A 72,089-nucleotide genomic window follows, 5' to 3' on the forward strand; every position below is an offset into this window, starting at 1 on the left:
CTGCTTGGTGTGCACACCCTAGGACGCTGACTTGTATTGCGTTCTGGTTATGCTGTTCTTCCGGCCCAGATAAAGTGAGTTATTCCCGAGTCAGGTTTTTTTTTTTTTTGCGTTTTTCCAACCTCAGCAACTTAAACCATGTTCTACACAAAATAGAATCTGAGTATTTGTCCTTCCTTCCCCCTCTTTTGATTTAAAATCTAAGAGAAACCATCTCTTTTCAATGCAGACCAAAGAAATATTCACAACCTATGTAAGAACACCGACCAGGCCTTGAAATGAACTACTTGATGCGAAAGCCTCTTTTGAAAGGAAGGTCAGAAAAATGCTCCCAGCTGTTTAGAGCATGTAGCATTTTCGGTGGGAGTTATGGTGGTTTTATGGGGCCACTGATCCTCTTAGTCTACCTCCTCTTTCCATGTAATAATGGGAGAAACAGGATTCAAACCTGGATCTTCCAACTCATGAACACTTTTCTACAATAAATAAAAAGCAACATAATGATAATGTTTGTGTGTAGAAAAATATGACATAAATAACCACGCATATAATGTTGGTTTAGCATTAAGGTATATATAAACATTAGGTGCATAAATGTATACATATTCTGTGCAGGGCATGGTGGTGCACACCTATAATCCCAGTACTTGGGAAACCGAGATAGGAGATCACAGGTTCAAGGACAGCCTCAGCAAATTGTGAAACTCATCAAACTAGTGAGACCCTGTTTCAAAATAAAAATAAAACAAGGCTGGGGTGTGGCTCAGAGGTAGAACACCCCTGGATTCAAACCCCTGTACTACACACATACACACACACACACGCACATTTTTGGATCTTAATTTGTGCATATTTATGAGACTATAGGGCAATTGCTCCTTAATTGTATTTATTGGGCTGTAATTGAAACCCCCTTTGAAATTAAAAGTAATTTCCAAATAACTGTTTTCCTGCATTCCAAACTTCCTTATACTTTGAATAAAAACTATCCACTGGCCTGCACAGGCCCAATGAACCAGAGACTGACATAAGCTGCTTCTGCCCAGTTTGATCAAATTGCATAAAATTCATTTTTCCTTTTTCCATAACTTGCCTATTTCTTATGCAGGTGAGTAGCCAAATCTGGCCAGCTAAGATCTAGGCTGACTCTCTTAAACTGGGCTGCCACTAACTTGGCTGGTGTTTATTTTCTTCCTTCTTACCTGAGTTGGTTGGAAATGGGAGAGGGTATCCAATGAGTCTTTTTAAGTACAGAGGGAATAACTATTAAAAATGGAGTCCAGAGGACCTATGTCCTCTCTACAGAAAAGAGACAACCTAAGCTGTCAGATAGGAAAAAGGCAAGGGCTTCTAAGGACCTTGGCTGAATTGGTGTCAGCCTCTGGCTAGACAACCAGCAAGTGAAAAGAAATCCCTGCTCAAGACGGGTGTGGTGGCGCATACTTGTAATCCCAGCATTCGGGAGGCTGAGACCTGAGGATCATGGTTCGTGGACAGCCTCAGCTACTTAGTGAGGCCCTCTGCAACTCAGTGAGACCTGGTTTCAAAATAAAGAATAAAAAATAGGGCAGGGGGTGTAGCTCGGAGGTTGAATGCCCCTGGATTCCATCCCCAGACCCGCAAAAAAAAAAAAAAAAAGAAGTCCCTGCTCACAGGTCCTCATATCCTACCAAGTCCACAGTCTCTGCTCACTATGGCATTACCAATACATTAACTCTTTGGCTCTCAATTAATCTACATCCTCAAGATAAATTAGGAAGTCAGGCCATCACTTGACTCTGATAGGACATGTTTTTCCTGGAATGTACCTTGGCCAGCTGAAACAACTTAACCTCACCTCAAGGACTGTTTCAAAATGACAGTAGATTTTTTTTTTTTTTTTGAAACAGGGTCCTGCTAAGTTGCTGAGAGCCTCACTAAGTTGCCAAGGCTGGCTTCAAACCCACAATCCTTCTGTTTCGGCCTCCCAAGTCCTGAGATTACAATTATGTGCCACCATGCATGCTGACACTTAAGTTTTTTAAAGAGGAGAAAAGCACTGTATTGACTGTAAACATTTTATTTTATTTTGTGATAAAGTTTTCTCGTAGGCCTTACTCTAAATCTTTTTTTTTTTTTAAACTAGGGATTGAACTGAGGGACATTCTACCTCCAAATTATCCCCGGCCCTATTTTATGTTTATTTTGAACAGGATGTTGCTCAGTTGATGAGAGTCTTGCTACTTGCTGAGGCTGTCCTTGAACCTACAATCCCCCTGTCTCAGCCTCCTAAGTACTGGGATTACAAACCTGCACCACCATGCCCAGCTCTATAAATCTTTACTTTCACTCTCTATGGGAGCTGCCAAATCTCCATCTGTAGTCACCATGGCTCCCCTACCCCTATATATCAGATGGTTCATGCTGACTCTTCAATTAACTTTGCTTCCTCCCACCAGTGCCAACTTCTCCCCTTTCCCATAAGGAGCCCTCTTCTCTCAGCCCCCAGCACCTCCCAGGTAAACCCAGTAGCACAAAGAAACAGTCCCAAGCACTGGGAAGTGAGTAATTACAAATACTCTTATTTAACATTACCCTCCTCTCTCACATACCATGTATGCATACCTCCATTATTTACAGTAGGATGTGGGTGAGGAAAGAGGTCAGGTCTTTACAAAATGTCAGCTGGGCGTGGTGGCACACGCTTATAATCCCCATGCTTGGGAGGCTGAGATGGGAGGATCGCACAGGTTCGAAGCCAGCCTCAGCTACTGAGTGAGGCTCTCAGCAACTTAGTGAGACCCTGTTTCCAAATAAAATATAAAATAGGTCTGGGGGGTACAGCCTGGAGGTAGAATGCCCCTGGGTTCCATCCCCAGTTCCACATACACACACAAAAAAAAGTCAGTTATGCTACTGGTAATTGTCAGCCCAAACCTTTTTTTTTTCAATGCTGGAGATGGAACCCAGGGCATTCTATCTCTGATCCACACCCCCAGCCCTATTTTTTATTCTTTATTTTGAAACAGTCTCACTGAGTTGCAAAGGGCCTAAGTAGCTGAGGCTGTCCAAGAAGAGTGATCCTCCTGTCTCAGCCTTCCAAAGGTTGGGGGTTACAAGCATGTGCCACCATGCCCGACTCAGCCCAAATCTTAAAGGGCATAAAAGATAACATGTATGCACAATCGAAAAACTCATGCTTGTAATCCCAGTACTTAAGAGGCTAAGACAGGAAGATCACAGGTTCAAAGCCAGCCTCAGTAACTTAGCTAGGCCCTCTGCAACTTAGTGAGACCCTTTTTCCAAATAAAAACTAAAATTGGGTTAGGGGTAAAACTTGGAGGTAGAATCTCTCTGGGTTCCATCCCCAGTACCAAAAAAAAAAAAAGAAAGAAAAAAGAAAAACCCAAATTAATCAGTAGCTATCATTTTATTATTGACTTCCTATTTAGATGAGAGCAAATCTTATTTCTACCTTTCAACAGAAAATGGAGTTATTATGGTAATCTGTTTCACAGCAGGGTAATGTGAATTTAATGCTTAGCCATTTCAAAGCCCATGTTAAGACATAACTGCTAAGTAAATCTGAACTCAGTTTTTTTTGTTTTGGTCTTGTTTTTTGTGGTACTGAGGTAAGAGCACACCTTGTCCCAGAAAACAAGTTTTGGCTGAAGAACAAGGACCAGGAGAACAAAGCCTCCTCCTCAGATGCCCTCTCAAGATAAACATAGGGACTTTCCTGGCAGATACAAGTCTCTGGACTACCAGAGTATAGAATAACATATAGGCTAACCACTGTTCTGTTTCTGTAAATTGCTTGTGCTAGGCAAAAATTTTCCACTCACTCCCCATTCCCAAGAATTAAGGTGGCTATGGTATAAGAGACTTGTAATTTCTGGGCTCATGGATCAGACCCTATTTTTTTTTTATATATTGAAACAGTCTAGCTAAGTTTCTCAAGCTTTGCTGCTCTCTAAGCTTCAGCAGGTGAATAAGATTCATTACAACCTAATCCAGCCTCTGGGTCCTGCTTACTTAGTACCTGATTCTCCTGCAACAGTACTGGGGAATAAAACCAAGGGCATTCTATCACATACCTACAACCCCAGCCCTATTTTGTGCGTGTGTCTGTGTGTGTGTGTGTGTAGTGCTAGGGATTAAACCCAGAGGCATTCTAACTGCAAGGTACACACCCAGCCCTATATTACTTTTTATTTAAATATGGTCTCACTAAGTTGCTGAGATGAGAGCCTCACCAAGTTGCTGAAGCTGGCTTTGAACCTGTGATCCTCCCATTTCAGCCTCTCAAGTACTGGGATTACAAGCTAGGCCACCACACTCAACTTTTTATTTTTATTTTGAAATAAGGGCTTGCTGGGTTGAGTCTTACCACTTGCTGAGACTGTCCTCAAACCTATGATCCTCCTTCTCAGCCTCCCAAGTACTGACTATGGGAGTATGCTACCAATCCCAGCCACATCTGTGGCCAGATCTGTCCTGGCCCTACCTGGCTGGCACCTCTCTCACTGTAGGCAACTATCCTCCCTTCATGAGGAGGAGGCCGAACGAGGGTGGCAGAGCAGATGGGTTGAAGGAGAGTGAAGCCAGGGTCCACCTGGCCTAGTCACCAGGGACTGTCACAGGCACAGAGGCATCCGCTCCACCGGCCTGCTAAGCCTTCCTTACTTCCCACCCGCCTTCGGTGACCCCGCCACTAACGGTGAGTTATGTCAGAACCCTTCGCTGCAGATGCCCAAGCTCCTGGACCTCCCGGGTGGGGCCCAGGATGACACCACACAGTTGAGCAGGCCAAGCCGAGAGGAGGTGACGCTGGTCTCCTAAAAGTCCCACAGTGCTTTTGTGCTCCATGTGTTTATTTTGGAAAGGACCTGTCCCCTCCAAAATCACTGACCTTTCTCTGATATTTACTTTGAATTACATTAGAATTGTAGAAGCTTGGAGGTAGAATCCCCTTGTATCCAATTCCCAGTAATACACGCACACACGTGCACGTGCGCGCGCGCACACACACACAATTTTTAATTGGTGGCTCACAAGCTATCAACGTTGATTAAGGCACTAATTCCATATGTGCATTCAACATTATCAAGTCATCAACTTGTGAAGATTATCTTTTAGATTCTATGATGACTTTAAAAATACAAATTTTGCCGGGCGTGGTGGCGCACGCTTGTAATCCCAGCATTCAGGAGGCTGAGACCAGAGAATCGCGGTTCGCGGACAGCCTAATCTACTTAGTGAGGGGCTCTGCAACTCAGTGAGACCTGGTTTCAAAATAAAGAATAAATAGGGCAGGGGGTGTAGCTCGGAGGTCGAATGACCCTGGGTTCCATCCCCAAACCCGCAAAAAAAAAAAAAAAAAAAAAAAAATTTAGCCGGGCATGGTGGCACACGCTTGTAATCCCATCATTTGGGAGGCTGAGACAGGAGGATCGAGGTTCACAGACAGCCTCGGCTGCTTAGTGAGGCCCTTTGCAACTCAGTGAGACCCTGTTCCCAAATAAAGAATTAAAAAATAGGGTAGGGGGTATAGCTCGGAAGTCTAATGCCCCTGAGTTCCATCCCCAGACCCTCAAAAACTAAAATAAAAATAAAAATTTATAATTTCCTTTGGTCACTGTGCACTTTCTCAAGCAACAGTACCTGAAAGTACAGCAATTAACTTGCGGCCTCTCCTAATTTTTCTAACGATGGGGTCCTTATTAAAACAAAAACAAACAACAAAAAAAACCTACTGCTTTGAAAACATACCGGCAAACTCTTGCAACTTCACCTTTAATACAAAACAAATCTCCCTGCAGGTACCTGTGAAGGCCAAAGCTCTACCTTCCTGGCTCCTGGCCGCGTGAGCGGGCACCCGCCCGGCTGCGGAATAAACTACAGCAGCTCAATGGAGGTGCACGCGGCTCCCCGGAGCGGCCCCGCCGCTGCCACTACACGCCCCGGATCCCGCCCGGCAGAGTCACTGCAAGTGGTCGTCTCGGGAGAGTTCCGACGTCGCTTTGCCATTTCTCTTTCTGGCTCACGGAGACGAACGCCAGAGGACGACAACTCCTAGCGGAGGGCGGGGGGGCGGGGCGGGGTGGAAACGCCGGAAATCAGCGCTAACCCGGAAGGGGTGAACCGGAAGTAAAAGTGATCCGGGGTCCGCCGGGCGGAAATGTTGGCGAGTCGCCGAGGGTTCCGACCTCAGTAAGGAAAGCTAACATCTTTTTCTTTTTTCTTAGGTACAATTCTTTCCTCATCTTAAGTAGACTCTTCTTTTCCCGCGTTACCTCCTGTTGGAGTTGCTCCCTAACATTGAGTTACACAGTCGGCTGCGCGGGCTGCCTCGGCTCCGACGTGCCCGCACTGAGAAGTGCTCTTAAAACGCTGCTATTGTGAGTGCTGGAAAAGTCTTGTGCTAATCAGGTATCGAGAACCCCAGAGAGGAAACGTCTTGGTTTTGTTTTCTCCTGCACGTAGGGCTCCTTGACCTTGAGAGTTACTCATTTTGCTGTTCCTAAAATGGAAATTTTAGGTAGAAGTATTCCATAAAAGCATCTGTCATCCCTTTAGTCTGTCCACCCCTCCTTGGATACACTTCCCTGATGAGCTTGAGGCTAGCTGTAAAAGAGCACAGAAATTTCTGCTGGAGGAATGTTAAATTTGTGGCTGCTGGGCACTGGTGCATGCTTCCATGGTGCTTTTCCAAGTGTGATTCAGTATGTTAAATCTATCAGTAAAACCCTGCAAATACTGAATATTTTAGAGACCGTTCTGGATATTTTATTTCCTAAGCGATAATGCTAAGTTGGCAGGATTCGAGAGATCAAACAAGGTAATATGTGAAATGAACTTCCTAGATGGTTGATCGGGATAAATTTTGACCTTCATGTCAACTTTGAACCTCAAGATTTTAGAGGCAGAGTATTTTTCTTAGATCACTTTCTATTTTTCTTTCTTACTCAATAAAACCATTGTGTACTTTTGTTAGCACTTGATTCTCTCTGGTTGAGTGGAAGACAGATCATTATTGCAGATAGCCAATTTCACCTAACCTGTAATTTTTAAAGGATTATGAAAGTAATATGTGCTGTCTATATAGAAAACTTGGGAAAGTAGAAAAAAATGGGAAGCTGGGCTTGGTGGCACATGCTTGTAATTCCAGCAACCCAGGAGGCTGAGGCCCTAGTGAGGATGACAAGTTCAAAACCAGCTTAGGCAACTTAGTAAAAGAAAAAAAAAGAAAAGAAAGCATAGAAAGGGTGAAATAAAGTTCAATGGTAGGGCACCCCTGGGTTTAGTCCCAAGTACTGCAAAAGAAAAGACAAAAGAAAAAAGAATGGAAAGCAAGCAAAAGGTATCTATAATCCCACAACTAGAGATCATATTAACATTTGGGTTTTTTGTTTGTTTTTTGGGATTTTTTTTTTTTTTTGTACTGAAGATCGAATCTAGGGATATTCTACCTCCAAGTTACAACCCCAGCCCTATTTTATTTTTGAAACAGGATCTCACTAAATTGCCACAGCTGCTCTGGAACCTGCAATCCTCCTGTCTCATCCTCCCAAGTACTGGGATTACAGCTCTTGTACACCACTGTGCCTAGCTTTAATTATTTTTTATTCTGTGTACTATAGAATTTTTAAGTTAAAATGTTTTTCACTTAATATAATTATCATTATCTCCTTTTCACTGGACCCATTTTCTTTTTCTGTTAGTATTTGAAGTTTTCTTCATTGAAGATCTCAGCTAAAGTTTTTTGTTTGTTTGTTTGTTTGTTTAGCACTGAGAATTGAACCCAGAGGCATTCTACCTCCAAGGTTTATACGCCCAGGTCAATTTTTTTATTAGAAGAAAGGGTCTCACTGAGTTGCAGAGGGCCTCACTAAGTTGCTGAGACTGGCTTTAAACCTGTGATCCCCCTGCCTTCTAAGTACTGTCTCCTAAGTACTGGGAATTACAAGCATGCACCACCAAGCCTGGCTTGCTACCTGCATTCTAATATCAGCTCCACCTCTATCCAGTGAGTGAGAGTTATAGTGAAATTACCTGACTTCATTAGATCTCTGGATGCCTCAAATTAAAGAACTAGACAAGACAATAGTTAATATTTCCTTGAAACTTTAGAAATCTGTAACTGTAAACCTAATGTTTGCATGATTATTTTATAGCTTTCAGATGCTTATTTACACACATCTAGACTCTGGATATCTTAATATATTGTTATTATTGTGTGTGTGTGTGTGTGTGTGTGTGTGTGTGTGTGTGTGTGTTCCTAGGATTGAACTCAGGGGCATTGTACTTCCAAGCTACACCCCCAGTCCTATTTTATTTTTTTTAATTATTTAACTTATTTATTTTGTGGTATTGGGGTTCCTGGAAGCCCTTCTACCTCTGGGCTACACTCCCAGACCAATTTTTTATATATATTTTTGAAACAGGGTCTCTTACGCCAGCGCAGCTGGCTTCGAACCTGCACGATCCTCCTGTCTCCGCCTCCCAAGCGCGGGGATTACAAGCGTGCGCCACCATGCCCGGCTTTATTTTTTGTTTGGAAACAAGTTCTAAGTTGCTGAGAACCTCTCTAATTTGCCGAGGCTGGTTTCAAACCTACAATCCTCCTGTCTCAGCCTCCCAAGTACTGGGATTACAGGTATGCACTACCACCCGGATATATATACATGTATGTATGTATGTATGTATGTATAGATAGATAGATAGATATTGGTAGATATACATATATATTGTTATTCAGAGGTTTGAAGGATTCTTCTTGTGAGTTACTGAATTTGGGGACTGTGTTTCAAGATGGCTGACAAAGTGAACTAAAGGTTTCTTTGAAGCTCCTTCCAGCTTTATTATCATACATATCTCTAAGGTTGACTTATTTTTCTGGTTGTTTATTGTATTTCAGATGCTGGGATGAATCGTCATCTGTGTGTTTGGCTTTTTAGACATCCATCTCTTCATGCTTATCCCCAGTATCACACCCACCTCCATTCTCATCAATTTAGACAGATACATTTTGATACAAGGCTGTGGGTTCTTAAACAAAACAGGAATCATATTCTCCATCATCTGTTAAATAAGAACTTGTCCAAGAGATATTTTCATCAAGATACCAAGATGCTCTGGAAGCATAAAGCTCTACAGAAGTATATGGAAGACCTGTATAAGGAGTACCAAACACTTGGTCAGTGTTTGCAGGATAGTTCTGTGAATGAAGGAAACCGAAGGTCCTTGAACCGAAGGCATGCAGAGTTGGCACCACTTGCAGCCATTTGCCAAGAAATTCAGGAGGCTGAAAAAGCTATTGAAGAATTAGAATCAATGTGTAAAAGTAGGTAAAAGGTGTGTGTGTGTGTGTGTGTGTGTGTGTGTGTGTGTGTGTGTGTGTTGTGAGTACAGCTGACTTTCTACTTAAAGTTTTATTGAACTCCAATTTTTTTTTCTTTTCTTCAGTACTGAGGATTGAGTCCAGGGGCATTCTACCTCCGAGCTACACCCCCAGCTCTGTTTTTTTTTTTCTTTTGGTGATACTGGGGTTCCTGGAAGCCCTTCTACCTCCAGTATACACTCCCACGGGCTACACTCCCAGACCTATTTTTTAACATTTTTATGTGGAAACAGAGTCTCTTAAGCCAGCATGGCTGGCTCCGAACCAGCGCAATCCTCCTGTTTCCACCTCCCAAGCTCCGGGGATTACAAGTGTGCGCCACCACGCCCGGCTCTATTTTTTTATTTTGAAACAGGGTCTCACTGGTTGCAAAGGGCCTCACCAAGTAGTTACTGAGGCTTTCTGCGAATGGCAGTCCTCCTGTCTCAGCCTCCCAAATGCTTGAACTCCATTTTTTTTAAAAAAAAGCTTATAAATAAGTGTGGTGGCACATGCTTGTAATCCCAGTCCTTGGGAAGCTGAGACAGGATCACAAGTTCAGCAACTTGGTGAGGCAGTGAGCATTTTTGGATTTTCAGGTTTTTTGTTTTGTTTTGTGGTACTGGGTATTGAACCCAGGGGCATTCTACCTCTGAGCTATACCCGCAACGTGTGTGTGTGTGTGTGTGTGTGTGTGTGTGTGTGTGTGTGTCCATAAATTGGTCCCAAGGACATTCTATATCTGAGCTTCTACCTCTAAGCTACTTTATTTACTTTATACTTTTTTTTATTCTTTTTTTTTTTTTTTTTTTTTTTGTGGTACTGGGGATAGAACCCAGGGGCATTCTACCTCTGAGTTACACTCCAGCCTATTTTTTGTTCTTTACTTTGAAATAGGGTCTTACTGAGTTGCAAAGACCCTCACTAAGTAGCCGAGGCTGGTTGTGCACTGCGATCCTCCTGTCTCAGTCTCTCGAATGCTGGGATTACAAGCGTGCGCCACCACCCCTGGCTTATTCTTTTGTTTTAAAAAGTGTCTCACTAAGTTGTGGATGGCCTCACTAAGTTGCTGAAGCTGGCTGCAAACCTATGATTTGATCCTCCCGTCTCAGCCTCACTTGCATCCTCCTGCTTCTGACTCCCAAGTACTGGGATTAAAAGTGTGTACCACCATGCCTGGCTCATTTTTATTTTGAAATAGGGTCTTGCTAGGTTGATGAGATTCTCACTACTTGCTGATGCTGTCCTCACACCTACGATCCTCCTGTCTCAGCCTCTCAAGTAGTAGGATTACAAGCATGCACCACCACAACCGGCTATGAGGTACCACACACACACACAAAAAAAAAAAGTCAGTCCCCAAGCTGGGTATGGTATCAAACGCCTGTAATCCCAGTATTTGGAAGGCTAAGAAAGGATTGCAGATTCACAGTCAGCCTTAGCAATATACAAGGCCCTCTATAATTTAGCAAAACTCTGTTTTTTGTTTTTTGGTTTTGGGGGCTTTTTTTTTTTTATGCTACTGGGGTTCCTGGAAACCCTTCTACTTTTGAGCTACACACCCAGACCTATTTTTTATACTTTTTTGATTTGGAAACAGAGTCGAACCTGCACGATCCTCCTGTCTCCACCTCCCAAGTGCAGGGATTGCAAGCGTGCGCCACCGTGCCCGGCACAAGACTCTGTTTTTTGTTTGTTTGTTTGTTTGTTTTTGTTTGTTTGTTTTTTGTTTTTGTGGTACTGGGGTTCCTGGAAACCCTTATACCTCCAGGCTACACTCCCAGACCTATTTTATACTTCTTTAAAATTTGGAAACAGTGTCTCTTAAGCCGGCAAGGCTGGCTTCGAACCTGCGTGATCCTTCTGTCTGCCTCCAAGCGCTGGGATTACAAGCGTGCACCACCACGCCTGGCTAAGACTCTGTTTAAAAAAAAAAAAAAAAATAGGGCTGGGAGTGTAACTCAGAGGTAGAATGACCCTGGATTCAATCCCCAGTACCACACACACAAAGAAGCCAATCCCAATGGGCATGGTGTGTACACCTATAATCCCAGTACTGGAGAGGCTGAGACAGAAGGATCTCTCAGGTTTGAAGCCAGCCTCAGCAATTTAGTGAGAACCTGTTTCAAAATAAAATAGAGCTTGGGTATATCTCAGAGGTAAGGTGTCCCTGGGTTCTTAGTATACCACTCCCCACAGAAAGGTCAGTCCTTTTACAGAATTTGTCTTGGATGTCATACTTTGGTTTCAGTCAGCTCTTACAAAACAAATATGGCTTTTTTTTCTCTTTTATATAATGAGTATATAATTGTCTTAACTTCATCCCTAACCTCATTGTCTGTTTGACAGTGACAGGGCCCAAATCTTACTCATGTCAAATCTCCTGCAGCACCAAACATAGGATTAACTGGCTCTCAAATCTTTACTGATATAAAATTAAATTAGATTGGATTTTACAATTTACAACAAATAAGAAGGAGCCACAAAACCCCACAAAACCAACAATATATATACACACACACACACACACACACACACACACACACACACATGCATACATACATACATATATACATATATATGTGTGAGTGTGTATATATATATGTGGGGGGGGGGTTATGTTTTGTTTTGTTTTTGCAGTACTGGGGATGGAACCCAGGGCATTCTACCTTGAGCTACATATTCAGCCCTATTTTTGATTTTTTTTATTTTAAATTTTTTTAAATTTTTATTTATTTATTTATTTATTTATTTTTTGCTTGCAGGGTCTGGAGATGGAACCCACAGGCATTTGACCTCTAAGCTACACCCCCTACCCCAATTTTTTTTTTTTTTTTTTCCGGGTTTGGGGATAGAACCCAGGGGCATTCGACCTCCGAACTACACCCCCTGCCCTGTTTTTTATTCTTTATTTTGAAACCGGGTCTTACTAAGTTATGGAAGGCCTCACTGTATAGCTGAGGCTGTCCACGAACCTCGATCTTCTAGTCTCAGCCTCCTGAATTCTGGGATTATAAGCGTGCGCCACCACGCCTGGCTTATTCTTTATTTTTGAAACAGGGTCTCACTGAGTTGTGAAGGGCCTCACTAAGGAGCTGAGGCTGTCCGTGAACCACGATCCTCCAGTCTCAGCCTCCCGAATGCTGGGATTACAAGTGTGCGCCACCACGCCTGGCTTTATTTTTTTTTATTTTATTTTATTTATTTATTTATTTATTTATTTGGTAGTACTGGGGTTCCTAGAAGCCCTTCTACCTCCAGGCTACACTCCCAGACCTATTTTTACATTTTTTTATTTGGAAACAGGGTCTCCTAAGCCAGCGCACGTGGCTGGCTCGAACCTGCGCGATCCTCCTGTTTCTGCCTCCCAAGCGCGGGATTACAAGCGTGTGCCACCACGCCCGGCTATTTTTTATTCTTTATTTTGAAACAGGGTCTCACGGTGTTGCAAAGGCCTCACTAAGTAGTTGAGGCTATCCACGAACTGTGATCCTCCTTTCTCAGCCTCCCAAATGCTGGTATTAAAAGTGTGCACCACCATGCCTTGCTCTACCTCAATATTATTAAAGAGAAGTTTTTCTGGTACTTTGCACCAGGAGATATGGATAGAGTTCTATCAGCCTGGTTCCTGCTTATAGCATATGCTTAAAGTGTGGTTATAGTGGTGATATTTTAATTCTGCAGCAGATGATCCATAGTTAGAATTAGTTTGGATGACAGCTTAACCCGGAAGCCCTCCTGAAGTACTGATATCTGGGCTAGGCCCCCTCATTTTTGCTCCATGATACAATAGCTTTGCCCTCATCCTATATTATGATTGTGTCTATGTGTTCATCTTTCCCACACTGACACACTGAGGCTGGGACCATGTTTTATTCATCCTTGACTCCTCAGCAACTAGAGTATCTACTACCCAGTGTTAAGTGTCAAAACAGGAAGGAGGCATGGAAACCCCACCAGATGCTTATGACGTGTATGACCAGAGAAAATTTGTACTAAGAGCCTTCTCTCCTTTATAATTATTTCTTCTTGGCCAGACCTGGTGGCACACACTTGTAATTTCAGTACTTGAAAGGCTGAGACAAGAGGATCAGAGGTTCCTAACCAGCCTCAGCTACTTAGTGAGGCCCTCTGCAAGTGTTTCAAAATAAAGTCTAAAAAGTAGGGCTTGGGGTACATTGCCCCTGGGCTCAATCTCCAGTACCAGAAATTTAAGAAAAAAATGTTCTTTTCTTTGAAACCACCCTAGGCAATTTAGTGAGACCCTGTTTGGTAAAAATAAATAAAATAAAAAGGGCTACCGATATAGCTCAGTGGTAGCATGTCCGTGTTCAATCCCTAGCCCTCAGCCCTTAACCCCCCCCACACACACACATGAACACACAAATATTCTACTTCAGTTTGCAACTATCACCAACAGCACATTGATTCAGAAGTCATAGAATCTGCCGGGCGTGGTAGTGCATGCTTGTAATCCCCACTCTTGAGAGGCGGAGACAGGAGGATCGCGAAGGTTCGAAGCCAGCCTCGCTGGCTTAAGAGACCCTGTTTCCAAATTAAAAATATTAAATATAGGTCTGGGAGTGTAGCCCGGAGGTAGAAGGGTTTCCAGGAACCCCAGTACCACCAAAAAAAAAAAAAAAAAGTCCTAGAATCCACCAAACTCAGCCACTAAATCATTGTCATCTTGTTTTGCTAGAGTTCCATGATTTAAGTTTCTTCTTTCTTGGATGTATGGTACTAGATACTGAAACCAGGGATGTCTACCACTGAGTTTAAAAAAAGCTGCAGCCGGTCGTGGTGGCACACGCTTGTAATCCCTGCGCTTGGGAGGTGGAGATGGGAGGATCGTGCTGGTTCGAAGCCAGCCTCGCTGGCTTAAGAGACCCTGTTTCCAAATGAAAATATAAAATAGGTCTGGAGGTGTAGCACGGAAGTAGAAGGGTTTCCAGGAACCCAGCACCATCAAAAAAAAAAAAAAAAGGTGCAACCTGAGCCTGTTGTTGTTGTTGTTATACTGAGGATTGAACCCAGATGTATTTTACCTCCACGCTTCACCCTCAACAGAAACAGGGTCAACTGGAAACAGGGTCTCACTAGGTTACTGAGAGCCTTGCTAAATTGCCAAACCTGGCTTCGAACTTGTGATACGCCCGTCACAGCCTCCGAAGTACTATGATTACAAGCATGCGCCACCACACCCAGCCGAACCCCAGCTTTGTGAAACAGGGTCTCACTAATTACTGGCCTCCAAGCTGTGGTCTTCCTTTCTTAGCCTCTCAAGTATTAGAATTACAGGCATTGCCACCATGCCCGGCTCCCTATTTTATTCTTTATTTTGAAACAGGATCTCACTAAGTTGCAGAAGGCCTCACTAAGTTGCTGAGAAACTGTGATCTTCCTGTCTCAGCCTCCCAAGTACGATCTACAAGCTTGTGCCGCCATGCCAAGCAAGGAATCGTTGTTTCTATGAAGCACAAGTTACAAAAATGTATTTTGCATGACTGAGATAGTGTTTTTGAAAAAAAAAACATACTAAATATGAATGTGTCTAGAGATTTCATGAGTTCTTATTTCTGACTTAGCTTGAACAAATTGAGATTCTAGCCTTGAGTTATGGCATGGACCCTCAGATAAGACATGCTTACTCCAATTTGGGTTTATATTTAATTAGCCTTTTTTTTTTTTTATGTGGGTCTGGGAATGAAACCCAGGGGTATTCGACCTCCGAGCTATACCTCCTGCCCTATTTTTTATTCTTTATTTTGAAACAGGGTCTCACTAAGTAGCTGAGGCTGTTTGCGAACCGTGATCATCCGGTCTCAGCCTCCGGAATGCTGGGATTACAAGCATGCACCATCACACCTGGCTTGCCATTTTTATTATTTATTTGTTTATTTTGTTTATTTATTTTTGTGGTAGTGGGGATGAAACCCAGGGGCATTTTACCTCTGAGCTATACCCCCAGCCCTATATTTTATTCTTTATTTTGAAACAAAGTCTCACTGAGTTGCAAAGGACCTCACTAAGTAGCTGAGGCTGGACGAGAATCATGATCCTCCTGTCTCAGCCTCTCAAATGCTGGGATTACAAGCATGGGCCACCAAGCCCGGCTTAACCAGTTCTTTTTAAGCCTGTTCAGTTAGTCACTATTTTCTCTAATTACTATTGACATTCAAATCATAGTCTTGGGGGGTCCAGATCAAACTTTTTCACATTGAGTTCTTTGCACATGCTTAGCAAATACTTCTTGATTCTCCAAGTGTCCCATTTGTTCTTTGGTATAATCCCTTACCTTCTCAACCAAAATAAACTTGGTAGACAAAGATGAAGTGACTGTTCAAGACTTTCTCTGTAAGTTTTAAAAAACTTTACCATTATTCCTGTTGCTGGTTTGTAGGTCTAAGTAAACAAGATGAAAAGCAATTACAAGAACTTGCATTAGAAGAAAGACAGAGCATTGATCAAAAAATCAATATGCTGTACAGTGAGGTATGTTTTAGGAAGTAGACTAATTTAAGTATATTAATATGAAGAAATACTCTTCCTGTTAGACTATGATTTGGTGCTCAAAGTATTTTCTAAACGCTTGTTTATTAAGTGTTCGTGTATGCGTGTGCGTGTGCGTGTGTGTGTGTGGTGGTGGTGCTGGGATGGAACCCGGGGTAGTCTACCATTTAGGTACACTCCCAGCCCTATTTTATTTTTGAAATGGTGTCTCACAGTTTTGCTGAGAACCTTACTAAGTTGCCAAGGCTGGCTTTGAACCTGCAATCTGCCTGTCTCAGCCTTTCTGGGATTACAAGCATGTGAGACCACATCCAGCTTAAGTGTTCTCTTATAATAATTAAACTGAGCTTAGTGCTGTAATTTGCTACAGAATGAGAATGAAGAAATTATGATGTCAACCAATAAAACATACATTCTAGCTGGGCATGGTGGCACATGCTTGTTATCCCAGTACTTGGAGGCTGAGATAGAATCAAAGGTTTGAGGAAAGCCTCAGAAAGTAGAGAGATTCTCAACCTAGTGAGACCCTGTTTCAAAATAAAAATAAAATAGAGCTGAGGATATAGTTCAAAGGTAGAATGGTCCTGGGTTCACTCCCCAGTACCAAAAATAAAAAATAAAACAAACATTCCTAAGAGAGAAATAACAATTGAAACAGAATCTATTAATTGACCAGGCAAGAGAATACATTCTGGTAAAGAAATTTAGTTACCATAGGGAAGAATCAGGGGTTTTATATGTTAAATGAGGCTGGGGGGGCTGGGCATGGTAACTCACACCTGTAATCCCAGTACTTAGAAAGTTAGGACAAGAGGATTTCAGGTTCAAGGCCAGCCTCAACAAATTAAAAAGACCCTCTGTAACTTATCAAGACCCTGTTTCAAAATAAAATAAAAGAAAAAGAAAATAGGGCTGAGAGTGTAGCTTAGAGATAGAATGCCACTGGATTCAATCTCCAATACCAAAATTAAAAATTTTTTAAAGGGAAGGGAGTGGGGTGTCATTGGGGTTATATTAATTATGGATTGAAAATTTGTACCCTATGAAGGGGGCACCAAGTACTGTGTGAATGTATGTCAGTGTCAACTTGATTTACATTATGATGTGGAACTCTAATGCACCAATCAAATGTTTAAAAAAAAGAAACTTTGCACTCTGGGTAGAATGGAATGCATCCGAGAGTGTAAAGTTGGAGGCGGTTGGTTACCACGGGCCTTTTGGAGCGCCTTGTAAGACTTTGTTGTACTAGAGTCTCTGTCAGCATTAGCTGATATCTCCGAGACACACAAGGAGAAGTTTTTTTTTGCAGTAGTAGTTTCCTTCTAGCTCAGTGGATTGTTTGTCTATAAAAACAGTGAAGAACACAGGGCTTTGTGGTGCGTTCCTTCTGTCATATTACCATCAGCCTGCCTTCACCTTCTTCCTCAGAGAGCCAAAGAGGGGTCTTAAAGGAGTCAGAGGGATGAAGTAGAAGTATCAGTTAATTTAATCACCGATTTAACCAGTTAATCAAAGGCAAAAAGTAAAATTCCTAACCGTTTGTGAAATATTTTCTACCATAGAATATATATTTCTTTTCTTTATCCTTTTTTTTTTTTCTTCAGTATTTGGAATTGAACTCAGGAGTATTCTATCTCCAAACTTTGCCCCATTCCTATTTTTTATTCTTTTTTTTTTTTTATGGTACTGAGGTGGAACCCAGAGGCTTTCTACCTCCGGGCTATACTCCCAGACCTATTTTATACTTTATTTGGAAACAGGGTCTCACTAAGTTGCTGAGAGCCTCACTAAGTAGCTGAGGCTGGCTTTGAACCTGCGCGATCCTCCTGTCTCAGCCTCCCAAGCGCTGAGATTACAAGCGTGCGCCACCACGCCCAGCTCTGTTTTATTTTTTATTGTGAAACAAGGTCTTGCCGGGCGTGGTGGCACAGCTTGTAATCCCCGCGCTTGGGAGGCGGAGACAGGAGGATCGTGCAGGTTCGAAGCTAGCTGCGCTGGTTTAAGAGACCCTGTTTCCAAATAAAATATAAAATAAAGTCTGGGAGTGTAGCCCGGAGGTAGAAGAATATCCAAAAAATAATAATAATTTTAAAAAACATAAAGCCCACCAATAAAATGAAGAAGTACCACCAAAAAAATAATAATAAATAAAACATAAAGCCAGGGGTGGTGGCGCATTTTTGTTATCCCAGAATTGGGGAGGCTGAGACAGGAGGATTGCAGGTTCATGGCCAACCTCAGCTACTTAGTGAGGCCTGCAATTTAGTGAGACCCTATTTCAAAATAAAAAAATTTAAAAAAGGGCTGAGAGTGTAGCTCAGAGATAGAATGGCCCTGGGTTTAATCCCCAGTACCACACACACACACACACACACACACACACACACACACACACACACAAGGCTGGTAGTAAAACTCAAAGGTAAAATGCCCCTGAGTTCAATCCCATGCCAATAATAATAATAATAATAATAATAATAGTTGGGACACCCATTGAGAAGGCAAGACATGGCATGGGGTCCACCATCATTTATGGCTGGGAAAGATAAGCACTCATATATAAAAAGCCTTCATTTATCCCAAATAAGGACTTTCAAAGCCTTGCTCATTCATTGGAGAAAAGAAGCTACTGTTCTGAGCTAATTACAAGAGGCAAAATAGAAAGAAAATTGAATGGAGCATTCTGGGCTTTGATCTAAATTTCTGCATTTTACAAAATTAAGATAATCTGATAGCACTGCAGAAAACATTCAGACAAGCACCGTCATTGTTAACATCAACTGGTCACTTGTTTTCATCTCTTGGGATCCACTCACTAGGACTGACTTCACTGGGTGCTATATGGTTTTGCTAATTGTTGGGTTTCTTAAAATGTTTTAAGGGCTTTTATTTAAGTTTAAATGATCATAATATTCCGAGGAAAATCTACACACCATGCTGATGTTTTTTCTTTTCCAGTTTTTTCAGAGTATAATACCAAAAGAGAAATATGATCAAAATGATGTTATTTTAGAGGTGACATCTGGAAGAACTACTGGAGGTTAGTAAAATCATGTTCCGTATTTAATTGTGTGTGTATGGCTGTATGTTACTAGGGATTGGACTCAGGAGGCTGCAGCACTGAACTTGGTCCCTACTGATTTATTTATTTATACAGACATACCTAGTAGGGATTGAACACAGGGACATTCTACCTCTGAGCTATATCCCCAGGGCTTTTGAATATATATATATATATATATATATATATATATATATATATATATATATATATTTTTTTTTTTTTTTTTTTTTTTTTTTTTTTTGGTGGTACTGGGGTTCCTGGAAGCCCTTCTACCTCTGGGCTACACTCCCAGGCCTTTTTTTTTTTTAATACTCTTTTATTTGGAAACAGGGTCTCCTAAGCCAGCGCACGCGGCTGGCTTCGAACCTGCGCGATCCTCCTGTCTCTGCCTCCCAAGCGCGGGGATTACAAACGTGCGCCACCACATCTGGCTTTTTATTTATTTATATATTTTGTGTATGGTATTTGGGATGGATTCCAGGGAAATTCTTCCCCTAAGCTACACCCCAGCCTTATTTTATTTTTATTTTGAAACAGATTCTCCCTAGTTTAATGAGACTCTCACTACTTGCTGAGGCTGTCTTAGAACCTGCCATCCTCCTGACTTAGCCTCCCAAGTACTGGAATCACAGGTGTGAGCCACCACACCAGCTTTATTCTTTATCTTGAAACAAGGTCTCACTAAGTTGTACAGGGCCTCACAAGTTGCTGAGACTGACCATGAACCTGCGATCCTCCTGTCTCAGCCTCCCATGTATTGGGATTATAGGCGGGTGCCGCCACGCCTGGCTCTTATTTTTTGTTTTGAGACATAACCTCATTAAGCCACAGATTGGCCTTGAATTTCTGATCCTCCTGCCCCAGCCCCCCCAGTATCTGGGACTACGGGCATGTGCCACCATGCCCTGCTAGTAAAATAGTATTATTGTAAATGAACTAAAAAACACTCCGTTTTAACCTCATTTGACATCACTGCAACATTAAAAGTCCACTAAACGTATTATCTTTGAAAATAGTTGCTCCTCATTTCCTAAGGGAGTCATATTGAAGGATAGCTTATGCTTAATAGTTTTGTTTCCTTTTTAGGCGATATATGCCAACAATTTACCCGAGAAATATTTGACATGTACCAGAATTATTCATGCTATAAACAATGGAAATTTGAACTCATAAATTATACACCAGCAGATTATGGTAAGCAAATTTGAAAATTTTTGTCCAGAAAAGATGTTGAATATTATTTTACATGATGTTGATTAGAACCATGTTGCCTTATTTATTTATTTATTTATTGTAATGGGGATTGAATCCAGAGGATTCTACCTCTGAAATATACCCCCAACCCTTTGTTTTTTTGTTTGTTTGTGTGTGTGTGTGGTACTGAGGGTAGAACCCAGGGGCTTTTCTACCTCCAGGCTATACTCCCAGACCTATTTTTTATACTTTATTTGGAAACAGGGTCTCATTAAGTTGCAGAGGGCCTCACTAAGTAGCTGAGTCTGGCTTTGAACCTGTGCGATCCACCTGTCTCAACCTCCTAAGTTCTGGGATTACAAGCATGCACACCAAGCCCAGCTTTATTTTTATTTTGAAACAGGGTTTTTACTAGGTTGATGAGAGTTTCACTACTTGCTGAGGCAGTCCTCGAATCTGTGATATTCTTGTCTCAGCCTCCCAAGTACTGGAGGCCAGCACACCCAGTTGTTGCATTATTTATAAAAACATATGGGAGGGCCGGGCGTGGTGGCACACGCTTGTAATCCCTGCGCTTGGGAGGCAGAGACAGGAGGATCGCACTGGTTCAGAGCCAGCCTCGCTGGCTTAAGAGACCTGTTTCCAAACAAAAAATATTAAAAAATAGGTCTGGGAGTGTAGCCCGGAGGTTGAAGAGCTTCCAGGAACTCCAGTACAAAAAAAAAAAAAAAACCATATGGGAGGCCAGGCGTGGTGGCGCACGTTTGTAGTGCCAGCGCTTGGGAGGCTGAAACAAGAGGATCACACAGGTTCAAAGCCAGCCTTAGCTACTGAGTGAGGCTCTCAGCAACTCAAGCAACTTAGTGAGGCCCTGTTTCCAAATAAAATATAAATAGGTCTGGGAGTATAGCCCAGAGGTAGAAAAGCCCCTGGGTTCCACCCAGTACCACCAAAAATATATTTATATGGGAGCCAGACTAGGTGGTGCACACCTCTAATTCCAGTTCTTGGGAGGCCCAGTGCTTGGGAGGCTGAAACAGGAGGATCAAAGGTTTGAGGACAGCCTCAGCAATTGGCGAGATCCTGTTTCCAAATAAAAAAATAATAATAATGATAGGGCTGAAGTGTAGCCTGGAGGTAGAAGGTCCCCGGGTTCCATCTCTAGTATCACACACACACCAAAAAAAATTGGTCTTTTATCACTTAAACACTGTGACTTAGGTTTACTAATCACAGTGGTATACTATAGCAGAGGGGTGTGTGTGTGTGTGTGTGTGTTTTACTAGGGGTGGAACCCAGATGCATTCTACCTCTGGGCTGCATCCCAGCCTTTATTTTTTGGTTGGAAGGAGGTCTTGCTAGGTTGATTCGAGTTTTACTAATTTTTTTTTTTTTTTTTTTTGGTGGTACTAGGGGTGGAACCCAGAGGCTTTCTACCTCTAGACTACACTCCCAGACCTATTTTGTATTTTATTTAGAAACAGGGCCTCACTAAGTTGCTGAGGCTGGCTTCGAACCTGCGCGATCCTCCTGTCTCAGCCTCCCAACTACAGGGATTACAAGCATTTGCCACCATGCCTGGCTGTACGTGAGAGATTTTTTTTCCTCTGTGGTACTTGGGGGAACCCTGGGGCATTCTATCTTCGACCTACACCCCCAGCCCTAGTTTTTATTCTTTATTTTGAGATGGGGTTCACTAAGTTGCAAAGGGCCCCAGTAAGTAGCTGAGGCTGTCCACGAACCGCGATCCTCCTGTCTCGGCCTCCTGAACGCTGGGATCACAAGCGTGCGCCACCACGCCCGGAGTATGCGAGAGGTTTTAAAAGGCTCGTGGGTGAAATCTGCTAACTGGCTGGATTCACAGGGGCTGTTGCTCGTACAGTGCGCCTGCGCGCGCAGCCCTGCAGCCTGCGAGATAGATATCACTAATCTCACTGTATGATGATCTGAGCTCAGAGAATAAGTAACTAACCCAGGAGCACTCGGGAAGTCACGGCCATTTGGGGATTAAACTTAAGTCTGTCTGATCCAGAGCGGCGCTGCATCCCATTAATTTCTCCTGACGGGGAAGATGAGGCGCAGGGAGTCTGTGTCACCGGTTAAGCCGGGGAGATGGTGATAGTCACCCCTGCCACTGAGTGGAGGGGAAGTGGGAGAGCGAGGGCAAGAACAACCGTGGGGAAGAGTAACCGCGGTGGTCTTCCTCATCGCTTTTGCTGCGCTGGCTTTGCATGTACTGGGCGTGTTTTCTTATCACCAGCCCCCAATGAGAGTTTTTTTTTTAGTTAAGTTAGAGGTTATACTGAGTAACCTTTTAGAAATATCAGTAACACTGAATTGTGCAGCCAGACCTTCTCTGAGAGAACAGAACTCGGTAAGTATATCTGATAGTTACTGGCAGAGAGACTGATCCTAAGAAGTGAGGGGGAAACTTTAGCGTGAGAGCATTCAAGGCACCAGGCTTTGAGGAGAGGTCACAGTGAGACAGAGTAGTGGGCAAAAGAAAAGAGAAGTCAGGTATGCAGGGAAAGGATAGGGACAGTATAGTGGAGGTAAAAAGGGGCAATTTCTAGGCAAATATAATCAGAAACAACAACATTCTAAAGCGAGAATAAGCCAGACATGGTGGTGCGTACTTGTGATCCCACTACTTGGGAGGCTGAGACAGGAGGATCCGAGGTTTGCGGCCAGCCTCAGCAAGGAGTGAATCTCTCATCTCAATTCTGAAACAGCAAGACTGTTTCAGAATTTAAAAATAAAATAAAATAGGGTTGGTGGTGTAGCTTGGAGGTAGAATGCCCCTGGATTCAACCCTCAATACCCCCCACGCCACACACACACACACACACACACACACACACACACACACACCACACATATACACGCGCATGTGCAAACACACAAAGATTTTTATGTGGTGCTGGGATTAAAGCCTGCACCACCACACCCAGTTTGAATGTTCTTTTATATATGGCACCATATTTGCCCAGGGTTATGTAGGGTAATTCAAATAAAGCCAGGCATGGTGGTACATGCTTGTAATCCTAGTACTTGAGAGGTTGAGACAGAAGGATCTCAGGTTCGAGGCCAGCCTCAGCATTTTAGTGAGGCTCTCAGCAACTTAGTGAGACCCTGTTTCCAAGTAAAATATAAAATAGGTCTGGAGGAGGTGTAGCTCAGAGGTAGAATGCCCCTGGCTTCCATCCCAGTACCACAAAAAAGAAAATGTCCCAGTATTTTTCCACCAATAGTTTTTTTTTTATCCTAACAGTTAAAACTTATTATAGAAAATTTACAAACAAAAACTATTGGGAGGCTGAGACAGGAGGATAAAGGTTCGAGGACAGCCTCAGCTACTTAGTGAGGCCCTTTGCTACTCAGTGAGACCCTGTTTCAAAGTAAAGAATAAAAAATAGGGCTGAAGGTCGGGCGTGGTGGCGCACGCTTGTAATCCCTGCGCTTGGGAGGCGGAGACAGGAGGATCGCACAGGTTTGTAGTCAGCCGCACTGGCTTAGGAGACCCTGTTTCCAAATAAAAAATATATAAAAATAGGTCTGGGAGTGTAGCCCAGAGGTAGAAGGGCTTCCAGGAACCCAGTACCACCAAAAAAAAAAAAAAAAAAAAAAAAAATAGGGCTGGGGATGTAGCTCAGAGGTGGTTCTGGGTTCTATCCCCAGTAATGAAAAAAAAAAAAAACTATAAAAAGTAAACATATAAAAAATATAAAATCTCTTGTTACTCTATTCCCTAGAGATAAGCATAAATAATATTTTGGTGTTACCCTTTATATATTAACATATTCACTTTGGGAAAATGTAAGTGGTTTTTGGTTTTTGTTTTATTTTGGTGCTGAGGATTGAACTCAGGAACAAACTATATCCAAAGTACACCCCTCGGCCCTTTTTCTTTTTCTTCTTCTTTTTTTTTTTGTGTGTGTGTTAGTGTATGTTACTGGGAACTGAGCTCAGCCATTCTACTTCTGAGCTACACGCCCAGGACTATTTTTATTTTTTTTTTGAAACCAAGTCTCACTACTTGCTGAGGCTGTCCTCGAACCTGCAATCCTCATGTCTCAGCCTCCCAAGTACTGGGATTACAGGCATGTGCCACCATGCCTAAGTGTTATCTTTTGTTTTAAAATAGGGTCTCACTGAGCTGGACATTGTGGCGCACGCTTGTTATCCCAGCATTCAGGAGGCTGAGACCGGAGGATCGCGATTTGTGGACAGCCTCAGCTACTTAGCAAGGCCCTTTGCAACTCAGTGAGACCCTGTTTCAAGAAATAAAAAAGGCTAAAAAATAGGGCCACAAGTGTAGCTTGTAGGTATAATTCCCCTGGTTCCATCTTCAGTACTGCAAAAGAAAAAAAAATATAGGGTTTCATTAGGTTACTGATAATCTAACTACACTGCTGTGAGGCTGTCCTCAACTCTTTGATCCTCCTATCTCAGCCTCCCAACTACTAGGATTACAGGCGTATACCACCATGCCCAGTAGGAAAATGTAGTTTTGTACTTACTTTACTCATCTCAGGTTCTGTAATCAAATTCAGACCTTAAATTAAGGACTTTTAGGATCCTAATTCCTTTCAAATAGAATTCATTAATATTTTTAATTGTTTTTCTAGGCGGACTACATCATGCAGCTGCTCGAATTTCTGGTAATGATGTGTATAAGCATTTGAAATATGAAGGTGGGATTCACCGAGTTCAGCGGATCCCTGAAGTGGGCCTGTCGTCAAGGATGCAACGTATTCACACAGGAACAATGTCAGTTATTGTCCTTCCTCAACCAGATGAGGTACTCACCAGGAGTCCACACTCTGTGTGTGTCTGCATGTGTTTTACATGTATTTTGTATGTTCTTAGAATATGTTCTTAGAATATGGTAGCATACACCTGTAATACAACTCTGGGATGATAATGAACCTTCTGAAAGATTACATAACTCTGATCTCATGATAAATCAGTGTTAAAAATAGCAGCCCATCAAAATTACTTCTTCGTCATAAGTTATTCATTGTTTAGTTTAATGCCTACTAATTACTTTTTTCCCTTTATTTCTTTTTTGGTCCTGGGATTTGAACCCAGGGGCATTCTACCTCTGTCCTACAATTCCAGCCCCACCTTTTTATAATATTTATTTATTTATTTATTTTAAAGAAAGGCTGACTGCCACGTGCAGCGCCTCAGTTGGCTGTGTCTGGAGTCTTGGAAGCTTGACCACCCTGCGTTCTCCTACAAATGGACCTTGAGAGCCTGTTTGGAGGCTCTAGCAGGGGAGCGCAGCTACTCGTGTACCCGTGACCGAAGCCCGGTCCTCTTCTATTGGGGGAAGCTCACCCTCTTTGAGCGAGCGCGCAGCTTTGGGAGGGACACACGTGGAGGGTGAGGGAGGAAGGGGACACCGCCTCGCCAGCCAGGTCAGCCGAATCGACCCTGGCGATCAATGGGGTGACAGATGTCGCAGCCAGATCGCACTCACGTCCTTTTACTTTAACTAATAGGACCCTCCCACCCCAAGTTTCTAAGGGTCTAAGTTGCTGAGGTTGGCCTTAAACCTGCAATACTCCTGTCTCAGCCTCCCAAGTGTATGAATTGTCTTCACACAAAAGTTTAGTTTATTTGAAAAACATTAGAATAAATTTAATATTAAAGTGTTCATGGAGCTGGGCATGGTGGCATACACCTGTAATTCCAGTATTTTGGAGGCCAAGACCGGAAGATTGCATGTTCAAAGCCAGTCTCAGCAACTTATCAAGGCTCTCAGAAACTTGGGAATTTGAGGAGACCATCTCCAAACAAAAAATAAAATAGAGGTAGAATGCCCCTGGGCTTGATCCTTAGCAACACGCACGTGCACACACGCGCACACACACGCACACACGCACTCATGCTTGCGCATACAGTATTTTACAGAGTGTAGAAGTTAATTTATGTTATACTTTTGTTCTAGGTCGATGTGAAAGTGGATCCCAGGGACTTACGCGTTGATACATTTCGAGCCAAAGGGGCAGGAGGGCAGCACGTTAATACAACGGACAGTGCTGTTAGGCTCGTCCATACCCCCACGGGTAAGCAAGCCCCACCTTTTCTAACACGTTTACCCTTCTTTTCACATCTTAACTCTTCAGCATTTAGATGGAAGTAGATTAGGATCTGGTTCCTCGTACAAAGCCTTTACAGGTGACACTGGGATTGTGGTCCGAGGTCCCCATTGTGTTTATATTCCCTTCTGTTTGGAAAAAGTGTCTGAAGCCAGGCATGGTGGTGCCCGCTTATAATCCCAGCATCTGAGAGCTGTGACAGGAGGACTGTAGTTCTCGAACAGCCTCAGCTGCTTAGTGAAGCCCTTTGTAACTCACTGAGATCCTGCTTCAAATAAAGAATAAAAGCCCATTGCCGGGCGTGGTGGCGCACGATTGTAATCCCCGCGCTTGGGAGGCAGAGACAGGAGGATCGCGCAGGTTCGAAGCTAGCCACGCGCGCTGGCTTAGGAGACCCTGTTTCCAAATAAAAATGTAAAAATAGGTCTGGGAGTGTAGCCCGGAGATAGAAGGGCTTCCAGGAACCCCAGTACCACCAAAAAAAAAAAAAAAGAATAAAAGCCCAAAGCCGGGCGTGGTGATGCACGCTTGCAACCCCAGTGCTTAGGAGGCTGAGGCAGGGGGATCGCACAGGTTCGAAGCCAGCCTCAGCTACTTAGTGAGGCTCTCAGCAACTTAGTGACACCCTGTTTCCAAATAAAATACAAAATAGGTCTGGGAGTATAGCCTGGAGATTAAAAAAAAAAAAAAAAAAAGGCCCTGGGTTCCATCCCCAGTGCCACAAAAATAAACAAATAAATAAATAATAATTAAAAAAAATAGGGCTGGGGGTGTAGCTCAGAGGTAGAATGCCCCAGGGTTCCATTCCCAGAACCAAAAAAAGAAAAGGTGTGTCTTGCAAAAGATGCAGATGATGAGAAGACCTATTCAGAGAAAATGCCCAGGTATGATGAACAGGGGGCAACCAAAGGGTCTCCAGCCCAGATACTAATGGAACACAGAGGCATACTGGACACGCCCCTCCCTACATCTTTTGTCATGTTTGCTCTACAAGGCTTTGCTGTATTAATACTGTAATTTTGTATATTGGTAATCTTGGTATATAATGAGATAGTTTCAAGAGTCCTTAGTAGGATTTTTCTTTTGGTACTGGGAGTTGACCCTGTGGGCATTCTGAGCTATTTTATTGTTTGTTTGTTTGTATATGGTCTTGGGATTGAACCCACTGGTGTTCTACTTCTGAGCTATACCCAAGCCCTATTTTTAAAATTCTTATTTCTTCCTCCCCCCGCCCCTTTGTGATACTGGGGTAGAACCCAGAAGGTTTCTACCACCAGGCTTTACTCCCAGACCTATTTTTATAATTTATTTGGAAACAGGGTCTCACTAAGTTGCTGAGAGCCTCACTAAGTAGCTGAGGCTGGCTTTGAACCTGTGCAATCCTCCTGTCTCAGCCTCCCAAGCACGGGGATTACAAGTGTGCGCCACCACGCCCGGCTAAAATCTTATTTCAAAACAGGGTCAGCCAGGCGTGGTGGCGCACGCGCTTGTAATCCCTGTGCTTGGGAGGCAGAGACAGGAGGATGGCACTGCTTCGAAGCCAGCAGCCTTGCTGGCTTAAGAGACCCTGTTTCCAAATAAAAAAATATAACATAGGTCTGGGAGTGTAGCCTGAAGATAGAACGGTTTCCAGGACCCCCCCCCCCCAAAGAAGTACCACCAAAAAAAGAAGAAAAAAAACAGGGTCTCATAAGTTGCTGAGGCTGTCCTCAAACCTGCAATCCTCCTGTCTTCAAGCTCCCAAGTACTGGGATTACCAGGGTGTGCCACCATCCCTGCTTTTATTTTTACTTTGAAACAGAATCTGGTTCAGTTACTGAAGGTCTCATTAAACTGCTCGGGCTGCCTTTGAACCTTCCGTCCTCCTGTGTCGTGCTCCCAGGTACTGGGATTAGAGGCTTACGCCACCACACCTGCTCCTAATGTTTTTTGTTTTGTTTTGTTTTTTGAGGTACTGGGGATGGAACCCAGGGGCATTCTACCTCTGAGTGACACCCCCAGCCGTATTTTTATTCTTTATTTGGAAACAGGGTCTCACTGAGTTGCAAAGGGCTCTCTGAGAACCATGATCCTCCTGTCTCAGACTCCGAGACTCTGTTTTAAAATAAAATAAAAATATGGCTGGGGTTAGCTCAGAGGTAGAACATCCCCAGGTTGAATCCCCAGTGGAAAGAAAAGATAGCTGGAGGAGCTGAGGAAAAGGCAGTCAGGGAGTGGAGTATGTATAACCACCTGCTGCTTTGTCCTCTCATCTGAAACATCTCATGTAAACGTCAGAATCTAAACCACCACCTGTAGCCACCACCATCACTTTACATTAGTAGAACATGGTACATGCAAAACAGTTTTATCTTTCGTGAGCTTTTCCTTATTAACCTTTCTCCTTTAAAATGTTCTCAGTTCTACCTAATTTTGCCTGGGGAGGCTACAGTTCACCTCTGATCTCTGTTGTTTTTCAGGCATAGTAGTAGAATGTCAACAAGAACGATCACAGCTGAAAAATAAAGAAATAGCTTTGCGTGTGTTGAGAGCTAGACTCTACCAACAGATAATGGAGAAGGATAGGTCTCAACAACAAAGTGCCAGAAAACTACAGGTAAGACTTTAGTGTAATTTTTGTGTGTGTGAGAGTTTGGGGCTGGAACCCAGGGTCATGTGCCCTCTGAGCTACACACCCTGCCCTATTTTTTATTCTTTATTTTGAAACAGGGTCTCACTAAGTTGCGGAGAGCCTCACTAAGTAGCTGAGGCTGTCCAAGAACCACAATCCTCTGGTCTCAGCCTCCCAAATGCTGGGATTACAAGTGTGCGCCACGACACCCAGCTATTGGTGTAATAATTTAAACATTGCACAAAAAGTTATTTGGTATAGAAATATAGAATTTGTTCTTACACCGATGGAAATGTCTTAGAACATAAGGAAATGTGCTTATATGTAGATAAGCAATGACTTTAATGCTGTGGACTGATGGATTTTGATTAAACTTTGGCTTACCTGTTTGCAAGTAAGTAAATGGAAGATGCATAAATAGTTATTTCCCTTCAGTGTGTATATAATAACTGTTGTAAGAGGAAATTGGTTTTAAAGATAGAATGATCCTTTGGAATTTAAGAGATTTTCAGATATTTGGCTTACAGGCTTACGCCTTTTATCATAACCTTATGTGACTCAAATATAAGTGGCATTGCAGAAAACAGGGGACAGTGATTGCTACTGATAGAGATAAGAGATAGAGAGAGATTTGCTTTTTAATATATACTCTTCGGAACTCTTGGAGCTTTCTACTATATACGTTTAGAGCTTTTGCCTAGCACCCTTAGCACTTCCCCCCAACCGCCAAAAAGTGGAAAATAAACTGCTAACATAGAGAAGTCATTTACAAGTTCTTTTTGCATTGTGATAAAAGGAATGATAAAGTTAAAATATGAATTGCCTTTTGTCATGACACAGGTTGGAACAAGAGCCCAATCAGAGAGAATTCGGACATATAATTTCACTCAGGATAGAGTCACTGACCACAGAATAGCATATGAAGTCCGTGACATTAAGGTAATATTACTACGCTTTATGTACCTTCGCTTCTCAAAGAAAGAAGCCGAGTGTGGTGGTGCACCCTTGTAAACCCAGCCGTGGCAGGCTTACAATCACAGTACTAGGGAGGCTGAAACAGGAGGATTTGCAGGGTTTTTGTTTTTTGTTTTCTGTTTTATGGTACTAGGGATAGAACCCAGGGGCATTCCACCCCCGAGCTACATACCCAGCCCTATTTTTTTTTTTATTATTTCCTTTTTTTTTTTTTTTTTTAACGATACTGGGGATGGAACCCAGGGGCATTGTACCTCCAAGCTACACCCCCAGCCCCCAGCCCTATTTTTTAGGCCTTTTTTATTTTTGAAACAGCGTCTCACTGAGTTGCAAAAAGCCTCACTAAGTAGTAGCTGAGGCTGGCTGTGAACCTGGATCCTCCCATCCCAGCCTCCCAAATGCTGGGATTACAAGCATGCGCCACCATGTCCTGTTCGATTTGCAGGTTTGAGGACACCCTCATCAGTAGTAAGACTTTCATCAACTCAGCAAGACCCTATTTCAAAATAAACCCTGTTTCAAAATAAAAATAATGGGGTGTGGTGGCGTAAGTTTGTAATCCAGGTACTTGGGAGGCTGACACAGGAGGATCGCAGGTTCAAGGACAGCCTCAGCAAGTAGTGAAACTCATTGACCTAGTGAGACTTTGTTTCCAAATAAGAAATAAAAAATCGGAGCCAGGCATGGTGGCACACACTTGTTATCCCAGCATTTAGGAGGCTGAAACAGGGGCATCACGGTTTACAGACAGCCTCAGCTACTTAGTGCGGCCCTTTGCAACCCAGTTTAAAAAGTAAAAAAGACTAAAAAATAGGCCTGGGGTGTAGCTTGGAGGTACAATGCCCCTGAGTTCCATCCCCATTAACTGCAAAAAAAGAAAAAAGAAAAAATATTGGGCTGAGTTCAATCCCCAGTACCATAAAAAAAATAGTAATAATTAAAAATAAAAATAAGCCCGGCGTAGTGGCACTTGCTTGTAATCCCAGTACTTAGGAGGCTGAAACCAGAGGATCACAGGTTCACACCCAGCCTCAGCTACTTTGTGAGGCCTTCCACAACTTAGTGAGAGCCTGTTTCAAAATAAAGAATAAAAAATAGGGCTGGGGAATAACTCAGAGGTTGAATGCCCCTGGGTTTCATCCCCAATACCACACACACAAAAAAAGAATAAAAATAAAATAAGGCTGAAGGTGTAGCTCAGAGGTAGAATGCTCCAGGGTTCAATCCCTAGTACCACCAAAAAAAAAAAAAAAATCCTTTATAGGTAATGTTATTTATCTAGATAATATGCGTAGGCTAACATATAATGTGTAGTTTCACTATTTTTTTTTTTACAGTACTGGGTATAGAAACCCAGGGGCATTCTACCTCCAAGCTACACCCCCAGCCCTAGTTTTTATTTTTTATTTTGAAACAGGGTCTCAGTGAGTTACAAAGAGCTTCACTAAGTAGCTGAGGATGTCCTCAAACCAAGATCCTCCTATCTCAGCCTCCCAAATGCCGGGATTACAAGCATTCGCCACCACACCCAGCTTGCAAATTTCTTAATATCAGTCTCATCTCTTGTTCAGATTAATGGCTCCTTTCTGTCTTTTCCCTCTTTATATTTTTATCTCTTGCGTTGTTTTGTCATGCTTATTTACTCGTCTAGCTCTCCCACACGATTGTTAGCTTTTGAAAGTTAGGAACTAGAATCTTGGCTCTTCATGTGTTTGGTACACAGGTTAATCCAATTTGAAGACAAGTAATGAGACTCTTATCAACCTAGTGAGACCCTGTTTCAGAATAAAAATAAAATAGGGATGGAGGTATAACTCAGAGGTAGAATGCCCCAGGTTCAATCCCCAGTACACACACACACCAAAAGGGGGTGGGGTTTCTTGTTTCAGTCACGTCTGCTGGGCCTCGTTGCTTCAGACCTGTGGCTGCAGAGCACATTGTGGTCTGGTGCACGGCAAAGGAGGCATTCATCTCATGACCTGGAAGCAAAAAAGGGACAGAGACAGCGCCCCACGGTGCCCTTGGAGGGCAAGCCTCAGCGACCTACAACTTCCCACTAGGCCCCGCCTCCTGAGGTTTCCTCACCTTCCAATAGACCCATGTCGAGGACCTCCCAGTTAACACCTGGGCCTTTGGGAGGCATTCTAGATCCAAACTATAGCAACAGATTCTATAACAATGCTCTCTTTTACCAGGAATTTTTATGTGGAGAAAAGTGCCTGGATCAGCTAATTCAGAAACTGCTTCAATCAGCAGATGAAGAAGCCATTCTCGAACTTTTGGATAAAGATTTTAAATCTGCAAAATAAATGCTGATTTCTTATTTATATATTTATTTGTTAATTTTGGGTACTGGGGATTGAAACCACCTGGAAGCATTCTACCTCCAAGCTGTACCCCAGCCAACTTTTTTTTTTTTTTTTTGAAACAGAGTCTCTCTATGCTGATAAGAGTCAGATCAGGCTGACTTTGGACCTGTGATTCTCTCATCTCAGCCTCGCAAATACTGGGATTACAGGCCTGCACCACCATACCTGGCTCTGATCTCTTATTTATTATATAAATGGGATGGTTCTATATTGAGAAGTAGACTGAGGCATGAGAATCCTTATGAATATTAATAAAGTATAGCTATAAGTACACAGTACTTATGTATTTTTTAATGAATCAAATCACATTTCTTGTCATAAGGGTTGTTTTACATTTTAATAACAGTCCAGATTTCCAAGTAGAAATTAAGTATATGTCATTGAAAAGAAAAAGTGTTAAATTGACTTAGGATGGGTCACTTACTCTCTTTCCTGCCTTTTTTTTTTTTTTTTTTTTTTTTTTTTTTTGGCGGGTCTGGGGATGAAAGCCAGGGGCATTCTGCCTCTGAGCTACACCCCCTTCCCTGTTTTTTATTCTTTACTTTGAAACGGACTCACTAAGTTAATGGAGTGCCTAAGTAGCTGAAGTTATCCGTGAACTGCAATTCTCTGGTCTCAGCCTCCCAAATTCTGGGATCACAAGCGTGTGCCACCATGCCCAGCTTCTAACTTTTCTTAAACCACCTACATATTAAGAATTTTTCGCCAGACGTGGTGGCACACGCTTGTAATCCTCACACTTGGGAGGCAGAGACAGGAGGATTGCGCAGGTTCAAAGCCAGCCACGCTGGCTTAAGAGACCCTGTTTCCAAATAAAAATATAAAAATAGGTCTGGGAGTGTAAACCGGAGGTAGAAGGGTTTCCAGGAACCCTAGTACCAAAAAATAAATAAATAAATAAAAATAAAAGATACATTAAAAAAAGAATTTTTCATCTACCACTCCAGGAAAATGCACTTATTGGTAAAATCCTTTACTTATAAATAAAGTACTGTTAATCGTGTCAAAGTTGGGATTTAGACTTCCAGTTTTCTTTTTCCTTTTTGTGGTGCTGTTGATGGAACCCAAGAACATTCTCCCTCCGAGCTATATACCCAGCCCTCTTTTTTATTCTTTATTTTGAGACAAGGTCTCACTAAATGCAGAGGACCTCAATAAGTAGCCAAAGCTGTCCTTGAACCTGTTATCCTCCTGACTCAGCCTCCCAAGTACTATGATTATAAGCATGTACCACCACACCTGGCTTTTTCAGGATTTTTTTGTTGTTGTTGAAAAGTGGCAGTCTAGCTGGGCATAGTGGTGCACGCTTGTAATCCAAGTACTTGGGAGGCTGAGACAGGAGGATCGAAGGTTCACAGCCAGCCTCAGCTACTTGGTGAGGCCCTCCACAATTTAGTGAGACGCTGTTTAAAAATAAAAGAATAGGAGCTGGGCGTGGTGGCACACACTTGTAATGCCAGTGCTTGGGAGGCTGAGACAGGAGGATCGCACAGGTTCAAAGCTAACCTCAGCTACTTCGGCTCTCAGTGACATAGTGAGACCCTGTTTCCAAATAAAGTTTAAAAATAGGTCTGAGAATATAGCCCAGAGGTAGAAAAGCCCCTGGGTTCCACCTTCAGTACCACAAAAAAATAAAATAGGACTGGGAGTGTAGCTTGGAGGTAGAATGGCCCTGGATTCCATCCCCAGTGTCACAAAAGACAAAAAAACATGAAAACATGAGTGACTCAACAGTATCTGTAGGATACAGATTATGAAAGTATTTATAAATGAATTCTATTTTGTATATATTACAGGTCAATGTTTAAAGTAGACTTTTTGGTGACTTCATTTCTTATTGTTCTTTAGCTTAACTTAATAAGGATCAATAGGTGGGGTGTAATATGAAAATTTAATTGTGCTCAATTATATAGCAGTGACACATAAAATCCAGTCTTTACGAGCTTCCTGTTAAGCTAGGCGTGGTGGTGCATGCTTGTAATCCCAGCGTTTGGGAGACTCAGACAAGAGGATCACACAGGTTCGAAGACAGCCTAAGCTACTTAGTGAAGCTCTTGGCAACTTAATGAGACCCTGTTTCCAAATAAAGTATAAAATAGGTCTAGGAGTGTAGCCCAGAGGTAGAAAAGCCCCTGGGTTCCACCCCCAGGACCACACACACAAAAAAAAATGCTTCCTGTTAAATGAGAGAACTAAGCTCAGAAGCCACTACTCTGATACCCACTGGAGTATGTCGACCTCCCTCTACGGCACAGGAGCAAGTGAAGGCGGGGCAGGCACTGGGCAGCTCCGTGCCTCCTGGGTTCTATATGGACCCATGCCTAATAATTATTTTCAATCTTGTGGAAGGTAATCTAACCCAAATAACAGTGCGGGAAGATACAAAGAAGTTAAAAATCAGTCTCAGGACTTGGTAACATACCTAGAGTAATCAAATTAAAACAGGCAAGAAAGTAGAACAGTGGTGGCAAGAGTTGGGAGAATGCGGTATCACTGTTTATTGAGTACAGAGTTTCTGTTTTACCAAATGAATGAAAGTAGTTCTGGAAATTGATAGATGATGAAACAATGTGAATATATTTAATGTATACTTAAGTTCTTTTTCTTTTTTTGTGGTTGTGGGGATGGAACCCAGGGGCATTCTACCTCTGAGCTACCCCCCAGCCCAATTTTTTATTCTTTATTTGGAAACAGGGTCTCACTGACTTGCAAAGGGGCTCACTAAGTAGCTGAGGCTGTCCACGAACCGCGATCCTCCTGTCTCAGCCTCCTGAATGCTGGGATTATAAGCCTGTGCCACCATGCCTGGCTTATACTTAAGTACTTAAATGGTAAATTGTACAATTGTTTATTTTACTATTTTTTTTGTAATACTAGGGATTTGAACCCAGGACCATTCTACCTCTGAGCTATACCCCCAGCTCTTTATTTTTAATTTTGAAACAGGGTCTCACTTGATTGATGAGAGTCTCATTACTTGCTAAGGTTGTCCTCGAACCTGCAATCCTCCTGTCTTAGCCTCCCAAGAATTGGGATTACAAGCATGTGCCACTGCCAAGACATCCTGCTGCCTCGGCATCTATGTGTTGAGACCCCACTCCACATAGTTAATCGGCAAAAAAAAAAGCCCCGAGAAGGAGGTATCGTCTCTGGCCAAAGTACCCCCCACTTTTAGATACCCTTCACTATTATTCCTTTTAACTTTCTACACGAATTGCTCCAGTGATGTGAAATCAGGACTATAAAAAGAAACTGAGTCCGTGGAAATAAACTCTCTAATAATTTGTCTAAACGTCCTTGGCTCTGCTCAACAATAATGAGAAACTGGCCAGAATTCAGGTACTGTGATAAGCATTCCAGCTGCAGCAATTACAAAGGGTCTCCGACCCTCACTCCAATCACTAACTTAGGTTAAGCCATTAACTCCGGTAAGGTAGCTCAGTTCAAGGTAACTGTTTACCCTGGAGATCCTGCCTAGAGACAGAGAAGATAAAACCTTGTGTGTGACTTCGAAGCAATTTAGTTGATATACAACTTAGTTGCTCAAATACAATAGACCCAAGGAAAATGATTGTTGACTTTTACCTCAGTGTGAGCATTCCTGGAGACAGAGAGACTGACCGCATAGTTAGAAATGGATATGACAAAATAAAGGACAGATGTTCTAAATATATATGTATGAAGAAAAGGAAATACCGTGTAAGAGTAAGAAAAGCATTTTTGCATGAAGAAGAGCTTATCATAAGAAAGTCCCAACTGGGAAAGAAAGGAATTAGAAAGTTAGAAGCAGGTTGCAGAGGGTTTGTGACAGAGAAATGGATTATTAAAGATGAGTAGGCTTTTAATAGGCTTGTTGTCTAAAGAAGAGTGTTCAGCAGTTAAGGAAATACATCTGACAATTAAAACCAAGAACTTTGTGGTGTTGTTTGTGGTATTTTGTCTGCCAAACTGTGTTGTGAGTATGCTTAAGCTTTCAGATTTAGAAGATGCCAACACCTGAAGAAACTATCGCATCCATCTGAATCACCACATCTCCCCACACTTGCTATATGAACTGAGCCCAAAAGATGGAAAGTTCCAAGAAAGTTAAAGAAGATCCCCCGAGAAGCCCCCAAGCCTTGGGCACGCCTGTTTCTCCTGGGAGATCGGCCCCTGAAACTGCGTATCTGCAAGACCTTGGAGAGGATTGGGAGTTAATCTCTCGAAGATCAACAACCAGCTGAAGGACTAGTTTTATTACCTTTGTTTACATGTCATTCATTATTATTTCACAGTGATTGCATTCACCCCCTCTTGTCTTTATCATTAACTTTACTGGTGAAGGGTATAAATTTTTGGGTTTTCTGTAATAAAGTGTCATTGGCTCAAGAGGCCTTTGTCCACCTCAGGTTCTTTCCAAAGCGTTGTCATTTAGGGACCTAAAGAAAATTCAGTCCCTAAAGGGAAAGAATCGCTGCAGACAGGAGGCTGCAGAACTTCACCTGCCTTTTGCCCCATCTTTCTGAGGATTTGACCGGGAGCGGACAATAACGACCCGACTGAGATTAGTCGGCAACATGCCACCATGCCTAGCTCCCAGCCCTATTTATTATTTATTTATTTATTTATTGCAATATTGGGGTTGGAACTGAGGGGCATTTTACCTCTGAGCTATGTCCCCAGCCCTAATTTTTAGTCTTTTTATTTATTTTATTTTTAATTTTTTACAGTACTGGGGTTGGAACCCAGGAGCATCTACCTCCGAGCTACACCCCCAGTCCTATTTTTTTATTCTTTATTTTGAAACAGGGTCTCACTGAGTTGCAGAGATCCTCACTAAGTGGCTGAGGCATCCAAGAACCACGATCCTCTGGTCTCAGCCTCCCAAATGCTGGGATTACAAGCGTCGTCTTTTTATTTTCTGAAACAAGATCTGAGTTCTGAAGGGCCTCACTAAGTAGCTGAGGCTGTCCATGAACAATGACCGAGATCCTAGCCTGGCTCACCCCCAGCCCTATTTTTAATTCTATATTTTGAAACAGGGTCTCATTAAGTTGTGAGGACCTCACTAAGTAGCTGAGTCTGGCCGTGAACCTACAACCCTCCTGTCTCAGCCTTTCAAGTACTGGGATTATAAGTATGTGTCACCACACCTGGCTCTACTTTTTTTTTTTTTTCTTTCCGGTACTGCGGGTGGAACCCAGGGGTGGTTCTACCTCCAAGCGACACACCCAGCCCTATTTTTTTATTATTTTTTTAAATTTTGAAACAGGGACTTACTGAGTTGCAAAGTAGCTGAGGCTGTCAGTGAACCTAGATCCTCCTGTCTCAGCCTCCCAAATGCTAGAATTACAAGCATGCGCCACCATGCCTGGCTCTACTCATGTTTTTATTTTTATTTATTTTTTTTTTTTTTGGCAGTACTGGGGTTGGAACCCAGGGGCATTTAACCTCCGAGCTCTGCCATATTTTTTACTCTTTATTTTGAAACAGGGTCTCACTGAATTTCAAAGGACCTCACTAAATAGCTGAGGCTGTCTGCAAACCCGATCCTCCTACTTCAGCCTCCTAAGTACTGGGATTACAAGCATACGTGACCATGCCCAGCTCTACTAATGTTTTTTGTTTTGTTTTGTTTGGGTGGTACTGGGGTTCCTGGAAACCCTTCTACCTCCAGGCTACACTCCCAGACACCTATTTTTTATATTTTTATTTGGAAACAGGGTCTCTTAGGCCAGCGAGGCTGGCTTCGAACCTGCGCGATCCTCCTGTCTCCGCCTCCCAAGCACAGGGATTACAAGTGTGCGCCACCACGCCCGGCTCTACTAATGTTTTTTAAAAGACTTTTTTTCTTTCTTTTTTTGAGGTACTTTTTTCTGAGGTACCCAGAGGCATTCTACCTCCAAACTACACGTCCAGTCCTATTTTGCTATTCTTTATTTGAAAACAACATATCACTAGGTTTCTGAGAGCCTTGCTACATTACCGAGGCTGGCTTTGGACCTGCAATCCTCCTGTCTTAAACCTCCACATGCTGGGATTACAAATTTACCCCACCATGCCTGGTTTAAAAAGTTAATGGAGCCAGGCATGGTGGCACATGCTTGGAATTCCAGCATTTGGGAGGCTGAGACAGGAGGATCACAATTCTCAAACAACCTCAGCTACTTAGGTCCTCTGCAACTCAGTGAGACCTTGTTTCAAAATAAAGAACTTTTAAAAATAGGGCTAAGGCGAGGGGTTAGGCCGGTGCTGGGGCCAGTGAGGCCGGCATCGGAGCCTGCCATAAGGCAAGGCCGGTACTGGGGCCTCCGAGGCCAGGATAAGAGCCTGCCGAGGGGTTAGGCCGGTGCTGGGGCCAGCGAGGCCGGCATCGGAGCCTGCCGTGAGGCATGGCCGGTGCTGGGGCCTCCGAGGCCGGGATTGGAGCCTGCCCTGAGGCAAGGCCGGTACTGGGGCCTCCAAGGCCAGGATAAGAGCCTGCCGAGGGGTTAGGCCTGTGCTGGGGCCAGCGAGGCCGGCATCGGAACCTGCCATGAGGCAAGGCCAGTACTGGGGCCTCCGAGGCCGGGATAAGAGCCTGCTGAGGGGTTAGGCCAGTGCTGGGGCCAGCGAGGCCGGCATCGGAGCCTGCCGTGAGGCAAGGCCGGTACTGGGGCCTCCGAGGCCAGGATAACAACCTGCCGAAGGGCTAGACCGGTGCTGGGGCCAGCGAGGCTGGCATCGGAGCCTGCCGTGAGGCGAGGCCAGTATCGGAGCCTGCCGTGAGACATGGCCAGTGCTGGGGCCTCCTAGGCCGGGAACGGAACCTGCCGAGGGGTTAGGCCGGTGCTGGGGCCAACGAGGCCGACATTGGAGCCTGCCGTGAGGCTAGGCCGGTGCTGGCCTCTGAGGCTGGGATTGGAACCCTGCCAAGGGGTTAGGCCGGTGCAGGGGCCAATGGCCAGCATCGGAGCCTGGTGTGAGGCAAGTTCACTCCTGCGGCCTCCAAGGCCGGGACCAAAGCCAGCTTAGGGGTTAGACCGGTGCAGGGGCCAGCGAGAACTGGGGCCTCCCATGAGGCAAGGCCGCTGCTTGAGCCAGCGAGGTCTGGATCAGTCCACTGAGTAGCCAGGCCACTACTGGGACCATCAAGAGTGGGATCGGTACTTGCAACGCAGCATGCACAGAGAAATATCGCAGAAAATATAAATCAGACGCTTCTCTTAATCAGCAATAACTAGGAGGAAAAGGGCAACAGGAAGAGGTTGAGCTATAGAAAGGGCCCTATAGTGAAGCAACTAATGTGACCAATCAGAGGGTATGTAATACTGGAGGACGTAGCCTCTTTAAAACGCAGGAGGTACATAAACAAATGTATCAAAGTAAATCACCAAAGAAGCTTGGGATGGAGGGAGGGGGAGGGAATGGGATGGGGGCTGGAGGAGGGCTAATTGGATGATGTGTGCTTGTATATCCTCTCAAGTCTTGTACTCCAATGTGATTGATATATGACTACAATGCACCAATTTAAAAAATAAATTAATAAAAAAATTAAAATAAATAAATAAAAAATAAAAATAAATAAAAATAAAAATAGGGCTAAGGGTGCAGCTCTAAGGTAGAATGTCCCTGGGTTCCATCCCCAGTACCACAAAATAAAATAAAAAGTTTATAGAAATTGCTTTTAGCTGGGCATGGTAGCACTCTCTTGTAATCCCAGTACTTGAGAGGCTGAGACAGGAGGACCGTAGGTTCAAAGCCAATCTCAGCAATGTAGCAAGGCTCTCAGAAACCTAGTGAAACTCTTGTTAACAAATAAAGAAATAAAATTGGGCTGGGAGATTAACTTGGAAGTAGAATGCCTCTGGGCTCAATCCCTAGTACCAAAAATAAAATAAAAATTGTTTTTCCCTTGTTGAGGTTCAGTATAGGTGAAAACAATTAGTGATACTGGTGATGAGTGACTTTTCTCTAGAATATTTGAAAGATACCCAACAACAATTCTTTTTATATACAAAAAAGATACTGAAGCCCAGAAAATGTAATGTCTCTCAAGTAATTTGCTCTAGGCCCTCTTCAACTGATAAGAAAGAAGATAAAAATGGGGGAGTGAATATTTTTCTGCTATATATTATCTACCTGTCCAAGTATTATTGAAATTTTTTCTCAGATTATGATAACTCATGCCAAATTAGCAGTAGGAACAGTCATAGCTGGTTTTTTCTTTTTGGGTTTTTTTTTTTTTTTTTTTTTTTGTGTGTGTGTGTGTGTGTGTGTGTGTGTGGTACTAGAGAGTGAATCCAGGGGCATTCTCCCTCTCTGAGTTATACACCTGGCCCTTTTTCTTTTGAAATAGTGTCTCACTAAATTGCTGAGGCTGGCCTTGAACACGTGATCTTCCTATCTCATCCTCTCAAGTACTAGATTATAGACATAGGCCACCTTGTTTTTAAAAATAAAAATTTATTCTGCAATCCTGTCTCAGCCTTCAAGTACTGGGACTACAAGCATGCGCTGCCACACCTTGTTTAACCCCGTTTCAAAATAAAAATAAAATACGGCTAGGGTATAACTTGAAAGCAGAATGCCCCTGAGTTTAATACCCAGTACCACACTGAAAAAGAGAGAAAGAGGAGGAGGAGAAGGAGGAGGAGGAGGAGGAGAGGAGTAGGAGGAGGAGGAGGAAGGAAGGAAGGAAGGAAGGGAGGGAAGGAAGGCAGGCAGGCAAGGCCGGGAATGGTGCACATGCTATTGTTATGGGGTTTTTTGGGTTTGTTTTTTTTTTTTTTTTTTTTTTTTTTTTTTTTTGTGTGTGTGTGTGTGTGTGTGTGTGTGTGTGTGTTACCAGGTATTGAACCCAATGGTATTCTAATTCATTTTTTTTTTTTCTTGGTGGTACTGGGGTTCCTGGAAACCCTTCTACCTCCGGGCTACACTCCCAGACCTATTTTTTATTTTTATTTGGAAACAGGCTCTCTTAAGCCAGCAGGGCTGGCTTTGAACCTGCGTGATCCTCCTGTCTCTGCCTCCCAAGCGCGGGGATTACAAGCGTGCGCCACCACGCCCGGCTCAATGGCATTCTAATTCTGAGGTACATCACCAATCCTATTTTATTTTTACTTTGAAACAGAGTCTCACTAGGTTGATGAACGTATTTGCTGAGGCTGTCCTTGAACCTGCTGTCTTCCTGTCTTAGCCTCCCAAGTACTGATATTACAGTTGGGTGCCACCACTCTTGATTTGGTGCTTGTAATCCCAGTTCTTGGGAGGCTGAGACAGTAGGATTGCAGGTTCCCAATCAGCCTCAGCAATTAATTGAGGCCATCCTCAATTTAGTGAGACACTATTTCAAAAATAAAAGAACAAAATAAGCCTGGAGGTGTAGCTCAGAGTTAGATGGAACCTTTAGTTTCATCCCCAGTACCACAGGAAAAGTAAAAAGTTATTGATTTTATAGTCAAGGTATGACCCAGGGCTTTATAAATCATTCTATTAGTCAAGAAACATCAAAGCATCTATGCAATTTATATATTTCAATCTTCACACAAGCCAGTGAAATGTTATTTTGTGTGTCTTTCTGTGTGGTACTGGAGAATGGAGTCCAGTTCCATTCCACTTCTGAGCTAACCCCAGTCCTGTTATACTTTTTTTATTTTATTTTATTTATTTTTGTGTGTGGATGGAACCCAGAGACTTTCTACCTCCAAGCTACACTCCCAGATCTATTTTCTATTTTATTTGGAAACGGTCTTTCACTAAGTTCCTGAAAGCCTCACTAAGTAGCTGAGGCTGACTTCGAACCTGCGCAATCCTCCTGTCCCAGCCTCCCAAGTACTGGGATTACAAGCGTGCGCCACCACACCCGGATTTACTTTAAATAAATAATATAAATAAATATATATATATATATATATATATATATATATATATATATATATATATATATATATATATATATATATAGTCTCAGTACATTGTATAGGGCCTCACTAAGTTGCTGAGCCAGGCCGTGAACCTGCGATCCTCCTGTCTCAGCCTCCCAAGTACTGGGATTAACAAGCCTGCACCGCCACGCCCGGCTTGTTATCCCTAATTTTAAAAAGGAAAAAAAAAAAAAAAAGGTTTCAGGGGAAAAAGAAATCACACAACCAATAATGCTAAAATGAGGCCTCTACTCTCTCGCGCGACTTCAAATCAAAGCTCTTAACTTAAAAACTCTGAGGAATTAACGGTTTTCAATTCTGTTAAAGTCGTCAAGGATCGAAAGCTCGGCGACATACAAACTACAACTCCCAGCATGTAAAGCGGCGCCCGCCCGGCCGTCTCGGCCAGGGAGCCCGTGGGGTCCCAGCATGCCTTGAGGCGCGAAAGGCAGGCTGGGAGCGGTAGTTCCCCTGAGCGCCTACCGCGCGGCGGCAGCGGTCCTGGCGGCTCCAGCCGGCGGTCGTGTGAGGGCGAGCTGAGGCGGAGAAAGGGCGCGGAACGGAAACGGTGAGTCAGGCGCTGTCTACGCGATAAAGGGAGGCGGCCCCGCGGCGTAGGGCCGAGTTCAGTCGGCGCGGCCTGAGCCGCGGTCTCTTCTGGGACTCTCGAGTCGGCGAGGGAAGGTGAGGAGGAGCCCGCGCCGGTGCTCGCAGCCGCCCCCGCTCCCCGCCCGGCCGCCATCTCCAGCATGCAGTCCCGGGAAGACGCCCCGCGCTCTCGCCGCCTCGCCAGCCCCCGCGGCGGCAGGCGGCCCAAGAGGATCTCCAAGCCTTCGGTTTCGGCCTTCTTCACGGGCCCCGAGGAATTAAAGGACACGGCGCACTCCGCAGCCCTGCTGGCGCAGCTCAAGTCCTTCTACGACGCGCGGCTGCTGTGCGATGTGACCATCGAGGTGGTGACGCCGGGCAGCGGCCCGGGCACCGGGCGCCTCTTTTCCTGCAACCGCAACGTGCTGGCAGCCGCGTGCCCCTACTTCAAGAGCATGTTCACCGGCGGCATGTACGAAAGCCAGCAAGCCAGCGTGACCATGCACGACGTGGACGCCGAGTCCTTCGAGGTGCTGGTTGACTACTGCTACACGGGTCGCGTGTCCCTGAGCGAGGCCAACGTGCAGCGCCTGTACGCGGCCTCCGACATGCTGCAGCTCGAGTACGTGCGGGAAGCCTGTGCGTCCTTCCTAGCCCGCCGCCTTGACCTGGCCAACTGCACCGCCATCCTCAAGTTTGCCGATGCCTTTGACCATCACAAGCTGCGAGCTCAGGCCCAGTCCTTTATAGCTCACAACTTCAAGCAGCTCAGCCGGATGGGTTCGATTCGCGAGGAGACTCTAGCAGATCTGACCCTGGCCCAACTCTTGGCAGTGCTGTGCCTGGATAGTCTGAACGTAGAGAGTGAACAGACAGTGTGCCACGTGGCTGTGCAGTGGCTGGAAGCTTCTCCCAAAGAGCGAGGCCCCAGTGCTGCCGAAGTCTTCAAGTGTGTCCGCTGGACACACTTCACTGAAGAAGATCGTGACTACCTGGAGGGGCTGCTGACCAAGCCCATAGTGAAGAAATACTGCCTGGACGTGATTGAAGGAGCCCTGCAGATGCGCTATGGTGACATGCTGTATAAGTCTCTGGTGGCCAAGCCAAATAGCAGCAGCAGCAGTTCTGTTGTATCTGTAGCAGAAAACCCTCCCCAGAGGCTGGGTATGTGTGCCAAGGAAATGGTGATCTTCTTTGGGCACCCAAGAGATCCCTTTCTCTGTTATGACCCATACTCAGGGGACATTTATACAATGCCATCACCTTTGACCAGCTTGGCTCACACTAAAACCATCACCTCCTCAGCTGTTTGTGTCTCTCCAGACCATGACATCTATCTAGCTGCTCAGCCCAGGAAAGACCTCTGGGTGTATAAACCAGCCCAAAATAGTTGGCAGCAACTGGCAGATCGCTTGCTTTGTCGTGAAGGCATGGATGTGGCCTATCTCAATGGCTACATTTACATCCTGGGTGGACGAGATCCTGTTACTGGAGTTAAACTGAAGGAAGTGGAATGCTACAGTGTTCAGAGGAACCAGTGGGCACTGGTGGCCCCTGTACCCCATTCCTTTTATTCTTTTGAATTAATAGTGGTTCAGAACTATCTTTATGCTGTCAACAGTAAGCGCATGCTCTGCTATGATCCTAGCCATAATATGTGGCTGAACTGTGCATCTCTTAAACGAAGTGACTTTCAGGAAGCATGTGTCTTTAATGATGAGATCTACTGTATCTGTGACATCCCAGTCATGAAGGTCTACAACCCAGCTAGAGGGGAATGGAGACGAATTAGTAATATTCCTTTGGACTCAGAGACCCACAATTACCAGATCGTTAATCATGACCAAAAGTTACTTCTCATCACTTCTACTACTCCCCAATGGAAAAAGAACCGGGTGACTGTGTATGAATATGATACTAGGGAAGACCAGTGGATTAATATAGGTACCATGTTAGGCCTTTTGCAGTTTGACTCTGGTTTTATTTGCCTCTGTGCTCGTGTTTATCCTTCCTGCCTTGAACCTGGTCAGAGTTTCATCACTGAGGAAGATGATGCACGGAGTGAGTCTAGTACTGAATGGGACTTAGATGGATTCAGTGAGCTGGACTCTGAGTCAGGAAGTTCAAGTTCTTTCTCTGATGATGAAGTCTGGGTGCAGGTTGCACCTCAGCAAAATGCACCGGATCAGCAGGGTTCTTTGTAAATATCTTGAAATACCAAGATGTTTCTACTACTTTGTGGAATGTATCTTAAAAAGACAACCTTTTTCCTGAAGAAAAAAAGAAAAAGTTGATTAGGACTGCAGATTTGGTTTAGAAAGGGTCATATTTTGAAATACTAATGTACAAAATTTAAAGTTCTTGAAATCAACCTATTTAGTAATTTACTTTGCTAAAAGTCCAGAATTAAAATATACAAAAGTAAACTACATAATTGATTAGAATGCTTGCTGGTTTTTCTCATTGTTTTGATTAGTTACTGTGTTTATGATTTGTTTATTTTGATTTAGTCTGAAGCTAATTTTGACATTCTGTTTAGTGCCACAAAGAACTTTTTAATTTGTGTGAAAAATTGAGCTAAGAATTGTTGATAGGATTTTGAAGGTGTATGTTTTCCTTCAGAATAATGAAAGTAGTAGGTTTACAAATTTTTTAGTCAGTTTGTAGTATTCTGAGTTAAATATAGTTTGTTAAAATTTAGTTTGCTTTATTTGCAAATAAAAAATTATATATATATATATATTAAGGTTACTGAATAGCGATTTCATTTTGATAACGTGTAGAATGGCCTTACATGGGCACAGAAAAGAAATAAATCAGGATTCTACTGTTTAAAAAGAAATTCAGTTTTTATTTCGGAATATAAAATTTGTATTTACTAAATGTGACCAATTTTCTACCCTGAAAAAAATCCAATAGTAGTGTCATCAATTATTCAAAAACCTTTCTAAACCAAAAAAAAAGTAACATGTGTTGTAAGTTCATTTTTTTTTTTTTTTTAATACTGATACATGCTTCATTGACTCAGAGAAACAACCCTTTTTTTCCACTGGACATATGACAAGATAATGTGCATTTTTATCCATTGGTCATGCCTTCTTTTAAAAAGTTTATTTGCTTCTGTTAAGAATTTTGGCTGTAGAGTTTTAGTTCATCTTAGAGGATTCTTCTGCAGGAAGTGATCTGTTCTTTAATAACTTTGTGATATAATACTGGTTTTGAAATATACTCTAAAAACTATTTTATTGAGATTAGTAGTTAACAGTGTCTGACAACTCTAAAATCAAGTGCCAGCAAAGAACTTTAAAACTTTAAGCTATGTATAAAACTGTTTTGTGTAGCATTGAAGTAATGTCAGTTTTGTAAGTGACTAAATGTTCCTGATTATCAGCTTGAAAGTATTTTTGTACTAAAAGTGGACAGTTAAAGAACCGAAGTGAATGATGGCATTTGGGCCAATAGTGAAAATGTTTCCTTGAAAATATATCCCTAAGCAGTGGTATACATGGCTATTTTATTATGGTATTTGTTATCTGTTTTGTGTTTCTGTGTGAACTATACTCCAGTCTTTGTTTCTGTCACCATATGTAAGGGAAATTCCAGAAATAGAGACTAAATCACACAAAGCCGACATTGTTAAATGCAAGATAACATAGGTGCTTTTTATTAATACATATGGTTGTCACAATAAATGTACCTGATAAATGGTGTACATACATATATACAGATGTTTATGATGTATAAAGTTTTCTATACCATTTAGAATTATCTTCCTGAATCTTTGTTCAATAACATGCTAATTCCTCTTCAGTGTTTATTCTCTCGTGACAGATGCTAGCATTTTTTACACTTTAGCAGAGGATAGAGGAGTCTGGTCTGGGCTGGGGAAGTAAGTTTTTGAATGAGAAAAGAAGGAAAGACAAAAATTTTAAAAGTTCAACAAATAATGTTTTCTTCATTTTGATTGACAATTTGAAAAGTCTATAATACATTCCTGTTTAGCATTATTTTTAGTGAAATAAGATGTTTGCCCTGCAGTATATGTTCCTTCAAAAGGGTAAGCATCCTTTAGTGGCCTAAGGTTAAATTTTGTTTCATTTGCTATCAGGGATGTTATAAGCACTGCTTTTAACATAGCTGCTACTCATTGGTGTTATTTTTGGCCAATTTTGTTCTTTAGCATAAACTTCTGTTCATAACTTCTGTTCTATAAGGTTGAAAAATGACAATGTTTATCTTAACCGGATTATTCGTCTTCACAAATAAGATAGGTATCTGATACATAAAAGACAAATTCTACAATTTGTCATTCTCAACTTTTGAGTTAAAATCTAGGCTAAATATTAGTAATATCTTGTTTTATAAAAGTTTTATTGGGGAGGGTTTTGGTTTTGTGTATATTTGTGGATTAAAGGGATGTTAACCAATGTTTTTAAAGATAAGTGATTTGTATGTGGTTAGTTATAAATAAAACTAGTACTAAACCCCAGGCTTTCTGGCTTTCTAATTCAGTGGTTCTGCTAAATGTATAAAACCCGTGTTTGTACAGTGAGTGACACTACCAGCAGTGTCAAAATCTCTCCTTGAGAAGAAAGCTCCCTTGTCTCAGTTTATATCTCTTAGCAAATGTTCAATATAATGTCATTTCTAGGACTACCATTTATAAGATTTGGAATAATCTTAATTATCTTTTTTATTGATGTGCCTATGTTGAAAGCACACATTATTTCAAATATTTTTAAATTAAAATAATAGGTGATATTTTCAAAGGGATAAAATAGAAGACTTATAATTTATTAGATAACTTTTTAAATTTGGTTTTAAAATTAACTTTAAGTTATATTAGTTACCTTCCATCTCCTCTGAGCAGTGTTTGTTTCTGTTTTAGTACCTGGATCATATCTGAGAGTATGACTACATTTCAGTCACTCCCCAGGAAAATGGACATGTTCATATTTTTATAATATCAAGGGTATAACAACACTTTTGAAGTTTTTCCACACACCCAGGGTAAGAACACTTGTGATTGTGTCCTTAGAACACCTGTTCAAAGAACTTAGCAGCCAGGCGTGGTGGCACAATATTTGTAATCCCAACATTTGGGAGGCTGAGACAGGAGTATCACGGTTCAAGAACAGCCTCAGCTACTTAGTGAGGCCCTTTGCAACTCAGTGAGACCCTGTTTCCAAATAAAGAATTAAAAATAGGGCTGGGGTTATAGCTCGGAGGTAGAATGTCCCTGGGTTCCATCTCTAGTACTGCAAAAAAAAAAAAAAAAAAAAAAAAGAACTAGCATTTTCACAGAACAGATCGCTCAAATGTTGAGGGAAAAGAGCAACAAGTCATTCCTAAAACAGCTAAAGCAACAATATATATTCACCATCTGAAAGAGATAGGAAAATCAATGACTGCTTCAGAGCAAAGGCAATTGACATTTCTGAAATTCAAATTTCTTCATGATAACATAATTAGGTTACTAAGTGTGAGTGATTGAAAAAAAATGAGCCACCGTATAAAAAGGCTTTGACGTTTACAGTGTGATATGATTATTGTCCAAAAAGGCTGTGTATAGATTGTTTTTTTCTTTCTTTCTTTGTAGTACTGGGGATGAAACCCCAGGGGTATTCTACCTCTGAGCTACTCCTCTGGCCCTATTTTATTTTATTTTTGAAACAGGATCTCACTAAGTTGGAGAGGACCTCACTAAGTTGCTAAGGCTGACTGCAAACCTGCAAGCCTCCTGTCTCAGCCCCCCAAGTACTGGGATTACAAGCATGTGCCAACACTCCCTGCTGTCTTGAATCTTAAAGCAAAATATATGGTTCAGATGGGGGTTGTTTTTGTTTTGATATTTGTTTTTGTTTTTGGTACTGGGGATTGAACCCAGGGGCATTCCACCTTCAAGCTATACCCCCAGCACTCTTTTTTTATTCTTTATTTTGAAACAAGGTCTCACGAAATTTCAGAGGGCCTCAGTAGTAGCTGAGGCTGTCCAGGAACCATGATCCTCCTGTCTCAGCCTCATAAGTACTGGAATTACAAGCATGTGCCACCATACCCGGCCTGGTTCAGATGTTTGAACCCACAGATATGATAGCTGTTTATTAGAAGTGTGTATGTGTGTAAGCCAGGTGTGGTGGTGCACGTTTGTAATCCCAGCATTCGGGAGGCTGAGACTGGAGAATCAGGGTTCACGGACAGCCTCAGTTACTTAAGTGAGGCTCTCCACAACTTAGTGAGACCCTGTTTCAAAATAAAGAATTTAAAAAAAAATAATAGGGCAGGAGGTGTAGCCCAGAGGTTGAATGCCCCTGGGTTCCACCCCCAGACCCATACACAAAAAAATGTGTGTGTGTGTGTGTGTGTTTGTGTGTGTGTTAAAAGTTGTTTAATCAACATGAACATGAAAACAGGTTGTTTGAAAAAGGCATTTAACCAAAAGGATTCTATTTGAAATATAGTTTTTTTTTTTTTTAAGTACTGGGGATTGAACCCAAAGGTGTTTTTTTTCTTAATTCTTTATTTTGTTTATTTTTATTTATATATTTATTTTTGTGGTACTGGGGATTGAACCAGGGCATTCTACCTCTAAGCTACATCCCCAGCCCTATATTTATTTTTATTTTGAAACAGTCTTGCTAGGTTGGTGAGAGTCTCACTACTTGCTGAGACTACCCTCCAACCTGTGATCCTCCTGTTCCAGCCTCCCAAATACTGAGATTACAAGTTTGTGCCACCACACCTGGCCAAAATATAGTTTAAAAATCAATTTGCATGGCAGGCGTGGTGCTGCACGCTTGTAATCCCCGTGCTTGGGAGGCGGAGACAGGAGGATCGCGCAGCTGCGCTGGCTTAAGAGACTCTGTTTCCAAATAAAAATATAAAATAGGTCTGGGAATGTAGCATGGAGGTAGAAGGGGTTCCAGGAACCCCAGTGCCACCAAAAAAAAAAAAAATCAATTTGCTACTCACTGCTCATTAAACAAGGAACCATTGCTTTGCCTGGTGTTATTTTTACCAGTTTGTGCTGAAATGAGGAAACATAAAACATAATGAGTTGTAAAATTAAAATTATTCAATTGGATTCAATTGTCTTAATGTTTATAAACTTGAAGTGTAGAACATTTTCAGCCTTTCTCTGTCCCTAAGCTTTAAAAGAAAGTTGACAGGTTTTTAAAATCCTAAATATTAACATATCAAGCTGCAAGGACAACTGGGTAATATTGCCACTAGATGGGTAACTATGTGCCTAGCTAAAACTCAAGGAGATCTATTTGTAATAGATACTAATAAACACTTAATATAGACATGTCCAGGTTTCCTGTATTACAGTGCAATTCGTAACACCATACAGGCTTTACTACTAGCGTGGTAATCTCAAATCTCCCCACATCCACCTGGTGTTTAGCAAACACCTGTAATCCCAGTATTTGGGAGGCTGAAACAGGAGATTACAGGTTCCAGGCAGCCTCAAAAAGTAGTGATACTCTCAGCAACCTAGTGAAAACCCTGTTTCAAAACAAAACAAAATGCTCGGCATGGTGGTGCATGCTTGTAATCCCAGCACTTGGGAGGTTGAGACAGGAGGATCACACAGGTTCGAAGCCAGCCTCAGCTACTTAGGCTCTCAGCAATTTAGTGAGATCCTGTTTCCAAATAAAGTATAAAATAGGTCTGGGAATATAGTCCAGAAGTAGAAAAGCCCCTGGGTTGACCCCCAATACCACCAAAAAAAAAAAAAAAAAAAAAAACCAGACGTGGTGGCACACACTTGTAATCCCAGCATTCAGGAGGCTGAGACAGGAGGATCGCGGTTCGTGGACAGCTTCAGTTACTTAGTGAAGTCCTTTGCAACTCAGTGAGACGCTGTTTCAAAATAAAGAACAAAAAATAGGGCTAGGGGTGTAGCTCAGAAGTAGAATGCCCCTGGCGTTCCATCCCCTATACCTCAAAAAAAATGGGGGGCAGGAGCATAACTCAGAATGTCCCTGGGTTCAAATCCCAGGTCCACAAAAAAAAAAAAAAAAAAAAAAAAATCCCTACTATTCTTTAGTGAATTCAGAGCCAAATGTTAAATTCTGTATCATGCTAAAAATGTTTCAAAAGCAAATGTACCACTCAGTACCTTTTTTGTTTTGGGTACTGGAGATTGAACCCTGGGGCATTCTACCTCTGAGCTTACCCCCAGCCCTCACCTTTTATTTTCTTATTTATTTATTTATTTATTTATTTATTTGTTTATTTATTTGCAATACTGGGGATGGAACCCAGGGGCATTCTACCTATGAGCTACACCCCCAGCCCTATTTTATAGTCTTTATTTTGAAATAGGGTCTCTCTGAGTTGCAAAGTAGCTGAAGCTTTCTGTGAACTGTGATCCTCCTGTCTCAGCCTCCCAAATACTGGGATTACAAGTGTGCGCCACCACACCCAGCTATTATTTTGTTTTGGAACAGAGTCTAGGTACGTTGCTGAAAATCTTGCTAAGTTACTGAGGCTGGTCTTGAACCTGGGATCCTCCTGTTTCAGCCTCCCCAGTACTGGGATTACAGGTACCTGCCACCTACCTGGTTTTTATTTATTTATTTATTTATTTATTTATTTATTTATTTATTTATTTATTTATTTTGCAGTACTGGGGATTGAACCCTGGGGATTCTACCTGTGAGCTACACCCCCAGCTCTATTTTTATTCTTTATTTTAAAATGGAGTCTCACTAAGTTGTAGAGGACCTCATTGAGTGTGTATTTTTCTTGATAAATTGAGCTGATTTTTTGTCAGAATCATAAAATATTAGTGCCCTGACTGCCGGGCGTGGTGGCGCAACGCTTGTAATCCCCGCGCTTGGGAGGCTGAGACAGGATGATTGCACGTGTTCAAAGCCAGCCTCAGCTACTTAGTGAGGCTCTCAGCAACTTAGTGAGACCCTGTTTCCAAATAAAATAGTGCCCTGATTTGTTTTGTTTTGTTTGTGGTATTAGATCCTGGGGATTGAACTCAGGTTGGCCCGGGGGCCCATCCTACCTCTAAGCCCTCAGCCCCTCTTTAATGTGTGTGTGTGTGTGTGTGTGTGTGTGTGTGTGTGTGTGTTGCTGGGGATAAAATCCAGGGGCATTTTATCTCTGAACTATACCCCCAGCCCTATTTTATTTTTATTTTGAAACAATGTCTTCCTAAATTAATGAGCCTTACTACTTGCTGAGGCTATACTTGAACTTGCAATCCTTCTGTCTCAGCCTCCCAAGTACTGGAATTATAAGTATGTGCCACCATGTCTGGCTCCTGTTTTATTTTTTAATTGGTAATAGGGTCTAACTGAGTTGCTGAAGCTGGCTTTGAACATGTGACCCTCCTGTCTTAGCCTTTCAAGTATCAGGATTACAGGCATGTTCCACTATGCTTAGCTTTATTTATTTATTTTTTTAATTTTTTTATTTTTTGGTGGTACTGGGGTTCCTGGAAGCCCTTCTACCTCCGGGCTACACTCCCAGACCTATTTTATATTTTTATTTAGAAACAGGGTCTCCTAAGCCAGCGCGCACGGCTGGCTTCGAACCTGCGCGATCCTCCTGTCTCCACCTCCCAAGCGCGGGTATTACAAGCGTGCCCCACCGCCCGGCCTTAGCTTTATTTATTTTTAAATAGGGTCCTCCTAAATTGCTGAGGGTCTGTTAAATTGCTGAGACTGGCCTTGAACCTGTGATCTTCCTGTCTCAGCCTCCCAAGTACTGGGACTATAGGCTTATGCCACCACGCTGGGCTGAGAAGGGAGAGAATTTTGCTTGTAAATCATCTTTTCTACTCTAGAGGTTTGAAAAGTTACAGATATAGTACAGAAATAATGGAAGAGAGGAGTGAACTAATCAAGCTGAGAAATATTCATGTCTTTTCTGAGAATAAGCGGAAACCTTCCAGGAACGCAGTGTCATTTTTTTATGGTATGGTGTGTCTGGTCATGGTGGCATAGGTGTTTTTAGCCTTAAAGGAGTGTGTGTGTGTGTGTGTGTGTGTGTGTGTGTGTGTGTGTGTGTGTGTGGAAGGGGGAGCTGGATGTGGTGGCACACACCTCTTATCCCAGTACTTGGGAGACTGACAGGAGGATTGCAGGTTCACAGACAGCCTCAGCAACTTGTGAGGCCCTCTGCAACTTAGTGAGACCCTGTTTCAAAAAAAAAAAAAAAAAAGCCGGGTGTGGTGGCGTACACTTATAATCCCAGCATTCAGGAGGCTGAAACCAGAGGATCACGATTCGGAAACAGCCTCAGCTACTTCGTCAGGCCTTCCGCAACTTAGTGAAACCCTGTTTCAAAATAAAGAATAAAAAAAAAAAAAAATAGGGCAAGGGGTGGTCAAATGCCTGTGTTCCATCCCTAGACCCGCAATAAATAAATAAATAAATAAATAAGGGGGCTGGTGGCATAATTCAGAGGTAGAATGTCCCACACACACACAGTAGGAGGAGGCTGGAACATGTAGATCAAGTTGACCCTAAATTATAGTTTGGGACAAAACTTATCAAATGATCAAAATGTCTGCATGCAGTGCTTAAGAAGAATCTTGACTCAAAGGTTAAGGAATTAAAGGAAACAGACTCAATATGAAAAGCAAAGGTGCCAGGCCTTTTCAACTTGTTCTAGTCATTCATGGAATGTCTGGATGCCCAAGAGAAGAGTCAGTGTTTTTAGCCAAAGTGGCTCTCAGTTCCCTGAAGAGTAACCTAGGCAACTGTTATTTTCATAACCCATACATCAGAGGTGTAAGAGACTAACAATGCACTGCCCAGCCATGGGATTAACTTGATTTTTAAGTCAATTAAGAACAAGTGAAGCTAGAGGACTTACTTGTTTTATTGGTGATGAAACCACCTATGATTCAGCAATTCTATTTTAAATTAATACTAAAAGTTGCTCACCTATATGAAAGTTCAGGATTCAGAAGGGATGGCTCACCAAGTTAGACTACATCTCAAAACTCCAGCCCTTTGTGTCTGAGTCATTATGCTTCTCAGGGTGCAGGTAATCCACTTATCTCTTCTATGGAAGCCAAGCTCATTAGCTGCATGATCTACTGTGAATTTAATTGTTCATCCAGTTCTTATGCTGACTCTATATCAACCAACGTGTTCAAATATATTCAAGATACACATAGAGCAGCATTGTATTTGTGAAAACCTCAAAATATCTTCTGAGCCAGACATGGTAGCACATGCCTATAATCCCATTATTTAGGAGACTGAGACAGGAGAAAGAAAGATTCAAGAACAGCCTCAACGACGTTGCAAGCCTCTCAGCAACCTAGTGAAACCCTGTTTCAAACAAAAAAAACTAGGTGTGAGGTGTGGCTCAGAGGTAGAATACCTCAGTGTCAGAAAACAATCAAAAAACATGCTGAGGCCAAGCATGGTGGTACCTGCGGGTATCCCAATACTTGGGAGGATGAGACAGGAAGATCGCCTGTTGGAAGCCATTTCAGGAACTTAGGCTCCCCATGACTTAGTGAGACTCTGTTTCTTTCTTTTTTTTTCCTTTTATTTATTTATTTATTTATTTGTGTGTGTGTGTGTGTGTGTGTGTGTGTGTGTGTGTGTGGTGCTGGGGATTGAACCCAGGGGCATTCTATGAAGCTACACCCCCAGCCCAATTTTTTATTCTTTATTTTGAAACAGAGTCTCACTAAGCTGTGGAGGGACACACTAAGTAGCTGAGACTGACCTCAGCCGATCCTGTTTCTTTTCTCTCTCTTTTTTTTTTTCTTTTTTCTTTTTTCTTCTTTGGTACTAGGGATTGAACCTAGGAGCATTATTTTAAAACAGGGTAGATGCACCACCTTACCTAGTTTATTTCTGCTTTTTAAAACATAAAGTTGCTAACCAGGTGTGGTGGCTCACACTTGTAATCCCAGCATTTAGGAGGCTGAGACAGGATGATCGCAGTTCGAGGACAGCCTCAACTACTTAGTGAGGCCCTCCGCAATTTAGTGAGACCCTGTTTCAAAATAAAGAATAAAAGCCGGGCATGGTGGCACATGCTTGTAATCCCAGCATTGGGGAGGCTGATATTGGAGGATCGTGGTTCCCGGACAGCCTCAGCTACTTAGCAAGGCCCTTCACAACTCAATGAGACCTGTTTCAAAAATAAAAAGACTAAAAAATGAGGCTGGGTTTGTAGCTTGGAGATAGAATGCCCCGTGTTCCATCCACAAAAAAAAAAAAAAAAAAAAAAAAATAGGGCTGGGGGTGTAGCTCAGAGGTAAAATGCCCCTGGGTTCCATCCCCAATACCGTTAAATAAATAAATAAATAAATAAATAAATAAATAAATAGTAAATTGCTGGGCATGGTGGTGCATGCGTATAATCTCTGTACTTACAGAGGCTGAAACAGGATTGCAGGTTCAAGGACAGTCTCAGCAAACAGACTCTCATCAATCTAGCAAGACCCTGTTTCAAAATAAAAAGGGCTGAGGGTGTAACTCAGAGATAGAATGCCCCAGAGTTTCATCTCTGTTTTGCCCACACACACAATAAAAAAAATTTCACACAGTGGGGGAAAATCTTTGGGAATCATGTATCAGATTACAGAATTGTACCTAGAATATGTAAAGAACTGATACAATTCAGCAATGAAGAGACAACCCAACTGAAATATGGAGAAAGGATTAGGACTGACATTTCTTCAAAGAATATATGCAAATGGCTAACAAAAAAAAAAGCAAACAATGAAAACATGCTCAACACTTTAAGGAAACTGCAAACACAAACCACAATGACATAGCATGCCACACTTACTCAGATAGTCACAATAAAAAAGAGAAGCAAGAAGAAGAAGAAGAAGAAGAGGAGGAGGAGGAGGAGGAGGAGGAGGAGGAGGAGGAGGAGGAAGAGGAGGAGGAGGAGGAGGAGGAGGAGATGGCAAGGATATGGAAAAGCAGAAACCTTCATACCTGCTGGGAGGAATGTGACAAGGTACAGCTACTTTGGAAAACAATTTAAAATTCTGCAAAATGTTCAACATACTGTAACAGAACCCCTTCGAGATAAAAAGCCCTAAGTTGTTTTTTCCCCAAACATCCTGGTTATTTCCTCCATTTCAATGAAAGATGAAAAGCTGCCCCCAACACAGGGATGGGGCCAGCAAGGAGAGAAAAACAGGAATTGGTACATGTTTGTGGGCACAGGTTAGGTAAATCCACATATATATGTTTCTGACTTATGTTTCTATAAATTGTAACCATTTTTGTGTTTGTGTGAGGTACTGGGAATTTAATCCAGAGGGATCCTACCTCTGAGCTGTACCCCCAAACTGATTTTATTTCTTATTTGGAAATAGGGTGTCACCTGCTTGCTGAGAACCCCTATAAGTTACTGAGGCTGTGCTCAAACATGCAATCCTCCAGTCTCAGCCTCAATTACCACTGAACCTTCTATCCTCCTGTCTCAGTTTCCCAAGTACTGGGATTACAGGCATGCGCCATGTGCCAGGATTCCTGGCCACTTCTCTCTCTTTCTTTTTCTTTTCTTTCTTTCTTTCTTTCTTTCTTTCTTTCTTTCTTTCTTTCTTTCTTTCTGTCTTCTTTCTTTCTTTCTTTTTCAGCACTGGGGATGGAACCCAGGGGGATTCTACCTCCTAGCTACGTCCCCAGCCCTATTTTTTATTCTTTATTTTGGAACAGGGTCTCACTGAATTGCAAAGGGCCTCACTAAGTAGCTGAGGCTGTCCTCGAACTGTGATCCTCCTGTCTCTGCTTCTCAAATGCTGGGATTACAAGCATGTACCACCACGCCCAGCTTCACTTCTCTCTTTAATATACTTTTATTGGTGCATTGTAATCTCACATCATAATGCAGTTCAGAGTGATAGGGACATACATGCACACAGCATTTGGTGAGCCTCTTCCTTACTCCCTCCCCACTTCTATAGGACCAGGAAAAATAGAGTAGCTGCTTCTTCCCAGTTTGGGGCACATTGCAGTTTATTTTTTCATTTTATATCATTTGCTTATTTCTTATACAGTCAGGAAACTGAATCCATCTAGCCAGCATCCAGGCAGGTTCTCTGACTTGGCTGCCGTAACAGTAGCATTACTACATGAGCAAGCAATTCCACTCCTAAGTCTATATCCAATAGAACTGAAAATGTGTCCAGAATAAAAATTTGTACACAATATTCAGAGCAGCATTATTCACAACTGACAAAATGAAAAAAAATGCCAATCAATTGATACATGGATTAATGAAAGGGCAATGTTAGTACAGTAGAATTTTATTTGGCTATAAAAAGGAATAGAGTTAACAACGCCTGATGGTACTTAGGAGGCTGAGACAGGAAGATCATAGATTTGAAACCAACTTCAGCAACAACTTAGTGATTCTTTTATCTTTTTACTTTTTTTATTTTTTTAGGGATGGCACTGGAGATTGAACATGGGCATTCACCTCCAAGCTATACTTCCAAGTCTTTTTAGCTTTTGTTTTGAAACAGAGTTTTGCTAGGTTGCTAAAAGTCTCACTACGACTTTTAGCTGAGGCTGGTCTCAAACCTCCAATCCAGTCTCAGCCTCCCAAATGCTGGGATTACAGCCATGTGTCACCATTCTCCACTGAGACCATTTCAAAAACAAAAGAGATGAGAGTATATCTCAGAAGTATAATGCCCCTGCGTTCAATCCCTGGTATAACACACACACACACACACACACACACACACACACACACACACACACACAGACACGAATAGAGTTAAGATATATGCTATGACTGAATGACCCTTGAGTGAAAGAAGCCAGAAATAGAAGGACACATATTGTATGATTCCATTTATGTGAAATTTCCAGAATAGGAAATTCTGTAAAGATAGAAGGCAGATTAGTGGTTGTCAAAGATTGGAGATGGAGTTGGGAATAGGGAGGCTTAGGTGGAAATGGGGGGTGACTGCTAAACACTCTTCTGGGGTGAGGAAAATGTTTGAGACCTGCGTGCTGGCGCACACTTGTAATCCCAGCATTCGAGAGGCAGAGGCTGGAGGATCACAGTGCAGTTTGTGGACAGCCTCAGCTGTCCTTCCAGCCTTCCCAGCTCAGGGAGACCCTGATTCAAAAATAAAAAGACTAGCCAGGCCAGATGGCCCACGCTTGTAATCCCAGCATTCGGGAGGCTGAGACCTGAGGATCACTTGTTCGTGGCCAGCCTCAGCTACTTAGTGAGGCCCTCTGCAACTCAGTGAGACCCTGTTTCAAAAATAAAGAATAAAAAATAATTCAGGGGGTGTAGCTCAGAGGTAGAATACCCCTGGGTTCCATCCCCAGACCCACAAAAATAAATAAAAGAAAAAAAATACAGCTGGGGTGTAGCTCAGAGGTACAATGTCCCAGGGTTCCATCTCCAGTACCAAAAAAATAAATAAAAATAAAGAAAATGTTTTGAGATTAGTGGTAATTTTTGCACAACTATCTAAATAGTTTAGATATCTTTTTTTAAAAAAATTGTGAGTATACTACAAACCACTGAGCCACAAACTTTTAAGAAGATGAGCTTTATGCTATGTAAATTAAATGTCAATAAAGCTCTTATTAAAAAATAGTTCAAAGCCGGGTGTGGTGGTGCATGCTTGTAATCCCAGTGCTTGGGAGGCTGAGACAGGAGGATCGCGCAGGTTCGAAGCCAGCCTCAGCTATTGAGTGAGGCTCTCAGCAACTTAGTGAGACCCTGTTTCCAAATAAAGTATAAAATAGGTCTGGGAATATATCCCGGAGGTAAAAAAGCCCCTGAGTTCCACCCCCAGTACCACACACACACACACACACACACACATACACACACACACACACACACACACACACACACACAATTCAGAGCCAGGCGTGGTGGCTCACACTTGTAATTTCACTACTTGGGAGACTGAGACAGGAGGATTGTGCAGGTTCAAAGCCAGCCTCAGATACTTAGTGAGGCTCTCAACAGCTTAGTGAGACCATTTTTTCAAATAAAAAATATAGAAGAGGTCTGGGAGTATATCCCGGAGGTAGAAAGCCCCCAGGTTCCATCCCCAGTGCCACTGTTGTATGCAGGTTTAGCGAGAAATGAGACTTGAGAGTCCAAGGGATTGTGCCAATTGAAGCCTTTATTAGCTGCCCAGCGGCAGTACCCTCAGTCTAGAAATCTGACTAGAGGGGCGCACCAACTGGCCGGGGGTAAGGGCTTATAAAGACAAAACCCACAGCCATTACATAAAGGACAATAGCAGGTGCTCATGTCAGTTGAGGTGGCTAGCAAACTGTGTCAGGCATTGATTGGCTATCACCAAGGTTCAGACTCCATGGTCTGGGAATTGCCAGGGAATTGTCAAAGTTCAGGACTCCATGGTCTGGGAAACAGAATGTTGGTTAGTTCTCCAGGCCCCTGGGGACCAGACCTTTAAGCTGATTGACTGGCAAGTGTTTAGAGGATTTTTCAGTTACTGCAGGTTGAAGGCAGGGGTAAAGGTAGATTAGGTTAGGTGGGCTTGCCTTTTACACCACCAAAAAATAAAAAATAAATAGTTCAGCCGTGTGTGCACACTTGTAATCCCAGCACTTGAGAGGCTGAGACAGGAGGATCGCACAGGTTCGAAGCCAGCCTTAGCTATTTAGTGAGGCTCTCAGCAACTTAGTGAGACCCTGTTTCCAAATAAAATATAAAATAGGTCTGGGAGTACATACCAGAGATAGAAAAGTCCCTGGGTTCCACCCCCAGTACTACAAAAATAAATAAATGAATAAATAAATAAATAATAGTTGAGCCGGGAGTGATAGCACAGGTTTGTAATGCCAGCATTCGGGAGGCTGAGACAGGAGAATTGCGGTTCTCAGACAGCCTTGGCTACTTAGTGAGGTCCTTTGCAATTCAGTGAGACCCTGTTTCAAAATTAAGACTAAAAAATTGGCTGGGAGCATAACTCAGAGGTAGAATGCCCCTGGGTTCCATCCTCAGTACCACACATACACACACACACAGAGACACACAAAAATAATAATAATAAAGACTCCATCTTTTACTCTTTAGCTTTTTTTTCCTCCGTCTCCCAAATGCTGGGATTACAAGCATGTGCCACCACACCCCACCCACTCCTTCACTTTTTCTAATACCTTTTTTTTCAACACTGGGTATTGAGCCCAGGGTCATTCTACATCTACGCTACACCCTCACCCTTTTGGTTATTTATTTATGTATGTGTTTGTTTATTTATTTATTTGTGTGTGTGTTACTAGGGATGGTGGAACCCAGGGGTGTTCTACCTCTGAGCTACAGTCCATCCCTATATTATTCTTTTATTTCTGAAACAGAGTCTCACTAAGTTGTAAAAAACTTCACTAAGTTGCTAAGGCTGGCTGCCAATCGGCGATCCTCCTATCTCAGCCTCCCAAGTACTGAAATTACAACCCTCCACCAGCACATCTGGTCTAATTTTTTTTTTTTTTTTTTTGAAACAGGATCTCACTAGGATGCTGAGAGTCCACTAAGTTGCTGAGGCTGGCCTTGAACCTGTGCTCCTCCTGTCTCAGCTAGGAGTACTGGGATTCTAGGCATGCATCACCACACCCAGCCTCATATACCTTAAAGGCAGGATGTGTTTTTTTTTATACAATGAAGAGGCACTTCTCCATATTCCTCTCCAGTTAGAGGGCCCATGCTTGCTTCCTTGTAAGGCCTTTCTTCAATACTAAGATCTTCACTTTCTTCACTCTCTGCTATCTGTCTCCTCTACTACACAGTGCACTTCATGATAGGAGTGGTATCCATCCTTTTCACAACTTCCAAGCATGATGCCAAGCATGACATCATGCTCATGATAGAAAAAAATATGTTTGAAGCTTCTTTGAGTTTATATGATAAACACCCGCATTTATAGCTCTTACCATTTAGTCAATTCTCCAGCTTTGAGAGGGACCAATTATCTTCTCCCTCTCTCTCCCCCCGCTTAGTTGTTATAGCAACCTGCTAGCCTTCAGAGCTATAATTCTGATGCACTCATTTTTCCAGAGGACTAAACAGTATTTTCAATTATGAAATAATGATGCTATTATAAATCACATTTCTCACACTGTGGAGGAGACATTGAAAGATTTTCTCTTTATGATTTGTGAAGAAAGCAAAGAATAGGAAAAGCAAAAATCTGTTTGAATCAACAAATGCTAGGAAAAAACCAAAACAAAGCAATGCGAAACACATCTCCGCGCCCACCTATTTCATATTTCTTCCATATTCTTCAACTTTTTCACAAGCCTGTGACTTCTTTTTTTCTTTCTTTCTTTTTTTTTTTTTTTTTTGTGGTACTGGGGGTGGAACCCAGGGGCTTTCTACCTCCGGGCTATACTCCCTGACCTGTTTACTATTTTATTTGGAAACAGGGTCTCACTAAGTTGCCGAGAGCCTCACTAAGTAACTGAGGCTGACTTCAAACCTGCACAGTCCTCCTGTCTCAGCCTCCCAAATGTGGGGATTACAAGAGTGCACCACCACGCCTGGCTCGCCTGTGACTTCTGTTGAGTTTGTTGTATGAGTTAAGGAAATTTTAAGGGGTAAATGCTATAATACAAAGAAATCTGAAGAGTTCTGTTATGGCCTAAATATTCCTGTTTGGTTTTTTTTTCCCCCTGTTACCTGTTGTTTAAATTTCATGTTAAAGCATAGTGTGGGGGTTCATGCTTGTAATCCCAGTACTTGGGAGGCTGAGACAGGAGGATGGCAGGTTCACGGCCAGCTTCAGCAATTTAGTGAGGCCCTCTGCAACTTACTGAGAACCTGTTTCAAAACAAAACTTAAAAATGGGACAGGGGTGGATGGGGCATGCTTGTAATCCTGGTACTTGGGAAGCTGAGACAGGAGGATCGCAGGTTCCTGGCCAGCCTCAGCTACTTGATGAGGGCCTCCACAACTTAGTAAGACACTGTTTCTTTTTGTTTGTTTGTTTTTGGTGGTACTGGGGTTCCTGGAAGCCCATCTACCTCTGGGCTACACTCCCAGATCTATTTTATAGGTTTTTTTAATTTGGAAACAGGGTCTCTTAAGCCAGACCATCTGGCTTTGAACCTGCGCAATCCTCCTGTCTCTGCCTCCCAAGCGCGGGGATTACAAACGTGCGCCACCACGCCTGGCAGTAAAAGACTGTTTCAAAATAAAGAATAGAGCCCTGCTTGGTGGCACACACTTGTAATTCCAGCATTTGGGGGGCTGAAACTGGAGGATTGCAGTTCGTGGACAGCCTCAGCTACTTAGTGAGGCCCTCTGCAATTTAGTGAGACCCTGTTTCAAAATAAAGAATAAAAAATGGGGCAAGGGCCGGGTGTGATGGCCCACACTTGTAATCCCTGCGCTTGAGAGGCTGAGACAGGAGGATCACGCAGGTTCAAAGCCAGCCTTGCTGGCTTAAGAGACACAGTTTCCAAAAATAAAAATATAAAAATAGGTCTGGGAGTGTAGCCTGGAGGTAGAAGGGTTCCATCCCCAGTACCACCAAATAAATACATAAATAAATAAAAATGGGGCAGGGGGTACAGCTTGGAGGTTGAATGCCCCTGGGTTCCATCCCCAGACCTGCAAAAAAAAAAAAAAAAAAAAAGTAGGGCTGGGGGTTTAGCTCAGATGTAGAATGCCCCTGGGTTCCACTGCAGCACCAAAAAAATAAATAATTTTTTTATTATTGTCTGGGGATGTATCTCAGAAGTAGAATGCCCCTGGGTTCAATCCCTAGAACTACAAAACAATAAATAAAATAAAATAAATTTCATATTAAATTCACAAATCATAGCCAGACACGGGGCGCACATCTGTAATCCCAGTACTTAAAGGCTGGTTCAGGAAGACTACAGGTTTGAGGACAGCCTCAGCAATTTAGTGAGGCTTTCAGCAACCGAGTAAGACCCTGTTTCAAAACAAAAAAATTAAAAAGGGCTGGAGGTATAGTTTAGAGGTAGAATGTCCCTGGGTTTAAGCCTCAGTAAACACACACACACACACACACACACACACACACACACACAGCAACACAGCAAATCATAGTGTCTTATAAAAATTGAGGTTTACTCTGGAAAACTACAAAATAAGGTACTTTCCTATGCCTTCCCATCTCCCACATCCTCACATTGTAGGGACTGGAACCAAGAATAGTTTTAATAAACTGAACTAGTCATGGTGGAAACCCTCATTATCAGTTCAACAACACAGCTGGGCATGTTGGGTACACCTATAATCCTAATATTTCCGAGGCTGAGAAAGGAGGTTCAAAAAACTTAGGTCCTTGGCCAGGCGTGGTGGCACACGCTTGTAATCCCCGAGCTTGGGAGGAGGAGACAGGAGGATCACGCAAGTTCTAAGCCAGCCGAACAGGGTCTTAAGAGACCCTGTTTCCAAAAATAAAAATAGGTCTGGGAGTGTAGCCCGGAGGTAGAAGGGCTTCCAGGAACCCCAGTACCACCAAAAAAAAAAAAACAAAACAAAACAAAAAACCTCAGGTCCTGCACAATTTGTGAGATCCTATTTCAAAATATAATAGGACTGAGTGATGTAGCTCAGAGATAGAATGCCCCTGCATTCAGTCCTCAGTACCACAAAAATTAAGCAAGTTAAAATTATAAGCTGGGAGTGGTGGTGCATGCTTGTAATCCCAGCATTTGGAAGGCTGAGACCGGAGGATCGAGAGGATCGCGGTTCACAGACAGCCTCAACTACTTAGTGAGGCCCTCCGCAACTTAATGAGACCCTGTCTCAAAATAAAGAATTAAAAAAAATAGGGCAGGGGGTGTAGCTCGGAGGTTGAATGCCCCTGGGTTCTATTCCCAGACCCGCAAAAAATAATTTTTATCAATAAAACAGTTTATCTGGATCATTCAACCGGCCAGCAGCCAGTTTAGTAGTTTGTTGTGGTACTAGGGATGGAATCCAAGGGAGCTCTACCTCTGAGCTATACTTCCAACCCTTTCTCTTTATTTTGAAACAGGGTAGTGCTAAATTACCGCAACCTAGCCTTGAACCTGTAGTCCTCCTGTCTCAGTCTCTCAAGTACTGAGATTACAGGCATATGTCACCATGCCCAGCTATGATTTAGTATTTATTTATTTATTTATTATTTATTTATTTGGTACTAGGGATTGAACCCAGGGATATTCTACCTCTGACCTCTATCCCAGACCTTTTTATTTGTATTTTGAAAAAGGGTCTTACTGGGTTAATGAAAATCTACTACTTGGTGAGGCTGTCCTCGAAACATGCAATCCTCCTGTCTCAGCCTCCCAAGTACTGGGATTACATACATGCCCCAGTAGGCCAGCTATATGATTTAGTTAGTCGTTTTTTTGTTTTGTTTCTGTTTTGCCTGAAAAACCTAATTTGACCTGATTTTATTAAAAGTCATTCCAGCTACCTTCAGGGAAGCTGTGGTCTGCAGGCAGATTTCCGTACAGGTTCATGTCGCTCGATCCATCTCCAATTGGCTGGATAGTCTCTGGTATCTGCCAGGAAAACTTTTTTTTTTTTTTTTTTTTTTTTGGCAGCACCAGGGATTGAACCCAGGGGCATTCTACTTCCGAGCTATACCCCCAGCCCTATTTTTTATTCTTTATTTTGAAACAGAGTCTCACTAAATTGCAGAGGGCCTCACTAAAGTAGCAGAGGCTGGCCATGAACCCAGATCCTCCTGTCTCAACCTCCCAAGTACTGGGATTGCGAGCGTGTGCCACCATGCCCTGCTCCCAGGAAAACTTTTTATTCTGGGATTTTTGATTGCCATTTGACCTCACATTCCAAAAGTATCTCCCTTGTGACTAGTCTTTTCCAGCAAGGCCAGGAGGAGGAATGTGGCCTCTCTGGTAATCACTTTGATTTTGCGAAAATTTTCTGAATGATTGAACATTTGAGTGTGAAAATGCCAGGGAGGCATTTGATAACCATAGACTCAATGTAGGTTAAACTTAGGTCCTTGGTTAATATACTTGTTAGTGGTATGGACCGGGTTCATGAGATGTGCTGAGTCTTCAGAACCACCTGACCTGGATATGGAATTCCAATTCTTTTTTTTTTTTTTTTTTTTTTTTTTGCGGGTCTGGGGATGGAACCCAGGGGCATTCAACCTCCCAGCTACACCCCCTGCCCTATTTTTTATTCTTTATTTTGAAACCGGGTCTCACTGAGTTGCAGAGGGCCTCACTAAGTAGCTGAGGCTGTCTGCGAACCGCGATCCTCTGGTCTCAGCCTCCCCAATGCTGGGATTACAAGTGTGCGCCACCACACCCGGCATGGAATTATAGTTCTTTCTGATAGGACCATTCTGAAGGTCTTCAATGGATTTTTGTCTTTCTATGCAATGTCCCTGGAACCTATTGAATAATTGAATTGCATCATCTGCCCTCATGCTTTCTGCTTCAATCAGTATCTGCAGATAACGTAGCCAGTCCTATTTAACCCATGGCTACAGTAGAGACCCAATAAGTTTGTCATTGTCTTTATTTTCTCTTAAAAATACATTAACAGCAGACTTAAATTAAAAAATAATGCCGGAGCCGGGCGTGGTGGTACACGCTTGTAATCCCTGCGCTTGGGAGGTGGAGACAGGAGGATCGCGCAGATTCGAAGCCAGCCGCACTGGCTTAAGAGACCCTGTTTCCAAATAATAATATAAAATAGGTCTGGGAATGTAGCCCGAAGGTAGAAGGGTTTCCAGGAACCCCAGTGCCACCAATACATACATACATACATACATACATACATACATACATACATACATATAAAATAAAAACTAATGCCAGGCGTGGTTGTGCACGCTTGTAATCCTTGTAATCCCCACGCTTGGGAGGCTGAGACAGGAGGATCGCACAGGTTCGAAGCCAGCCTCAACTACTTAGTGAGGCTCTCAGCAACTTAGTGAGACCCTGTTTCCAAATAAAATATAAGATAGGTCTGGGAGTATAGCCTAGCCTGGAGGTAGAAAGCCTCTGGGTTCCACCCCCAGTACCACCACCAAAAAAAAAAAAAAGTGTTACTATCAAGCACTTGATGCCCAACTGTTAAAATTTTTAAGTAAGTAGCAGTTTCTGGCAAATCCTTCAGCTTATAATAGCACTCAGTAAATGTTAAATCAATAATCAGTCCAAGTTTCTCATTTTGTTCTCAGATTTTGTTTCAAAGATCCAAAGGAGGAAAGTATTCTTCTGGAGTAAGGTGTGCTTCAAAACACTTTTGCAAAGGAACTTTGAAGGCAATTAAATGGGTCCCAGGCATCTGCTGTCCACTTGGGAAATAATCTTTCCACCTTTCCGGATCTGGTTTCTACCCTTCCTCTTGGCTGAGAGACACGCATCCTGAATCATCTTCACACCCAAGATCAGTAGATTTTAATATTATCTTCTATGAATCTTATAGTTTTGCCTTTTACATGTAAGCCTATTTTGTATTTTATTTTTTGTGTAAGGTATAAAGTTTGTATTTAGATTCATTTTCTGCATTCGAATATCTTATTGTTCTGACATCGATTCTTGAAGATATTCTCTTGTGTTTATTGAATGGCCTGTATCTTTTGTCAAAGATCAGTGAGCTAGCTGGGCATGGTGGTATACACCTGTAATCCTAGTACCTTAGAGGCTGAGACAGGAGAATCAAAGGTTCAAGGATAGCCTCAGCAAGATTAGCTTAGGGAGACCCTGTTTCAAAATAACAATAAAATAGGACTGGGGGTGTAGCTCAGAGATAGAATGACCTGACGTTCAACCCCTAGTAACACAAACACAATCAATCAGTCAATTAGCTGTATTTCTGTGGATCTGTTTCTTGGCTCTTCGTTCTGTTTTATTGATTTAATTATCTGTTCTTTCAACAATACCATGTTGTCTTGATTTTTTTTTCAGTCCTGGGGATGGAACCCAGGGCCATTCTTCCTCCAAGCAACATCTCCAGTCCTATTTTTTATTCTTTATTGTGAAACAGGGTGTCACTGAGTTGCAAAGGGCCTCACTACATAGCTGAGGCCGTCTGTGAACCCAGATCCAGCCTCCCAAATGCTGTGATTACAAGCATGAGCCACAAAGCCTGGCTTCATTGTCTTGATTATTGGTGCTTTTTTTTTTTTTTTTTTTTTTTTTTGGTACTGGGATGAATCCAGAGATATTCTACTTTCAAGCTACACCCCCAAACCGACTTTATTTCTTATTTGGAAAAATGATCTTACTAGGCTAAGAGATTCACTAAGTTGTCAATACTGGCTCTGAACCTGCTATCCTACAGTCTCAGCCCCTCAAGTACTGAGATTATAAGCATGCATCACCATGCCTGGCTTATTAACACTTTTTTATACTTCTTTTTTCAGTTTTTTTTTTTTAAGTGGTGGTAGTATGGTAGTAGTAGTACTGGGGATTGAGCCAGAGGCATTCTACCTCTGAGCTATACCCTCAGACCTATTTTGTTTTTTTATATTTGGAAACAGGGTCTTATTAATTTGCAAAGGGCCTTACAAAATTGCTGAGGCTGGCCACAAACCTGTGATCCTCCTGTCTCAGCCTCCCAAATACTGGGATGACGAGTATTCACTACATAACTGGCTGGGTGCTACTTTTTGATTAAAAAAAATTTTTTTTCTATAAACTGAGAGTGGTGGCACATGCCTGTAATCTCAGTACTTGGGAGGCTGACACAGGAGGATTGCAAGTTTGAAGTCAGCCTCAGCAACATAGGCTCTCAGCAACTTAGCAAGATCTTGTTTCCAAACAAAAAATAAAATAGGGCTGGGGGTGTAGCCCAGAGATAGAAGGCCCCTAGGTTCCACCCCCTACCCCCAGTAAACACACACACACACACACACACACACACACACACACGGCTAGGAGTACATCTCAGAGGTAGAACATCCATGGGTATTTCAATCCCTAATACTGCAAAAATAAATTACAAATTATGAATAATTTTAGTCACTCAATAACAATGAGCAGATCCAGGATAAAGAATGGAAAAATTCTTTGAAAGTGAGCTATATACTATATAAACTATAAACCAATATTTAAAATATTGACTCAGCTCTTTCTCTGCCCGGCTTCTGTTTTTTGCTTTTCTTTGGTTTCACTGAATGAACATCAGCTAATAGTCTAATAGGAGTTAGTGCACTGTGAAGGTTTTGTCTAAATGGCAGTGATACTTAAAACATAGTCCTTACCTTAAGGAGCTTTTAATTGATTTCCAATAAAAATGGCCATCTGTAGGGCTAGGGGTAAAAAAGAAAAAATAGCTATCTGTATAACACTGTGGCATGATATGTCTAATAATTATTCTTTTTTTTATGGAACTGGGAATTATACCTCTAAGCTACCCCCCAGCCCTATTTTTTAGTATTTATTTTGAAACAAGGTCTCACTAAGTTGCAGAGGGTCTCACTAAGTAGCTGAGGCTGGCAGTGAACCTTTGATCCTCCTGTCTCAGCCTCCCACATACTGAAATTGCAAGCATGTACCACCATACCTGGCTCTCTGTGGGAAGCCATTAAGGTTTTCCCCTAAAAGAATATTCTGACTCAGCTGACTGTCCTTCACCCAGAGTCAACAAGGTTTGGGGTCATGGAAGGTTCAAAATAAAAGGTCTGAGAGAAGATCAGGTGGTGATGGCACGAAGGTACTGATTAACTTACCTGTAATGTATGTGCTTTGGATTGGTCTCTATTGTATTCCGGTGGTGATAGCACGAGAATGTTGATTGACCTGTAACTCTATAAATACCTCAAGAAAAATAAACCCATTGTCGGCCCAAGAGAGATGATATTGACCCAGAAGTAGGTGTCACTCAGTAGGTTGGCAATAGAGAATACTGACCCAGGAGCAGGGCTCGGCCAGTGGAGATTGTAAACTGGCGGCCCCCCACATTAGAATTAAAAATTCTTCATCCTCACGCCTTTCTTCGGAACCCGTACTTTTGCTGGCTGGCTCTGGCAGCTCTCGAATAATTATTCTGAGGAAGATTCTCGGGAAAGACAAAGGTTGCTGGGCGTGGTGGTGCACGCTTGTAATCTCAGCATTTTGGAGCCTGAGACAGGAGGATCATGGCAGCCAGCCTCAGTAATTTAGTGAGGCCCTTTGCAGCTCAGTGGGACACTGTTTCAAAATAAAGAATAAAAAGACAGGCGTCGTGCTTGGGAGGCGGAGACAGGAGGATGGCACAGGTTCGAAGCCAGCTGCGCTGGCTTAAGAGACCCTTTTTCCAAACTTTAAAAAGTATAAAATAGGTCTGGGAGTATAGTCCAGAGGTAGAAGGTCTTCCAGGAACCCCAGCACCACCAAAATAATAATAATAATAATAATTTAAAAAATAATAATAATAAAATAAGGAATAAAAACTAAGCCTGGGGGTATAGCTCAGAGGTAGAATGCCCCTGGGTTCCATCCCCAGTACTGAAAAAAAAATAAAGGAAGAAAGGAAGAAAGAAAGAAAGACAAAGGTTATTATTTAAACATTTACCAGGGAGGAAATCTACACCAGGGAAGATTGGATGAAATCACATCAAACTCAAATTATTGGATGAGATATTTCCCCAAAATGTTTTATTTTGGATAAATTTAGGGGTACAGGAAATTTTAAGGAATACTTGAATGAACACTCTACATGCTTTATAAGCTCAAAAGTTATTAATGTTTTGCCACATTTGCTTTCTCCAACACCACACCTTTGCTTTCCCTCATATATATGTATGTATAAAATGTGTGTACAGGCCAGGATGGTGGTACACACCTGTAATCCCAGTATTTGGGAGGCTGAGACAGGAGAACACAGGTTTGAGGCCAACCTCAGCAATATAGCAACTCTCAGCATCCTGGCAAGAATCTGTTTCAAAACAAAAAATAAAAAGGGCTAGGGATGTAGCTCAGAGAGAAAATGCCCCTGGGTTCAATCCCCAGTACCACACACACACACACACACACACACACACACACACAAACACACAAGTGTGTACATATATATATATATATATGCACACATATTATAAAAATATGTTTATATATGTATGTATATGTTTATTTTGTCCAATCTAGGATCTGATTAGGATTCTCACATTGTATTAGGTTTTCTCTCTTTAGTTTCTAGATTAATCCCTCTACATCTTTCCCACATGGCATTGACTTCTTGAAGAGTTCAGCACTGTTGTTTCATAGAAGGATCCATACTCTGGACTTACCTGCTTTCTCATGATGTTGGTATATTTCACCCATCCCTTTGATGTACTATACACTCAAATAAGTAGAAAGATTAATTAAATTCAAGTTACAAACATTTGATAAAAATATCATAGGTGATGTTTTGAACTTCATTTTGTATCACATCTGGAAACACATACTATGACAAGTCCCACTATTAGGGAGGCTAAATTTGATTATTAAGATTACCGACATAGCTGGAAGTGGTGTTGGACGCTTGTAATCCCAGTACCTGGGAGGCTGAGACAGGAGGATCATGGGTTGGAGGGCAGCCTTAGCTACTTAGTGAGACCTTGTCTCAAATAAAGAATAAAAAAATAGGGCTAGGAATATAGCTCAGACATAGAATGCGCCTGGGTTCAAACACAAAACAAAAAACTTGACATAAACTGGTCCCAGTACTTGGGATGCTGAGACAGGGGGGGGTCACAGGTTCAAGGCCAGTTTTAGCAACTATAAAAAAGATTTATTTGCTTATAGTTTTTGGAGACTTGAATTTCAGTTCATGTGAGGCCAAGTCTGCAGAACTCGGGGCATGCTTCAGGAAGTGGAGAGAGGGTAAGTGCCAGGCTTCGCCTCACCTAGTGGTGGAGGACAGAAGCAGAGAAAACAAAAACTGGGGGAGGAGAGACTGCCTATAATCTCAAGACGACACCCCCGGGGATCTCTCCTTAACAACCAACCCAACTTCCAACATTACTACCTTGTTTCTGAAGGATAGGGGGACATGCTAAGTCCAAACAATTACAGCAATTTAAGGGAGATGCTCAGCATCTTAGTATGAACCTGTTTCAAAAAATTTTTAAAAAACAAGGTTGGGGGGGGAGTTGCTCAGATATAGATGACTCCTAGGTTCAATCCCCAATACCAAATAAATAAATAAATAAATAAATAATAAGTCAAAAACATGATTTCTGTAGAAAAATCATAACGTTATGGGGAAAGCTAACAGTGAAAAGAAGAAAAACATAAAAGGTTATCATTCCTTCACTCAACAATCAGTGTTGAATAGTCTATTACATGTCAGGGAAGGGGATAAGAAGGAAGCATAGAATGGACTGTGAGGCTCTGCTTAAGGCATCCAGGCAACCCCGTACCACCTTCTGTGGCACTGAGCACCAATGCCTTGTGCCTTTCCCTCCTCCTTTAGCTTTTTCTTTTCTGTTCTTTCTTTCTTATTGTACTGCGGAAAGAACCCAGAGAGGATTTTATTTCTGGCTACATTCTCAGCTCTAATTTATTTTTTATTATTTCACAAAAAGGTCTCAGCTAGGCATGGTGGTGCATGTATGTAATCCCAGCATTCGGGAGGCTGAGACTGGAGGATCGCAGTTCGCAGCCTCAGCTACTTAGTGAGGCCCTCTGCAACTTCGTGAGACCATGTTTCAAAATAAAGAATAAAAAATAGGGCAGGGGGTGTAGCTCGTAGGTAGAATGCCTCTGGGTTCCATCCCCAGTACAGCAAAATCACCATCATCACCATCACCATCATCATCATCATCATCATCATCATCATCCCAGTACTTGGGAGAGTAAGATAGGAGGATCACATCTTCGAGGCCAGTCTCAGTGAGATGGGAGACTGGTTGACATGAAAGATATACAGCTTCTAGCAAAAAACTTAATCAATCTTTTGATAGCCACCACTTTAAAAAGGGTATAATTTTGATCCCTATTCATACAAAAGAGTGGTAAAACTTACCTTCTAGGTGTTCAACAACTGAGACTTGCAGACCTGGGGTGGGGGGTCTTGCAGGCTGGGGTGGGGGTGGAACAGCCAAAATTTTGGCCCTTGTGCTCCAAGGTCAGATGGAACCCAGGGATAAATGATGGGACTCCCAAGAGCTCTAAAAATTCTGAAAAGTCACTTAATCTCCCAATTAGGGAGATTATGAAGACACCAGAGACTAAGAGCCACCAGTGCATAGTCTGTAAAAAGGTCATTAGAGAGGGGAATGTCCTCAATGCTCCAAGAAAAGTCAAAATCTTCCAGGATGGGTCATGGGTTCACTGACCACTGGGCTTTTCTTTGATCATTAAACTCATGACCCATTCTGGCAGACGGCACAACTGGTAGAGGAAAACCCTCACAAAGTCCCTTAGAGGGACCCCGAGGAGCCCTGGCTGACCTCAACAGCAAAATAACTTTATAAAAATTTGTTTGCCCCACATAGGGCTACCATTTTGTTCTTAAATACCCAATAGGAAAGTTTAACCTTTATTTATTTATTT

The 72,089-nt window shown here is 42.5% G+C and overlaps 2 protein-coding genes and 1 pseudogene across 3 annotated transcripts; 2 read left to right on the top strand and 1 right to left on the bottom strand.

Annotated features, from left to right (window-relative positions):
- Positions 1 to 8,907: 8,907 nt before the first annotated feature.
- Positions 8,908 to 32,131, top strand: MTRF1 (mitochondrial translation release factor 1; the record flags this gene model as incomplete). The annotated part of the gene is made up of 9 exons (XM_080689224.1): positions 8,908 to 9,325; positions 15,762 to 15,853; positions 18,830 to 18,911; positions 20,022 to 20,129; positions 24,758 to 24,930; positions 26,086 to 26,203; positions 28,696 to 28,832; positions 29,688 to 29,786; positions 32,018 to 32,131. The coding sequence occupies 9 exons, from the start codon at positions 8,908 to 8,910 to the stop codon at positions 32,129 to 32,131; spliced, it is 1,341 nt and encodes a 446-aa protein (XP_080545350.1).
- Positions 32,132 to 42,824: 10,693 nt separating this feature from the next.
- KBTBD7 (kelch repeat and BTB domain containing 7) lies at positions 42,825 to 44,867 on the top strand (the record flags this gene model as incomplete). The annotated part of the gene is made up of 1 exon (XM_080719931.1): positions 42,825 to 44,867. One exon carries the CDS (start codon positions 42,825 to 42,827, stop codon positions 44,865 to 44,867), a length of 2,043 nt encoding a protein of 680 aa, XP_080576057.1.
- A 19,562-nt stretch (positions 44,868 to 64,429) lies between these two features.
- LOC308258844 (RNA/RNP complex-1-interacting phosphatase-like) lies at positions 64,430 to 65,999 on the bottom strand (annotated as a pseudogene). Its single transcript has 3 exons — positions 65,651 to 65,999; positions 64,924 to 65,167; positions 64,430 to 64,530 (listed from the first exon to the last, which is right to left on the bottom strand). The product of its transcript is annotated as an RNA/RNP complex-1-interacting phosphatase-like (transcript).
- Positions 66,000 to 72,089: the final 6,090 nt, after the last annotated feature.

The sequence above is a fragment of the Muscardinus avellanarius genome, assembly GCF_963383645.1.
Source record: "Muscardinus avellanarius genome assembly, chromosome: 2".
NCBI classification, from domain to species: Eukaryota; Metazoa; Chordata; class Mammalia; order Rodentia; family Gliridae; genus Muscardinus; species Muscardinus avellanarius.